General features: G+C 54.3%; 3 protein-coding genes across 3 annotated transcripts; 1 reads left to right on the top strand and 2 right to left on the bottom strand.

The window, feature by feature from the left end:
- Nucleotides 1-39,786: 39,786 nt before the first annotated feature.
- On the bottom strand, nt 39,787-42,324 carry TMEM270 (transmembrane protein 270). The gene is made up of 3 exons (XM_007186537.2): nt 42,253-42,324; nt 40,215-40,634; nt 39,787-40,068 (listed from the first exon to the last, which is right to left on the bottom strand). The coding sequence occupies exons 1-3, from the start codon at nt 42,322-42,324 to the stop codon at nt 39,787-39,789; spliced, it is 774 nt and encodes a 257-aa protein (XP_007186599.1).
- An 18,082-nt stretch (nt 42,325-60,406) lies between these two features.
- Nucleotides 60,407-64,530, top strand: METTL27 (methyltransferase like 27). Its single transcript, XM_057529319.1, is given in 7 exon segments — nt 60,407-60,490; nt 60,732-60,858; nt 61,411-61,539; nt 61,753-61,888; nt 62,261-62,353; nt 64,125-64,245; nt 64,247-64,530. Coding segments are annotated over 6 exon segments (729 nt in total). The 5' UTR covers nt 60,407-60,490; nt 60,732-60,735; the 3' UTR covers nt 64,374-64,530.
- Nucleotides 64,531-65,426: 896 nt separating this feature from the next.
- On the bottom strand, nt 65,427-67,143 carry CLDN4 (claudin 4). The gene has a single exon (XM_007186539.3). It carries the CDS (start codon nt 66,887-66,889, stop codon nt 66,260-66,262), a length of 630 nt encoding a protein of 209 aa, XP_007186601.1. The 5' UTR covers nt 66,890-67,143; the 3' UTR covers nt 65,427-66,259.
- Between the last annotated feature and the right edge of the window lie 2,832 nt (nt 67,144-69,975).

Genomic DNA, 69,975 nt, shown 5'->3' with positions numbered 1-69,975 from the left:
TGGGCATCAAAATCAACCAAAGCAAACCCTGGGGAAGAGAGAAAATCTGATTTGCAGAGTTACTACATTATAATATTCAAAATGCCCAATTTTCGACAAAAATTATTAGGTATACAAAGAATCAGGAAAGTATAGCTCATTCATAGGAAAAAATATTAATCAACAGAAACCATACCTGAGGAAGTCCAGTCATTAGACTACTAGATAAAGACTTTAAATATACTGTTTTAAATATTCTCAAAGAGCTAAGAGAGGGACTTCCCTGGTGGCACAGTGGTTAGGGATCCACCTGCCAATGCAGGGGACACGGGTTCGAGCCCTGGTCCAGGAAGATCCCACATGCCATGGAGCAACTAAGCCCATGTGCCACAACTACTGAGCCCACGCGCCACAACTACTGAAGCCCACACGCCTAGAGCCCATGCTCCGCAACAAGAGAAGCCACCGCAGTGAAGAGTAACCCCTGCTCACCGCAACTAGAGAAAGCCTGCACACAGCAACAAAGACCCAACGCAGCCAAAAATAAATAAATAAATAATTTTTAAAAAAAGAGAGCTAAGGGAAACTATAAACAAATAACTGAAGATATTGGGAAAACAATAGATTAACAAAATAAGAACATAACAAAGAGATAGAAATTACTTTTAAAAAGGAACGAAATAGGAATTCTAGAGCTGACATGTATGATATACATATATTTAAAGTGCTGAAAGAAAAAAACTGCCAACCAAGAATTTTATACCCAGCAGAACTATCCTTCAAAAATTAAGGTAGGGCTTCCCCAGTGGCGCAGTGGTTAAGAATCCGCCTGCCAATGCAGGGGGCACGGGTTCGAGCCCTGGTCCGGGAAGATCCCACATGCCGCGGAGCAAATAAGCCCGTGTGCCACAACTACTGAGCCTGTGCTCTAGAGTTCACGAGCCACAACTACTGAAGCCCACGTGCCACAACTACTGAAGGCTGCATGCCTAGAGCCCGTGCTCTGCAACAAGAGAAGCCACCACAATGAGTAGCCCGCGCACCGCAATGAAGAGTAGCCCCCGCTCGCCGCAACTAGAGAAAGCCCGTGCACAGCAACGAAGACCCAACACAGCCAAAAATAAATAAAGAAATAAATAAATTTATTTTTTAAAAAATTAAGGTAAAATTAAGACATTCCCAGATAAAACCTGAAGAAGTTCATTGCTAGCAGCCCTGCTCTATGAGAAATGTTAAAGGGAGTCCTTCTGGTTGAAACGAAAGGACATGAGACAGTAATTTGTGGCCATATGAAGAAATAAAAAACTCCAGTAAAGGTAACTACGTGGGTAATTATAAAAGTCAATACATTTATAATTCAATATTTTTAGACTCAAGGACACAAGGAAAAGGAAGGAAAGAAATGAAAAAGATTTTCCAGGCAAACTTTAAAAGACCAGGGATGGTTATACTAATATGAAATAAAATAAATTTTAAGTCAAAAACTGTTACAACAGACAAATAAGGACATTATATATTAATGAAAGGGTCAATTCATCAAGAGGATATAACTATTATAAACATTTATTCACAAAACAGAAGAGTCTCAAAATATATAAATCAAATACTGATAGAATTGAAGGGAAAAATAGACAATTCTACAATAAAGTCGGAGACTTCAATACGCCACTTTCAATAATGGATCTAGACAGAGGATCAATAAGGAAAAAGAAGACATGAACATTATAACACAATCGGGCCTAACAGACCTACATAAAACACCCCAGTAAACAACAGCAGAATACACATTCTTCTCTAGGGCACAGGGAACATTCTCCAAGATAGACCATATGTTGGGCCACAAAATGAGTTTAAGTAAATTTTAAAAGACTGAAATCCTATCTTCTCCCACCACCATAGAATGAAGCTAGAAATCAACAACAGAAGGAAAACTGAAAAATTCAAATATGTGGAAATTAACACAATCTTAAATAACCATTAGGTCAAAGAAGAAATCAAAAGGCCAATTAGAAAATACTTACAATCCATGTGGTGATGTCCTGCTTTCCCGGGCCGGGCCTAGGCCACTGGCGAACGGGGCCACTCTTCTCACTCGTTCTGCCCGCGGGCCCTCGCCTCTCGTCCCCGCCTGTTGGTGGTGTGTGGAGGGCAGGGGAGCAGCACCCCGCTCCAAGCTCAGCCCCTGCCGCACGGCTTTGGCTGGCCAGTCCTCTGACGCCTCAGGCACTCTCGCTTAGCTTTCTCAGCGAGTGTCTGGCGAGAGGCGCTCCCTGCGGAGGCTGAGGACATGCCCAGCCGCAGCGCTGCGGCTCCCGTCAGCACGTGCGCGTGTCCCGCCTGGGCCTCGGTGGTGCCCCTGGAGCGGTCCAGGTCGTAGTGCCAGCGGCCGAGAGTTGGCGTCGTTTCCCTTTCCCAGCGAGCCCCTGGCGTCCCCACTGCGGTGGTGCATCCTGTGAGCAGCTCTCTTGCGGGGTGGAGACGGTAAGGGAGACACTCCTGTCTCCCTTAGTGCGGCCAGGTGCCACCTCCTCGCACGGCCATGTGTTCTCCCTTCGCCCAGGTTGCACGTGGGCGTGGGAGTGATCGTGGTGGTCTGGGTGATGAGAAGGGGGGCAGTCACACTTTTCAGATGAGACCCCTCCCCCGTGAGGCAAAGGGAAGAGCCTGAAGGCAACACAGGCTTTGCCACACCGCAGACCCTCCCTCCTGCCAGGGCGAGAACCGGCGGCTATGGGAGCACCTCTCGGTTCTACCACCCCGCAAAGCGCCCAGTAGGCACCATGGTGACTGCCGCAGCGTGTGGGCAGAACCCACCCCCCGACAAAAAAACAAAAAGAAAAAGAAAGAAAGAAAGAAAATAGAGACAAACAAAATGAGAACATAGCATACCGAAACATATGGGACATAGCAAAAGCAGGGCTCAGAGGGAAATTTATAGCAGTAAATGCCTATATTAAAAAAGAAGAAAAATCTGAAGGATAATCTAGTTCCTTAAGGAACTAGAAAAAGAAGAGATAACTAAACCCAAAACTAGCAGAAAGAAGGAAATACAGGAATTAGAGATAAATGAAATATAGAAAAATAATAGAATCAACAAACCCAAAAGTTGGTTCTTTGAAAACAACAATGAAATTAACAAATCTTTAGCTAGCTTGACTAAGAAAAAAAGTAGGGGGCTTCTCTGGTGGCAGTGGTTAGGAATCCACCTGCCAATGCAGGGGACACGGGTTCGAGCCCTGGTCCAGGAAGATCCCACATGCCACGGAGCAACTAAGCTCGTGCACCACAACTACTGAGCCTGCGTTCTAGAAGCCATAGACACTAGAAGAAAACTACAGACTAATATCCCTTATGGATTTAGATGCAAAAAACCTCAATAAAATACTAGCAAACTGAATTCAGCAGCATATTAAAAAATTATACATCATGACCAAATGTGATTTCTCCCTAGAATGCAAGAGTGGTTCAACATATGATAATCAAGCCAAGTAAAATACCACATTAATAGAATGAATTTCTAAAACATGATTATTTCAACTGATGCAGAAAGAGCATTTGACAAAATCCAACACCCTTTTATGATTAAAAAAAAAAACACTCAATAAACCAGAAATAGAAGTGAACTTCCTTAACAAGATAAAGGCCATGTATGTAAAACTCAGAGCTCAAGGCTGAAAGGCTGAAAGTTTTTTCCCTAAGATTGGGAACAAGACAAGGATGCCCACTTTTGCCACTTCATAGCATAGTACTAGAAGTTCAAGCCAGAACAATTAGGCAGGAAAATGAAATAACAGGCATTCAAACTGGGAAGGAAGGGGAAAAACTATCTCTAGTCACAGATGATATGGTCTTATATGTTAAAAATCCTAAAGAATTCATACACACATGCACACACACAACTATAAAAGCTAATAAATTCGGCAAAGTTGCAGGATATAAAATCAACTCACGAAAATCAGTTGTCTTTCTATACACTAACAATGAACAATGCAAAAAGACATTTAAAGAACAATTCCATTTACAGTAACATCAAAAAAACCCCAAAGACCTCTTAGGGATAAATTTAGTCAAGGAAGTGCAATTCCTATACACAAAAAACTACAAAACATTGATGAAAGAAATCTTAAAAGACCAAAATAAGTGGAAAGATATTCCATGTTCATGAACTGGAAGACTTGATATTATTAAGATGACAATACTACCCAAAACAGAGTCAATGCAATCTCTTTCAAAGGCCCAATGACGTGGTTTGCAGAAATGGAAAAATGCATCCTAAAACTCATATGGAATTTCAAGGGACCACAAATAGCCAAAACAATCTTGAAAAAGGAAAACAAGGTTGGAGGCCACACACTTCCCAATTTCAATTACAAAACATATTACAAAGCTACAATAATCCAAAAAAAAAAAAAAGAATGATATACTTAGGATTGGATCATGTCACTGTAGGTAAATTATACCACAATGAAAATAAATTTTTTAAAAGACTTGCCAATACCAAGTGTCAGTGAGTATTTGGAGCTTTCATACATTGCAGATGAGCATGTAAAATGGTGCAGTTGCTTTGGAAAACAATTTGGCACATTCTTATAAAGTTGAACATACCCTTACCATATGACCCAGTGATCCCACTTCTAAGTAGATTTCCAAGAGAAATGGAAACATATGTCCACACAAAGGATTTTTTTTTTTTTTATGGCTGTGTTGGGTCTTCGTTTCTGCATGAGGGCTCTCTCCAGTTGTGGCAAGCGGGGGCCACTCTTCATCGCGGTGCGCTGGCCTCTCACTGCTGTGGCCCCTCCTGTCGCGGAGCACAGGCTCCAGACGCGCAGGCTCAGTAATTGCGGCTCACGGACCCAGCCGCTCCGCGGCATGTGGGATCTTCCCAGACCAGGGCTCGAACCTGTGTCCCCTGCGCTGGCAGGCAGACTCTCAACCACTGCGCCACCAGGGAAGCCCCACACAAAGGATTTTATACCTATGTTCATGACAGCTTTATTCAGAACAGTCAAAAACTGGGAATTTCCCTAATGTCCATCAACAAGTGAGTGGATAAACAAATGGTGTCTCCAATGGAATACTAGTCGGCAAGGAAAAGGAATTAGTTACTGATATACTCGGCAACATGGATGAATCTCAAAGCATGCTGAGTGAAGAAAGCCATAGAGAAAGGAGTACATGCTATATATAAAACTCTTACAAAGGCAAAAGTGGCCAATAGTGACAAAAAGCAGGTCAGTGTTTGTCTGGGGTCAGATCATAAAGGGGCAGGAGGGAACTTTCTAGGGTGGTAGAAATGCTCTACAATCTCGATTGTAGTGGTGGTCATGTGAGTCTATACAATTTGTCGAAACTTATGCAACTTGAAATGGAGGCAGTTTATTGTGTGTCAATTAAACCTGAGTAAAGGTGAGGGGTTCTTTTAAATTAAAAAAGTTTAATAAATTAGTTTAAAAAGAGAGACAGAGAGAAAGTTGGCTGACGGTCTGGAGTACAGGTTGGCGTCCAGGCCACATGTGAAGTCCATGAGTGAAATCCACATGTGGAGTTTGGGCCACATGTGAAGACTTTCCTGACACACATCTCCTCAGATCCTCCTCTAAGGCTCCTACAGATGCCTGGGACCCTGGACCCCATCTCCCACCTCCAAATGCCCACTGGGTGTGAGGGCCTTGGCAGTAAAAAGTGACATTTCCCGTACATTCATTCATGTGTTCGTTCAACACACATTTGTTGTCTACTGGGTGCTAAGTCCCTCCTGGCACTTAGGTTCTCTATTCAGTAAACAGAAACAGATCCTTCTTCCTGAAAAAGGATATTAATAAAATAATTTTAAAATGTGATTTGAAGGTGTTGAAACAGAATACTGTAAAAAAGGGGTGGGACAATTGGTTTTCAGAAGGTCCAAGGGCTCCTCTGAAGAGGTGACAATTTACACCAAAGCCCACAGAGGAGAAGTGCCAGCAGGGGGCCTCCCCACTGCTGGTTCTGCAGGGCCCATCACTGGTTCTGGCCCAGAGCAGGTGCTTGATAAATGGTTAGGAATACAAAGATGCCTTGCTTAATAAATGAACTTTTAGGCAATGTATCAGTCAGATTTCTCCGGAGGAACAAAACCGGAGAGAGACAGAGAGAGGCAGAAACAGAGAGAGATCGATTTTAAGGAAATGGCTCACAGGACACACGGCTCCTGGGTCACCCTGGGGAGAATACAGCCATGGCAGGAGCAAAAAGCCGCCTTACTAGACTCAGCCACAGCCTTGGGCCCTGGCAGCCCTGCTGAGGGCCCCTCAGATGGAGCAGATCCCAGAGGAAAAGGAACCACCCGCTCCCCCTGCCCAACAGACTACCCAGCCTGAGAGGAAGGGGGCAGGTCAGAGGCTGCAACAATTGCCCTCGCATCCTGGGTTGTCAGCAATCAGCCAATGAGACGTGTCCGTGGACGCCCTACCTAGACCCCTCTGCCCACCTGAGTTCGTCTGCTGCTGGCGAGCTCCTGGCCTGAGGATGTCTTCAAGCTCTTGCCTCTTTCTTCTTCTCTGCCTGCTGGCTCTCTGACACCAGAAAACTTGCTGGGTGCCACCCAGAAATGCAGGGGGCTTGATGCCCCCAGAGAGCAGATAAGTGCCCCAGCCTCCCTAGAAGTGCTCTACAGTTAATTAAAAGTAAATAAAAGTAGAAATACATTTCTTCAGTCGCACTAGCCACATTTCTAGTACCCAGTAGCCTGCATGCGGCCACTGGCTATCATATTGCTCAGGGTAGACTTAGAATATCCCCAACATGACAGAACGTTCTATTGGGCAACAGTGTCTCAGAGGGTCCGCAGGGGGATGCAGCCCCAGCTGCCTGCTCATGTTGGCTTTTCTCTCTTCCCTGTCTCCCCTCCTGCAACCTTACCTGTGCTTCCTGGAAGCTTCTCCCAAATAAAAGACCTGCACCCAACACATTGTCTCAAGGTCCGCTTTCTGGAGAACCTACATCAATGCACCTGTGACATCGGTATGAGGGCAGTGAGGGTGACTCAGCCGCCACCACCTGAGAGCCCTAGAAGGATCTGAGGGACCGTGTTCCTAACCTCTGTCCTTCCCCCACCCCCATGTCTCCGAAGGTGACACGTGGAGGGACACACAGAAACCAACGTGCAGGGAGATCAATAGCCCTGAGATCTGGGGGTGAGCATCCCAGCCCCTTGTGCTCTAAGTGGTATCAGTGGGGGTCGGAGCCCCTGGTAGTCCCTTCACTCCAGTCCCACCCAAAGGTCCCCTGCGCTGCCTGCAGCTGGGCACTTAGGCACCGGCTCTGCCACCCAGCGACTCAGGGGTGAGCATCCCCCTCGAGGGGAACCTGCACATTCCTAATGAGGACCCAGAGGCTCAGAGAGGGGAGGTGATTCTGAGAAGGCCACACAGCTGCTGAAGAGCTGAGCTGGCTCCCAAAGCCAGGTCTCCTGAGACCCTGGCCCTCACTGTACCCCAACGCCACCCCCGGGGCTCTGGGGCAGACACGGGGATCATAGTTTGGGTGATGCAGGCTCAAGGCAGAAGAGGCTGGCACTTCCCAGCTGGGGGTCTCTTTCAGAGCCCCAGGCCCTCCTCTGGGAGGCACATGCAGTGAGCAGCTGGTCTCCCCTTCCCTGGTGAGCCGCCTTCATTCGGCTTGAAGGCACACAGCTCTCAAAGCCCTAAGCAGGCTGCTCCGTGGAGGGGGGAGTGACTGGGAGCAGGGGGACATCCTGGGACAGGGAGTCCCGACTACCTCACCCTTCACCCCCCACATCCCCTCCCTGGAGTCTCCGGAGCAAGGCCGGACAGTGTGGCAGTCGGAGAGCTCTGAGCCATGAATGTTGTCCCCAGGGCACTGTCAAAATTAAATTAACATTTTTTTCCATTTCCCCATTGTTGCAAACATATTGAATGCTGTTGCACAAATTCTATTTCTCCACCGGCTCCTCCTCCCCCTGGTCCTTCAGCCTGGGTTTCCAGGGCAGGCCTGGAACAGGATGGGGGACGGGTCTCATGCCCCCTCCCCAGCCAAATCCTCAAAGGCCCTCGTCCTCCAGAGTCAGAGCCAAGTGCCAGCCCAGGCATGAGCCCGTGATCCCCTGACCACCTACTCCTGCCTTCCACCACTGCCAGCCCTCCTGGTTCCCAGGCACTCACCCCGCTCTGCCCCTCTCCCATGGGGTTAGAAATCCCAGAGGAGAATAAGTTTCCACACACCAGCCATCAGCCCATGGCAAAAATGCTCAGAACTCAGACCTACCAGGGCCCAGAGCCGCAAGTGCTGCTGGGGCCTCAGATTGCAACATCTCAGCAGGGTCCCCAAGGAGAATGCCCTCCTGGGCTCATTCATTCACTTGTTCAGTAAGTTCGTGGTGAGCACACCCTCTGGTCCAGGCCGTGGAGAGACCAGAAGGGTGGGGTAGAGCCCTGCTCTCAGAGTTCACACTTGAGTGGGGAACACAGGCAGGCAGTGATGGCGTACAGTGTGGTAAGTGCAGGTGCTGCAGGAGCACGGAAACCACCAGGAGGGGACTTTCAACTTGGACAGAGAGTCTGTCGAGAAAGGGAAGGAATGGGAGGTAAAAGATTAGAAGCAAGAATCAGTAGGGCCTGGTTGGGGGTGATGGGCGCTTGGAGGTGGATGGAATACAAAGTGGGGGTGTTGGGTCAGGCTGGAGGGATGGTCAAGGACCTGGCCACAGAGGGTCCCACGGGGCCTGCGGGCAGTGGGGAGCCAGTGAAGGGCGTTGCACTGGGGAGTGGCAGGGTCAAGCTTGCTTGTGCAGAAGCTCCCTCTGGCTCCCCGTGGAGGGCCAGCTGGAGGGGCAGAGACCAGTGATGCAGGTGTTGCAATAGTCCGGGCCAGATAAGATGAGCTCAGAATGAAGGCGATGGCAGCGGGGGGAGAACAAAGTCATGGGGTTGCATGGATTGGCCTTGGTCAATAAATGGGAACACGGGTGGGGGTGAGGGAGAGGGAGGCGTCTCGGGTGATGCCCGCATCTCTGCCTGAGAATCAGGGAGGTGGTGGTAGGGGTGGCTTCACTGAAAGGGGGAGCCTTGGGGAGCAGCAGGGCTGGGGGAGCCCAGACAGCTGAGTGCGAGGGCCTGTGGGTCACCCTGGTGGGTGCATCAGCTTGGTTCTGGACGTCCTGGCCTGGAGCCCTGGGGAGAGCTGAGCTGGCCATCCAATCCGGTCATCAGCCCCACTCTTTGATAATCAGGCTGCTGGACCCAGGGAAGAGGACGGTGAGACGAGAAGGGGGTCTGCTCTGACCACCAGCACAGGAGGAGCTCAGAGGGAGGGTCTGGGGAGGCAGGAAGAGACCAGGATTGGCAGGGGTTTATGACAGGTGGGGCTGGGGTGCAGCGGGGTTGGGGAGCAGTGGCACTTAACCACAAGAGCTCCAGGATCCATCCTTCCATCCGTGGAGGACGGGGGACAGAGACCAGACTGGAGAGGGTTCTGGAGAGGGAGGACAGTGAGGAAGTGGGGGATGGGAAGTGTAGACAACCCTTTGAAGAAACTTGACTGTGGATGGATTGATGGAGAAAGCTCGGGGGCGAAGGTGAGGGAGGGTGGTACCCAGAGGGACTTTTTTCATTTGAAGATGAGGGAGAACTGAGAGGGGTGATGTGTAGGGCTAGGAAGCATTTGCAGACACGGGAGCGCAGGGAGATTTCTGGGGTCGGGAGGGCTCTGTGGCCAGCGGACACCCAGCACTCAGTGGGCAGTTTTTGGACAAGTGCGTGAGCAGGTACAGATGACAGGAGCAGGCTTGGGCATCAGGCAGGCTCCCTTCGTGTTGGGAACAGAAGGGAAGGGAAGGCTGGGCAGGGGGAGTTTGCAGACAGAGAAGCAGGAGTCTCCATGCGGTGGCTTCTGTGCTTGGAGTAAGGCCAGGGCAGGAGGAGAAGGAGGTCCTCCAGCACCCGTGCCCCCAACGCTCCGCTCCCCGCTCTCCATTGGCCGGGAGCACACAGACATGTTGGGAGGGGGGCTGGAACCGACACTGCCTGCCATTGCCGCATGGGACTGGAAGGGGCTCAGACCGAAGGCAGGGGGCCAGGGTTCAGCCCAGCCCAGCTCTGACTCCACACGTGACCTGGAGCAGGGCCCTCTGCCCCCTTGGAGCCTCCGATTCCCCACCTGCAGAATGGGGCCTTGGCATCAACATGCTGTCGGAGGAGTGCAGTGTGACATTCCTTGAATCTCGCATTTCAGACCTGTGGAATTCCAAGAAGTCAATACTGCATAATTCCAGGCTTCTAAAATTCTATAACATAATTTCTGTGTTGCCACCAGGGATGGGTCCAGCAGACATCTCTCCCCTCAGAATTGCTCTGTCTGCCCATCCCAGCTGCCAGCTCTCCTTCCCTCCCTTTTCCCCATCAACTCTGGGCACGGCCAGCCTCCAACACGTCCCAAGCGAGCACTTGGCAGGCGGGGGCCGTGATTCATGCCCCTCCAGCAGGCTTCGTGGCTAGCCCGCCCGCCAGAGTATGCAAGACATTCTTGGCCCCGCTGTTTGCTCGGGATTAGCAGGGCGGGCGCAGCCGGGGGAGGCAGACTGTGTTCTCTGTCCTCGGCGAGGCGGGGTGGGGGGGGGCATACAGGCACAAGCGTGTCTGAAGTGGCCGCCAAGCTGGCCAGGGAGGGAACATGGCCCCATCAACCGAGGCCACGTCTGGGACCCAGACGGCAGGGCTGGGGTGGGGACATTCAAGGAAGGCTGCCTGCCACCTGCTCCGTGTCCAGGGAATGAAGAAGGGCCAGGAGTCGGGGGCAGGCGAGGCTGCTCACCCCCACCCCCAGCCCCTGTATCCGTCCATGAGCCCCTTCCAACCCCCAGAAACGGCCTGCCCTGCAGCGGCCTGGTCCACCCAACCCTGCTGCCCGGACCCCACGCTTGGCTAAGAACCGGAAGCTTGCTCCTGGATGGTCAAGGAGCAGACACTCAGCTGCCTCCCGTCTCTCTCCCCGCGTCAACTTCAGGTCTCCCTCCCCACTGCCTCCTTCTAGGACCGTGCCTCCATCCTCAGACTATCATTACAGAACAAGACTATGTCTCCCTAAAAGTAAGCCTCCCGAGTCAGGGCTATGTACACACACACACACACACACACACACACACACACACACACGTTGAGACAGTGTCCTAGGACAGGGCCTTGCCCCCATCAGACCATCATCCCAGACCAGGGTTGTAGCTCCCCCATCAGATCAGAATCCCCAAGTCTCATCCCTCCCTCAGTGGTGACAGTAGAGGGTGGGATCGGGGACCACACGCTGCCCAGAGAAGAGAGATGAAGGAGGTTGCTAGGTCCCCGAACACCCTCGGGCTCACCTGGTCCCCTGAGGAATCTCTGTGCCAAGGACAGGTATAAATAGTTCCCAACTCGGGGCAGGAGGCCTGGGCTGGACCGGTTAGGAAGGGGAGGCGTCCTGGGGAGGTGACTCTGGAGAAGGGTCTGTGGGCAGGGAAGGCTGAGCGGGGGCAGCTGGCAGCTGTTTTGCATCTGACGAGGGGAAGCCCCCTCCCTTGCAGGCTGGGGTGAAAACGTCTCCTCCTCCTTCTCCAGGGCTCAGCGGGGCTGTCCCCAAGCAGTCTTCATCCCTGACCTGGGGCTCTGAGACGCCCTGCGGGCAGAGGAGAGGGCTCAAGCTTTGGGTCAGACCCACCTGAATCTAACTCCTGGACCCACCCTTACACCATTCGACCTTTCTGAGGCCAGCTTCGCTCATCTGGAAAACAGAGAGAGTAACCCATACCCTGGGGGTCCTTGAGGTCAGCAGGCAACATTTGTGAAACTCCTGGCAAACACACAGCTGGCCCGGAATCCACCGTGGTTTTTTCCCTCGGTTGGCCACAGGTAACTCCAGGTGACAATGGGGCCAAGACACAGCAAACAATGGATGCGAGTCCGGCCTATGCCTCATCCCATGTCCAGCTGCAGGTTCTCCAGGAAGTGGCTGAGACAAAGCAGAGTGGCGGGGCGGGGAGAGAGCTGGCTGGCCTTGGGAGGGACGGCCTCGGTGGCCGAGGGAGAGGACGGGCCCCCTCCAGCAGGAATTGGAATCCCTGGCACCTCGGGGCTTTCTCATGAGTCCGTTCTCTCCCCAGACTCTGGCCAAACGCCTGGTCAAGGCCTCCCTACACAGGGCAACGCCAGCGTTGACCCAGACATGGTCGTCCCTCCTGGAGCCCTGGGACCCAAGGAGAAGTCAAAGCCCACAGTGCAGCAGGGCAGAACTGGGCAGTGGAGTGTCTGAAAGTCACGCCTGGGAACGAGGGACCCAATACCAGCCCAGGACGGATGAGGGCAGGGCAGGCCATTCCCAGCCTCTGGGAAGAGGCTGGGCCTGTCGGGGTTGGGAGGCCCAAAGTTTGGGTGCAAGGCCCCGAGTAGCACATCATGTTGGCCAGAGCCTCTGGGCCTAGGGGACACAGCATGGGGCTCAGGAGTCATGTGCACAGACGGGCAAGGAGCTACCTGACAATCGGAGGGTGGCTGGAATTACCCAAAACTGCAGTGAAAAAGGAAAGATCACAGGGGACACAGAAAGGGAGGTGTTACTCTTGCTCTGCCTCATCTTCTGTCCCCCGAGACTGGGAGACAAAGGACTGGGTCTAAATCCTGACTGTGCCATAGACCAGCCGTAACGCATTGGACAAGATAATGTGTCTGAGCCTCAGTTTTCTCATCTATAAAATGGGAGTGATGATAAAACTAAGGGCCATTCGCTGAGTCAGGAAAGCACCCAGCACTGGGAAATGGTAGCTGTGGTCCCCGGCACTGTAACATTCATCATTTCCAGGCCCCTCTGAGAAGAACCCAGAGGCCCCAGCTCAGGGTGGGCGGTCCAAACCAGAGGCCATAAGTTCCAGGCCCGGAGCCCCTGCTAGATAGGAGCAGGGGTCCTCAGCCCTCAGCACCACCCGAGTAGGGACAAAGAAGGGACAGAGGCCCAGCTAGAGCCGGCATGATTCCAGCCCTGGTCCATTCCTGATCTAAGCGCTGAGACCTCTCCCCACCGGGGCACCCGGCCAAGCCCCTCCAAGACGGGATCAGATCCGAGGACAGCTCAGCCAGGCCAGGGACAGAGCTCGCTCCCTGTTTAGTCCTTAAAAGTCCACCGGACTGAGCTCCTCTCCAGCAGCGGAGGGGGCCGGCATGGGCAGGGGCTGCATTCCCCGCATGCCATGGAGGGGGAGGCAGCCGGAGGTCTCCCCAGAAAGCGCCGAGCTCCAGGCCAGATCCTGGGAAGAGGCCACAGCACCAGGACCTAGAGCAGCCCGGCTGCTTGCTGCCCGGCAGCTTGGGGCTCCACTGAACATGCCTGGCAAAGCCAGCCCCAGCGTGGGGGGAGGGGGGGAAATGGGGGGAGAGGGTGCAGTTAGGATAGGACTTAATAAGAGGGAGGGGGACGGGGGGGAGAGGATGCAGTTAGGATAAGACTTAATAAGAGGGAGGGGGACGGGGGGAGGGGGACAGGGAGGGGGAGGGGGTCAGACAGAGGAGAAGGGACTTAGTGATGGGGGAGGAGGTTCACATGGGGTGTGCTCAGCAAGAGACCCAGGCCCTCCCTCCCTCCCTCCCTCCCTCCGCATCACCCTAGTCTTGTCTGGCTCTGCCACGCAGCTGTCACTGGGCCACCCACTCTAGGTCGTACCTCTGTCCTCCTGCCTGCCTGGCCCTGACCACCCTGCCACGTCCCTCTCCATCTGGGGCCTCAATGAAGTCCAGGACAGAACAGCCCAAGGTCCGGGCCCTCTCAAGACATCTCTGCAAAGGCCTGGGCAGTCCAGGCAGGGAAGAATTCAGGCTCCAGGCCCTGCTCAAGCTCTGAGGCCATAGTGCAGAGGCACAGGGACCCCTCCCTGGCATTGCTCTGTGGTTGGAGGGAACATGGGCTGAGAAACAGTTCACCACACACACGGAGACCCGAGCTACTGTGGGTCAGCTCCAGGTGTGAGCTAACCCATGGAGCAGCGGTCAGCTCTCTCTGGCAGCCCAAGGAAGCCTGCCTGGAGGAGGAGGCCTGACCCTCAAGCTGGGCTTGAAGGAGGAGGAAGCCAGGGAAAGAGGCCTGGCTGTGGGGAGTGGAGGGGCCGTGCAGGGGCAGGTATGTGGCAGGCGTGGCAGGGAGAAGGGCAAGTTGGGGCTGCAGAAGTGGACGGGCGCTGCCACGCACAGCCTGGCAAGTGTTGCCATGTGGGTAGGATTTCATCTTAGAAGTCGGGGGGCCATACAGAGGTGTGTAGTCAGGGACTTCCTGGGAGAGGGTCCTCTGAGGAGCAGAAAAAGGAAGAGGGGGTCCCTGGGAGCTATTCACCATAGGGTTACCCCTCTGCCTCCTTAGGCTGAGGGAACTGGACTCTGCCCCCCTTCCCACAGTTCGTCCACGGAGGGTGCCCTATAAAAGGGAGGATGGCTGGTTCGCGCCGTCATCCTCAGGCTCCGTCCAAGATCAAGGGTGAGACGGGCTCCCAGGGCCCAAGTCCTATAAACCCCGAGGGGCTGTGGGTCACGGGGGGTGAGCGTGTCATAGCTGAACCCGTTCCTCCCCTACCCTTCTCACCACACACACACACACGCCAGGAAGGCAAGTTGCCCTGGAAATACTCTTTAGATACAAACACTTCTTCAGGAGCTACCCTGGCGGGGAAAGGGGGAAGGAGCAGGCCATCTGGGAAGAGGTCAGGGGGTGGGGGACATGGAGAGACCCCCTCCTGGTCACCAAGTAGCCCTGGTCCCTGGGGCAGGTGGGGCTAGGGCTGAAGCTGCCTTTCCCACAGCCCAGGGGGAAAGCTAGAGATGGCAGGAAGAGTGACAGCAGAGGGAGGAGATCCCTGGACCAGGGTCCCAAGGCCTGCATTCTACACCCGGCTCTGCTGCTGGCTCTGGACCTCGGTTTCCCTTATCTGTAAAATGGAAGCGTTGTCCTGATGGCTCCTTTGACCCTGGTTTTCCAGCTCCCATATTCTCGGCTGCTGTCAGGGCCTTCCCCAGGGGGAGAGGGGACCAGAGGCCCTTCCTGTCCAGCCCCTTGCAGAAGCCCCCCTCTGCCACCCACTGCCCTACCGGGTGTGGCGTGAGGAAGAGCAGCTTGTTGGGTACATGGGGGTGCCACCAGGGGGCCAGCGCTGGAGAAAAAGCCTGGAAGGACGGGGTGGGGAGGAATTTGGAAATTTTTAGAACCTTGACAGCTGGAGCCCCGTGAGTCAGTGGGGCAGATGGAAGTGATTAGGCGCTGGCGGGAGGTGTAGTGGGGAGGAGACGGGAACCAAGCGTGAGGGCTCAGAGCGCAGACCCCAGCGGGCAGCTTCCTCCCAGCTACACAGTCGCCACGGGCCTGGGGCTGCTGTGAGTGTCTGGAGGCAAGGCTGTGTAGCAGGTTCATGTGCTGGGGACCAGGAGGCCAGAAGCAGGACTCCCAGGAAAGAGAGAGGACCCCAGGACAGGAGAGAGGCATGGGACACAGGGTTGGGGGGCCTTCTGCTCTTAGCTCCATAATACTTGCTGTCCAGAGGAGGGAAGTTTCTTGGTACCTGCCCCTTACAGCCTCTCCCCCCTCCCAGAAGGTCCTAGGACCTCCCCCAGTGGTAATGCAAACCCCTGCCCCAAATCCAATCATATACTCCCCCCCTTGGAAGGCTACTCTTGTGTCCCTCAAATCATATCTCATCTCTGGGCAAGGGGAAAGCAGAGAATAAGACATTTTCCAAAGAATTCCATTTCAAACCATTGATCGAGCCCCTCCTGGGCCAGACCTGTGCTGGGTTCTGGGGATTCTGAGAAAACTCACAGAGTCCCTGCCCTTACGAAGTGTCCGGTCAAGCAGGGGAGACCCATGGCCATAGAGAAGCAGCAGAGTTCCTGAGAACAGCCCAGCAGAGCTTGCGTGGCAGCACGCAGGGCAGGGAGGCTGTGAGGTGGGGGCCACGGAGAGCCAGGCGTGGTCCTGGAGAGATGCTAAGGATGAGGGAAGCCAGGAGGAGCCGGGGGCGGGGGGGTTCCAGCCCACCGGTTCAGGCCCTGAGATTAATGAGCAAAGAGGCCCCTGGTCTCCATGGAGCAGCAGGGTGGGGGCCAAATTGGAGCAGACAGAGGGGTCAGGACAAGGAGAGGAAGTGGAGGTGACGAGAGCCCAGCTGCGGGGGTGGGAGAGGGACGTGACTGGCAGAGGGGAGTCCTGAGCGGGAGGTGCTGGGAAGGTGGGGAACACCAGGCAAAGGCCCTCCAGGACGCAGGGCTCAGAGCCCTCCTGGCGCAGCTAGAGCCACGTTGGGACTGTCCCTTCCCCCTCTCCAGGCCTCAGTGGTCTCATGAATCCAAAGGGGACAAAGAATGCTGGCTCCTGCAGGCCGCTGCCTCCTGGAGACCCACCAGCGACTCCTCAAATCATCACAGCACTCAAACCTGAGCACGAGGGCTTCCCTGGTGGTGCAGTGGTTAGGAATCCGCCTGCCAGTTTAGGGGACACGGGTTCGAGCCCTGGGCCGGGAAGATCCCACATGCCGCGGAGCAACTAAGCCCGTGCGCCACAACTACTGAGCCTGTACGCCGCAACTACTGAAGCCCACGCTCCTAGAGCCCCTGTTCCCCAACAAGAGAAGCCACCGTGATGAGAAGCCCGCGCACCGCAACGAAGAGTAGCCCCCGCTCATTGCAACTAGAGAAAGTCCGCACGCAGCAATGAAGACCCAACACAGCCAAAAATAAATAAATAAATAATTTTATTTATTTAAAAAAAAAAAAACTGAGCATGATTGTGGCTCAGTGAACTCAGCCTTTTCCAAAGTGTCTCATGGCTTCATTGTTCAGCAAACATTGGCCGATGGCCGCTCTCTTCCAGGCCCATGCCAGGCTCTGTGTATGGAAGAAAACCAAGCTTGGTCCTGGCTGAGGGAGAGGGACAGACGGAGTGTCCCGGTTGCCATGGTTGCCATCTGGGAGGAGGGATTCCCTCCACCTGGGAGGTGGGGATGCCGTGTTAAAGAGGCAAGTCTGGCATAAGGGGCAGGAGTTTGCCAGGCAGGCCTGGGTAAAGAACTGTCAAGGGCATGGAGCTGGGGAGCAGGGGGCGGTGGGGGGGTCCACAGAGGGCCCCACAGAGGGCGTGAGGCAGGCCTGAGGAGAGGGCAGAGGTGGGCAAGGTCAGAACGTCAGCACCCAGGCTTTGTCCCTGGAGGTCATGGGGGGTTATCAAAGGTTTGAAGGAGGGACGATCAATGTTGTAGAAAGATCATTCTGATGGTCTATGTGCAGGCCAGGATAAAGGCCAAATTTGGTGGCCATGAATAAGAGGGACACAAGGGGAGCTTAGGAGGTGATATCTATAGGATTTGGTAACAGCATGTAGGGAATCTAGGTGGGAGAGGAAGATGTGTCTAGGAAGTCAGGAGGATGGACCTGCCTCAGGTGGAGATGGGGACAGCAGAGGAACAGCTGATCTGATAGCGTCGCTGAGCCTCTCTTGAATCTGACAGCTTTGCAGCATCTGGGACAACTCAGTAGAGAAGACCCACAAGGGCTATCAGCACAGAGCTGGCAATGAAGGGTGAAGGGTCTTAAATAGAAGGCCAAAGAGCTCAAAATTCTCTCACGGATCAGATTGGGGGCCACCAGATGTTTTAAGCAGGGAAGTGACAGCATCAGATTTAGAAGAATCATTTGGGCAGTGGGGAGGAGGCTGGCGTGGGCAAAGAGAGATCAGAGGCAGGGAGACCTAGGATGAGGATGAAATGTCCCCCTAGAGGCCAGGGCCCCAGCAGTGGGTCCTAGAGCAGGCACTGGGAAGCCACTGACCTAGGCTTAAGGGTCACAGGTTGATCTCACTGTTTACATAAGTTCTTTTTTTTTTTAATATTTATTTATTTATTTGGCTGTGCCGGGTCTTAGTTGCAGTATGTGGGATCTTCATGGCCGCGTGCAGGATCTTCGCTGTGGCATGAGGGATCTTTAGCTGCGGCATGCGAACTCTTAGTTGTGGCATGTGGGATCTAGTTCCCTGATCAGAGATCGAACCCAGGCCCCCTGCATTGGGAGCGCAGAGTCTTAGCCACTGGACCACCAGGGAAGTCCCCATAAGTTCTTGACAAGTTGGGTGGTAAATGATGCTTAAGCTGATGCTATAAGTCAAATCCTATTTTAAACGACTCAATTCAAAAATGAAATTAGAAAAACAATTTCATTTACAATAGCACGAAAGAGAATAAAATGCTTAAATATATTTAACAAAAGCAGCACAAGCCTTGCACACCCAAAACTACACAACATCATGGAAAGAAATTAAATATCTAAATAAATGAGCAGATATCCCATGTCTATGGATTGGAAGACTTAATATTGTTAAGATGACAATGTTTCCAAAAATAGATTCAGTGCAGTCCCTATCAAAATCCCAATGGTGTTTTTTGCAGAAATGAAAAAACTCATCTTAAATTCAAATGGAAATGCAATGAATCTCAAATAGTCAAAACAATCTTGAAAAAGAAGAACAAAGTCAGAGGACTCGCAATTCCTGATTTCAAAACTGACTACAAAGCTATAGTAATCGAGACCTTGTAGTACTGCCATAAAGATAGACATAGAGACCAGTAGAATAGAATTGAGAAATAAACCATTATGTTTACAGTTAATTGACTTTTTAAATTATTTATTTATTTATTTATTTGGCTGCGCCGGGTCTTAGTTGCAGCGCATGGGATCTTTGTTGCCTCGTGCAAGATCATTGTTGCGGCATGCGGGGTCTTTAGTTGCGGCATGCATGTGGGATCTAGTTGCCTGCCTAGGGATCAAACCCGACCCCCTGCACTGGGAGTGTGGAGTCTTAGCCACTGGACCACCAGGGAAGTCCCTACAGTTAATTGATTTTTGACATGGGTGCCAAGACCATTCAATGAGGAAAGAATAGTCTTTTCAACAAATGGTGCTGGAACAACTGGATAGCCACAGCAAAAGAATAAAGTTGGACCCCCTACCTCACACCGTATACAAAAATTAACTCAAAATAGATTGAAGCCCTAAATGTAAAAGCTAAAACTATCAAACTCTTAGAAGAAAACATAGAAATAAATCTTCATGACCTTGAATTTGGCAATGGTTTCTTGGATATGAAACGAAAAGCACAAGGAAAAAATAGATAAATTGGACTTCATCATAATTAATAACTTTTGTGCTTCAAAGAATACTATCAAGAAAGTGAAAAGACAACTCATAGAATGGGAGAAAATATTTGCAAATCATATTTCAAATGACAAGAGAATATGTTGTATAAAAGACTCCTCCCTGGTGGGGGTGTGGAGGGGGAAACTCCTTCTCCAAAGGTGAGAAGTGCAGGCAACCTGCCCCGCCCTTCAGGGAGTGAGTTTGCCCAGTGGGGATCTGCCCACATAGACAATTAGAGAAATGAGAATTAGGGGAGGGTGGGAAGAAGCAGGGACCCTTGCCCTCAAGGCAGCCACAGTTCTCTGGGGACTTGCTCACAAATTCCCCGAATTCCCCCATATTAATTTTAGAACAGTCCTCGAAGAAACCCGAGGAGGCCGGGGGACGGCCCGGCGCCAGTGTGGGCAGCTTTCAGAAAAGGGACAGCGTGAGGGAGAGGCTGTCTGGCGTGGCCTCCTCCCCCAGCCAGGCCTCGTCCATGGGAAGGTCACGAGAGGCACTAACCGAGGCCAAGCACTGTGCAGGGCGCGGGCCCAGGCAACAGGCCAGAAGGTCCCGGGGGCCCGAGGCCTCGGTTCCCACTGACATCAGTGCAAGGTGTCAGGGGGCCTGAATCATTGGCGCCGGGGCCAGCGCCGGCCCCCCGCCCCCCGGGGAGGTAGAGCATAGCAGAGGCATGAGGCAGCCCGGCTAGGCAAGCGGCCCCTGGCTGGGCTGGACACGGTGACTGTTTTATAGAATTAGTGAGTGGGACCCGCCGCGGGAGGAGGTGGAGATGTCATCGTCCTGGATTCCAACAGGCTGCCTCTCCACCCCCGCCCCTTCTGATTCACAAAATTCATTCCAACAGCGAAGAGAGAGAGGAGCCTATCGACAGGGCCAGGGGGATCATAAACGCGGGGAATATTAATAGCTCCAGCCAGGCTGCCGGGGTGCTAGGGGGCCTGCCAGAGGCGCTGACTTATTTAGTCTCCTCATTAACGATGTGGAAAGAAGAGCGCTTACCCGAGCCTGGGGCGGGTGCTGACCTACATCAGGGCAGGGATTGCCCAAGCTGAGGACAGACCACAGGGTCCCTCCAGGGATCTGTGCCCCCAGAGAGGATTCCCTTTTGTACTGCCAGGATGCCCAGGCCCCACGACCCAGCCAGGTGTGAGCTACGTACACCAGGAGTGTCCCGTAGCTAGGCGAGGATGACTCAGTCTCCTTCCTGACCTGGGGGCTCAGGAATGACTCGTGTGTGTGCGTGTGCGTGTGTGTGCACACGCACACACACACATTTGCACATTTCTGACAACAGGATCGGCCACACCGTACCTCTCTCCAGCCAGGTGGGCCCAAGTCGGGGTACGGAGCGTCCAGCCACCCAGAGGCAAGTGCTGTCCAGGAGAGGATGGACTCTTTCCTGAACTAGACCCCTGACCTCCCTAGCCCTTCCCCCCCAACCTTTCCCTGCAATGAATCAAGTCTAGGGATACTAAAATCTAGGAACTCAAAAAGACTCCATGCACGTGCAAACACACGCACGCACACACACACAAACACACACACATATACACGTGTCTTTTCACTCTGTGCACAGACTGTCCCTCTAAGGAGACCAGAAGTCCGAGCAGTGAGCTCACTCTGCCCCTCCCAAGTCCCTTAGGTCCTGAGAGCATCATTTCAAACAGACCCCCAGTATCAGGGGGTCACGGGCAAAGGAGTTTGTGAATAAGAGCAGCTGGAAAGGGTTTGTAGAGAGCCTGTTCACGGCATGCCCAGGGCCCACGGCAGATGGCCTGGGAGAACCGCCCCCGCCCACCTTCCAGGAAGCCCCCCAGCTCCCAGCTGCACGGCTGCTGGCTGCCAGTGCTGGGACAGACACAGACGGAGTGGGAATGGCAGCAGCTGGGGCTGGGAGCCTGCCGAGTCCCAAGCTGCAACGAGGGAGAAACCTGTCCAGCAATGAGATCAAGGAGATGGCACCAATGTCTCCCCAGGGAGCCTGGCTCCGCGTCCCAGGACATTCCAAACTCTGCGAACAAAACATGGGGTGGGAGGCCAGCCAGGCTGGGCCAGTGCCAGGTGGCCCCCCCATTCCCTCCCATCGCGGTGGGGGGGGGAGGCTGCCGCCCAGCAGTGGGACCAGCTGGGAACAGAGCATGCACTGCCGGGAATGCTGCCCGCACAAGTCGCCTGGGGACACAGCGTTCGGTCACCTGCCACGTTCCCTTGGCAGGGTGCCACGTGGGGATCGTCTGTCCAGCCTCTCCGAGCCGGGCCCTGGGAGGAGCCCTGTGGGCCACGGAGCCGGTGCATCCACCTGCGCGGTACTGTTCAACTCAGCAAACACCTTCAAAGCCGCGGTCGCGCTTAATTACCCTTGAAGGAAGCCAAGCCTGGCAGGTTTCCCCGTTTCTTCGGAAATGAAGGCCCAGAGTGGAATTTGCTTGAGACCACACAGTTATTGAGAGGTTGATGCAGATTCTCACCCAGGACTGCTGCCTCCCACTCCGAGTTCTTCCGGCTACACTTTGTCCTGATGGCAGGAAGCCACGAAGACCCTGGGCTCTGCGTGCCTGACCGACCCCCAGTTCCAAAGCAGAGCCTCAGAAATCAGCAAGTTCAATGCCTTCGTTCTATAAAAAAGGTAAATTGGGGTTTAAAAGAAAAAGACAAGGGCTTGCCCATGGTCAGAGGGCAACAGAGGTGAAGGTGAGATTCTGATGAGGATGCTCTCGGGTACCACGCCAGGCAGCTGATGCCAAGGCATCTGGTCAGCAGCCTGTGTCCATGGCTTGGAAGGTTGGGGAGTTGGGGGAAGGCCTCCTGGAAGAGGTGTTTTCCCCAACAGTCCAGTCCTCTGTGAAGCCCGTTCAGGGGAGCCCAGGTAGAGACAACAATAGATCGACAAAAGGAAAATTGCAAAGGTGAATCAGAGGGTGAGCTATACCGCCCGTGTGACCTTGGGATGGTCACTTCCCCTCTCCAGGCCTCAGTGGTCTCATGAATACGAGGGGGCAAAGGATGCTGGCTCCTGCCAGATCACACAGTGACTCAGCAGCTCAGACACTCATGGCACAGTGCTCTGAGGACAAGCCCAGGGCTCCCAGATACCGACCACACTTAGGGGCCTCAAGTTCTAGTGGGGCACCTGGGGAGGCAGAGGTGCAGGTTATCCCCGCCTTAGCTGAGACGTGAGGCCTGAGGAGGGACCAGATAAAGCCTCAGAGATATGAACAGTCCTGGCAGGAGCCAGAGGAGCGATGAATGGACAGGGAATAGAAAGTATGGGTGTGGGTGGCTGACGTCAGCAGCTTGGACCATATTCCATAAATGACAGGAAACCAAGGGGATTAAGTAAGGCAAGGTCATGGTCAGGTTGACCATGGTGTGGGGGACCCTGGCCCACAGGAGTCATCGTACAGCCTGGCAGTGGCCATGAGGCTGCAGCAGAAATCGAGAAGGCTTGGAGCAAGAATCAGAGACTGAGGATTTTTCCTCTCCATATGCATCCCGGACTGTGGGCCCCTTGATGCCAAGAGAGGGGCTCTAGTGCCCAGGGCAGGCATCAGGAAGCAGGACTGGCCTGATGACCGTGTGCTGACCCTGAAAGAGCCTGGCCATCACAGCCCGCTGCCTGGAGGGGCCACCCCTGGGCTGGACTAGGTCACACTGACCGAGGGTACAATGGCCATCTGGCTCCCTGGGCTCCTCCCAGCAGCCCCTGCTCGCAGCACAGAATGGTTCCCAGAAATCGGTGGTTCAAATGTCCACATCGAAGCGGGGCAAAGCATGAGCAAAGGCAGATTCGAGGAGGAATTTATCCATCCTGAGACAGCAAAGGCTCACTGAGCACCTTCTGTGTCCAGGCTCAGGGCTGGTGTGGCGGAGGTCTCAGCGGGGAGGGGCACCCAGAGATCCATGAACAAGGTAGCCCCCAGGGGGACTGGGCAATGGGCCTCAGCATGGGAAGTTTCCAGAAGATCAGGGCCTTAGCCATGGAGAGGAGCTGGGAGGAAGGAGAAGGGGCAGGAGGGTCGGGGGCAGGAGCTGCTAGGGACAGCGGGAGAGCGTGGGATGCTGGGGTCTGCAAGTGAGCTGGAACAAGGGAGAGGGGTCGGGGGGAACCTCAGAGAGGGGAAGGGGCTCACCGGTCCAGCCCAACTCTGGTCTAGGACCAGGACCCTGGAGCCCATCTTCCCCCAAACTACGCATCTTGCCAGGTTTTGGTGGAGACACAGAAGCAGGGTTATGGGCCATTTTCACCTTTTAAAAACCACAGACATCCACACTGGGCACCAGAGTCAAATTTCTGGGAGAGAGAGAGGCCCTGTGGACGCTTCGCCTGACGTCAGTTAGGGCTTCTCTTTGTGTCTGCGGCTTTGACAGGAGGAGGCCAGATTAGGGGGCCGTGCTAAGAGAGCGAGAGAAGGAGCAGAGGCCAAGGGCAGCCTCGGTCTTCTGACCTGCCCTCCTGCGTGCAGAGGGCTTGTTGGGGTGTTCTGGGGCCCTGCTGATGAGCAGGGCAGGTGTCACTTTCTGGGCAGGTGTCAGGGCATCTGGAGTCCAGTGCCAGGATTGGGACCTCTTACTGACCCCAGTCCTGAGCCCTAACATTTAAGCCACGTTTGTCATGTGGGAGGCTCCACGCCACAGAAGGAGGCCCTTTGCTTACGGAGGTGGCACCATCGGCCACTAAGGGACAATAGATGCCTCCTTGGCTGCAGACCTTCCCCCAGTGGGCTCCCAGGAAGGTTTGTCCTGCCTGCCCCTCCTCCCTCCCCTGCCCAGGGCAGCCCCTCCCTCCAGGCCAGAGCTCTAGAAGTGGCCCCCACCCGCCGTCCCCCCTCCAATCCTCTTGCAGATCCACGTTTCTGCAGGCTGTGTCCCTGGGCCCAGCCCAGGCATCAGGACACATTTTGCCGAAGAAAGAGCTGAAGCGGACACCCTCTCCAGCCACCAAGCCCAGCCCCAGGCCTCATTCTGCCTCTGGCCCTGTTATGAGGCTTCAGGAGTCAGGGAACAGCTTGAGGGGTTGGGGGGGTGTCACTGGGGGCAGGGAGACAGTGGGGAGGGGCCAGGGATCACCTTTAACACACACGTGCCTCAGTCAGCTCCACACACTGAGGACCTCGTCTGATGCCAGTCCGAGCCTTGACCCCAAACCCGGAGTGCCCAACACCCACCCTAGGCGAAGCCCCACCATGACCCCAGACTGAGCCTGACACCAAATTGAACCCCAACTCCACTCTCAGACTGAACTCCAACCTGAAATATAAGCTGACACCTGAGCCCAGCCCAGGCTGAACTCTGACGTTAATCCCAATCCCAAATTGAACCTTGAACCTGACCCCAAGGCAGAGACCTGGCCCGGCATAAACAGCTCAAGAAAGACTCCAGGGAGACCAGGACATGAGCCCCCAACCTCTCTGCTGCCAGGCTGGACAGCAGGTCCCTCTGAGTGTCGGGGCCATGCAGGTATGGGGAAGAGAGAGGCAGTACAGGACTTTCAGGAATGGTGGCCTGACCCAGGGGGAGGTCCTGTTCCAGAAGGGACCATTCCCCTATGGCATTGAGCCTTCCTCCAAGGGGGACAGATCATGCCCAGCGCCAACTGGACCAGGGCCACACTCTACAGAGGGGGCTGTGCATGGGGCCCGCAATGTCTGGTCCTCACCTAACAGCAGGAAACACAGGTTGGGGAGGAAGCGGTCCAAGTTCCCAGGGCTGGCTGGGTACTAGGGAACCTCTTCCTTCTCCCGGATGCCCTCTGGTCTCTGAATGAGGGGCCAGGACCCCAGGGAGGCCTGCCTGAGCCCCCGTCTGCATCGCCACGGTCCCTGGCCTCTCTTCTAGCCTCACTGTGAGAACGTGTGCTTGCAGCCGCCGGGAAAAGATCAGCACGAAGGAATGTGCTGTCCAGGGTCCAGCGGACAGGATGGGCCTGCCAGAGAGAGAGTGAGCGAGGAGAGGTCGGGGAGCTGGGAGCCGGGAAGGAAAACAAAGATGCAGGCCAGGCAGCACTGGCCCAGCCATTGTTCCCAGACCCACGGGTCAGGTGCATCGGGCCCGAGGCCGAATCCCAGCCTCCGCTCTGCGTGGCCCCAGACTTCCTAGGCCTGCCTGCCTCCCTCCTGCCCCAGACCTTGACCTCCAGGGCTGGTCCAGCCAAGGAAACAGACAGACTTGTCCTCTGCGTCCCCAACCAGCCTGCTGGGTCTCTGTCTGTCTTTCGATTCGTCTCCCCTCTCCCCGTTCAGGTCGAGGTCCTTCCACAGCCTCACTCCATCCAGACCTCTCTTGTGGAAGCTTCTGGTTTCAATGGCCTGGTAAGATAGTCCATAGGTGGGCTTTCATTACTGATAATAGCTTTGACCTCTCCCCTCTTTGTGGTCCCCAGACTCGTAGCATCAACATCACCTGGAAACTTGTTAGAAATGCAAATGATCGGCCCCACCCCAGACCTACTAAATCAATGGTCCGTGTTTTAATAAGCCCTGCAGGGCCCTGTGCTGCCCATTCAAGTTTGAGCACCACTGACTTAGAGTGTGATCTTGCCTGAGTCCACAAACGCTGATAGAGATAATAAGTGATTGAATGAATGAACAAGCAAGTGAATGAGTTTCAAGAGGCCTGGTCTTATCCCCAGGCTTGAGTTGAATGGTTCCTTCTTGCCTGGCTGGCGTCCAAGAAAGCTGCAGACGGGAAGAGTTCTGGGCTGAGCAGCTGCACTCCCCCTGAGGTGGCGTGAACTCTCAGACAACATCACCTGCAAAAAGCCCATCCAGTGGGCCTGGGGCCCAGGCAGATGGGAAAAGGAGCCAGAGTTGATGGGAGGAAGGGGGTCCAGCAGGTCAGTGGGATTTAGTGTCAGGAATCTGGGACCTGGGAACCAAGCAGGAGGGCACAGTTGGGGACATCCAGTAGCAGGCAAGAAGGTCCCCAGCACACAGCTGGGGTTCAGGACTCTTATGCTGGGGAAGAATTGATGAGAGAGGCCCTGGGAGCAAAGTTGAGCCTCCGTTATTAGAACCAGGACATAAGATTGGACATTGAACTTGGCTCCTTCAGAAATGTCCTAGCTGAGGTCAGGCCCGGCCCCAGAGTTTGGGGCAGAACTGAGCCTGCCAGTGGGGTCCAGGGACTCCAGCTGTCAGGAGGGGACAGGGAGCTACATGGTAAGAACCCAGCATGTCCTGAGTCCTGGTAACTCATCCCAAAATCTGCTCTTGGAATCAGATCTCTCCCGAAGCTGGGATCGCCCTTTCCAGAACTTCACACCAACTTGATGAGTGAAATGCAACTTCACAACTGCCTGGGTCTTGCCCAATCTTGGTCACAGATGACTGAATCATGACTCATATTTTCAAAATAAATTAGAGAAACGAACAAGGTCTGTCCTTACCTCCTTGTTCTGTCCACCTGCCAGCTCTTCTCCATTCAATGCCAAGGAAAAGAAGGCAAATCCTGTGGCCAGATCTCCACACTTGCTTGACACCAGGGAACCTCCATTGGCCAACTTCCTCCCATGTCAAAAGGATAATTTCCCACTCGACATGATAAAAGAAGCATCTTTACCCACAGCCACCGTCTCTGCTGGGTGACTTGACATTTCAAGTCCAAGAATTCCTGAGGTGTCCTCAAAACCTGCATGGCCCAAAGTGTGTCCCACTTTTCCTAGGAAAGATTTCAGGAGGAAAAATGACACCAGTATCAAATAAGTATGGGAAACACTGCACACTGGGGCTCCTTCTTAGTAGAGCAAAGTAGACACTTAAAGGCTCTGAGAAGTCCCGCAAGAGAGAAGCCTGTCTGACTTTGTCAGATCCAGTGTTTCCCCAGCTTACTGGGTCCAGAATCTTCTTTTCTCTCCCAAAAGAACATTCCACGAAGCATCACTGGGGAAACACACTCAAAATGCAAAGCGGCATTGCCCACTGCCATCCTGACACAGAGGAGCTTCTTTCTGGAATTCCAGGGAGGAAAAGCAGAAGTCAGGGGAGCATCTTGTTAAAAGGCCCCAAGACAGAGAGAGCAGGGACCTTGGAGATCCACAGGGGCGGGTGGTCTGGGCATTGGGACCTTACGGCAGCAGAGGGCTCTGGGCTCTCCCCGTCCCAGCTACTTGCCGAGCCACAGCTTCCCCATCCGTAACTCAGGCATTTTTTGAGACCTAAATAACATACTGCATGGACATCCCTCTCTCAACCTCCTGGAGGCCCCATCCTCATAGCCACCTACCCTGGAAAAGGTGTCAAAGAGCAGAAGCCTCAGAGGAGGGGCAAGCTTAGCCGAGAGGGGAGGTCAGCTATCTGCTGCATCCGAAGAGAAAACCATGGCTGGTCTGGAAAACCCAGCCTGCAAGGAAATGACAGCATCTCCAGGCATCCCCTGGGGCAGGTGCAGCCTCATCCTTTGGCTGGACTTGAATCAAAGATCAATCCACCTGCCTCCCCAGCCCTGCCCAGCTGAGCCCCCTATTCTGTCTCCTCCTCGTTCCTCTGCATCCCCCTGGGCCTGACATGACCTCCCAAGCCCCACATGTGTGCTTTGAGGCTCCTGTCTTCTTAGGGATGGAGGGGAGAAAAATCCTGTTGCCGCTCCCTCCCTCCTGCCTAGACTTTTGGCTGCCTTCTGAAGCCGGACAATACAGGGAAATGTTTGCACCCAAACAACTCCGCTGCTTCGGGAACTGCCTGACCCTGCCCAGGAAAGCAAAATCCTGCAGCTCCACCCTGCTGCCCCCCCTCCCTCTGGGGACCAGAAACCAAAGTAAATGGGGTGGCCCAGCAGAGAGGTCATGAGAGCAAAGGGGGTCACAGGCATCCCCGATGTGGCGAGAGGAGAGTTCAGGGGTCATCTGTCTCTAGGGACTGGAGCTTTCCTTCTTGCCTAAATCAGAAAGGGAGCTTTGTCCCTGACTGCAGAATATACAAAAGCCAGATTGTCAATATTTATCTGGAGAGCCGCCGCTCTGGATAAATCTGGCCTGAAGATAATGCAAATAGCACTTTGAGGTCACTTGAGAAATGTATTAATTCATTCAACAAGCATTTGCCACACTTGGGTTCTAGGCCAAACCCCGTACCAGGCATTGAGGATCCAGGGTGGGTCACCCCCCGCCCTGCACCTCACAGTCTAGGGGGAGAGAGAGGCACCCAAAATGGGATAAGATGGCAGTTGGCGGCCTGCTCTGTCCCAGTTGAAGCTCCTGAGAAAAGCCATTCTGGTGTCGGCTAAAATAAGGGCTTGAGGGATCAGTGCACATGTGGGTGGGGCAGGCTGGGGGATCCCATCACCAAATGCACCCTCGGCCGTGGCCACCCGGCTCAGTAAGCCACAGGGGGGTCAGTGCAGTTTGTAAAAGCAGAGGTCTCCGTCCCCACATCTGATAAAGACTAAATGCCCTGGCGGAAACGCTTCCCATCCGGTCTGATTCTCCCCTCACCAACCCCAGCACAGCCCCGAGGTGCAGAACACCAGGTACAAGCCGACAAACGTGAAAAGCAACAAGGAGATAAAGCAGATGGAAATCGCCTGTGTTGTAGGCGCGGACACATCCGCGTGTGACACTGCCACGGGGTGACCTCCAGGCGTTCCTGCGCACAGACTTCGGGGCTCGTCCGGTTCCTGTTTCCAGCGCTGGCTGGGGGTGTGGGGAGGATGTCAGTGACCCCAGGCTCCCAACCTGACCTCAGTGGGGCTTGCACAGCAGCCTGCCTTTGAGGAAGCCCGGGCTGGATGGAAGGAGGCGGGAAGATGGAGGGGCCAGCCGCCTGCCGGGGGCAGCTCAGGTCAAGACAGCCAGCCTGCCTGTCACAGCCCCTTACACCCACCTCCCCCTTGTGCCAGAGACTGTGTGTTTTTGTCTTTCTCGGGAGGGGGGAGGGGTGCGGCTCAGAGCCTTGAGTGATGAGTTAAGTGACAATGAATTTGCACCACATGGAGCCCAAGCTTAAGGGGTAAGTGCTTTGGTGAAACACAGCTGGGATTTCATCAGCCCCCATCCCCCAGACAGTACAAAAATAGTCGGGGCCAGGCCAGCTCTGACCCACAGGCCTGGCCCAATTTCACTGCCCCCTGTCCTGGAGAGAGGCTTGGAGTGGCCTCTTTCCCTGAATCTGGATTTCATAATCTTTCCTTGTTGTTTTGGTCGTCTGTTTGTTGACTGACCTGGTTTGTCTGGGAGGATTGACTCCCTCACAAGCTCCCTGCTGCTTGGCCCTGAAGAGGGGGAGAGGGGGAGGCAGGAAGACCTCCACCCCCCCAGCCCCACCCTCTCACTGTTGGTGACAAGGCCCACCAGCCTGGAGACTGGAAAGACTGCCACGGTCACAGCTCGGGAACTGGTCAGGGCACCTTGTGGCCTGGACACAAGGGCGAGAGGTGAGCTTCACCCCAGCAATAGCTGGAAGGCCACGTCAACATCTCAAGTCCAACCCCACGCCTCGGAGGGGAAAACTGAGGCCAGAAGCAGGAAGTAAGTGATCCAAGGCACCAGAACCTGTTAACAGCACAACCAGGGTTCACCCCAAGCACCTGGCACCAAGGAGGCCTCCACAGTGTTGGTGGACTGAGAGCATGGTCAAAGCCCTTCATCCCAATCCTCAGCTCAGAGGGAGGAAACAGAGGGGAAGCTGGCCCCCGGGCTGACGGAGAAGGAGGGCAGGCCCCCACCACCCTGAACGCCTGTTCACCATAATCTCCTTCCCCCCAGATGTGAGTGGTGAAAGCTGCCCCTGAGAGCCCCTCCCAGGGCTGGGAAGGAGCAGGGCCCAGAGGACAGCAGCCCCTAGAGGGAGAGAGATGCACCTGAGGTGAGGCCAGGGGCTGTTGGGATGGGGAACAAGGCAGGGACACCCCCAGGTGAGGGGCTGGAGACAGAGCCCTCAGCCATGGCGTCCCTCAGGCCAACTGACCAGAGCTGCTGACCTGACAGTCCAGAGTCACAGATGGAAACCTGGGCTCAGCCCGGATGCCTAGACCAGGGCTGGACCCTGCCATCCTGGGGGTCAAGGTGATGGCCCTGAGTGAGCGAGGCTGCAGGTCACAGCATTCAAAGGCCACTCTGAGGACCAGTCTCCTATCCTGAGCACTCAGGTCAGGTGACCAGAGCACCGAGACTAAGAGAGACCTGGTCCTGGGGACCAGGATGGGCACAGAGCAGGTGGTCCAGGCACTGGGACCTTGGCAAGCAGCAGCAGAAGGGCCCTGGGTTCAGAGTGACCTGTGCTCTCCCCCAAGTTAATAACATAATGGATGTCAAAGGACAGCACCCCAGGGTTTGGGGAAGGGACGAGGGGCCAGGAGGGGCCACTGGAAGCCCACCTGGTGAGCCTGTGGGGAAAGCTGGGCCAGCTGGGGGGTCAAGCGAGGGCCTTCTGTGCAGCCCGAGTCAGGGGCCCTGAGCCCACCTCCCCTTCTCCCAACATTCTCAGCCTGCCTGGGGGCAGAGGAGTTGCTGTCAAGGCTGAACCAGCAGCTTCCTCCTCTTGCCAAGCTCAGCCGTGCAGAGGCAAGTTAATCTGGGTCTTTCCAGGGGTCTCCTCCACTTTCTCCTCAGGCTAGGGGTCCCCCAGAGAAAGCCAAGACCCCTAAGACCACAGGATGGGACACATGTGGGTCCTTGTTGCCTTGGTCTCCCCATTCAGGGTTGGACCAGAGCACCTCAGATGCACACAGGAAGCATGGTCTGGGCACCCTGACCCCCACCGCTGCCCCCGGCCCCATGGACTCAGGGACCCAGCCTGTCCAGAACCCCCTGGCAGCCTGGCTTCCCTCCCCGCTCACTTCCAGAGGGTTTCCGCTCCCTTTCTCTCCCATTGTTTTCCTCCTTGGCCCCCGGCCAGCCCCTAAAGGCCAGGCTGAGCCTGGTTGAAGCCAGCCCAGCTAGGGAACGGGGGGCATCGGGCTGGGGCTCTGGAAAGCCTGGCCCAGCCCCAGGAGTCTGGGGAATGGGGGTAGGTTTCTTCCCGGCCCTCTTGGCAGAGGTGGGAATTAGGGACTCAGTGAAGGGTGGGGGGGTCAGACAGCCCTGGATTTGAATCACTTAGCTGTGTGGAGAAGTGATTTACCTTCTCTGAGCCTCAGTTTCTTCATCTGTAAAATGGGGGTGATAATAACACCTTCCTACCACAGTTGTGGGGATTAAGTGAGATATTCCATTATGGCCAAGTCCTCATGGTGGTGACTGGAACAAAGGAAGTACCCAGTGAGGATGGCTGCTATGTTCGTGCCTAAGACAGACAGGAGCTCTGGGTGAGAGACGTTACTAGAAGGTACCAGTGGGGACTTCCCTGGCGGTCCAGTGATCAGGACTCTGAGCTTTCACTGCCGGGCCCGGGTTCAATCCCTGGTCAGGGAACCAAGACCCGGCAAGCTGCGCGGTGCAGCCAAAAGAAAAAAAGAAGAAGAAGAAGGTACCAGTGGAACAAGGAAGGTCCGTCTGAGCTGTCCACAGATGACGCCCATGGCCCCAGAATGCCCTCTCTTCCTTCTGTCTGCTTAGTTCCTCTGGCAGGTCAGATGGCAGCAGAGGTGGACAGAGGGAAGCCCCCTACACACGTTCACATCCATGGAGACCGCCAGCCCCAGCCCTGGAAGCACTGAGTGACCCTCCAGAAACTGCCCCCACCTCAGGAGCAGGTGTCCCCCCAGGACACTGGCCACAGAGCAGGCAGGCTCAGGGCTGACCCTCACAGCCCTAGCAGCCCCAGGTTCTTGCCTTCCAGGAGAGCCAGGGGAACTGGCTCCAACCCTGGCAAAGCCTGCCTCTGACTTTGGAAAGCTCGACAAGGCAGGGCTGGATGCACCCTCGGATGCCCGACACCTCATCTGAAGGCCTGGGGGACAGGACAGGATGACCCCTGTGACTGAGCTGGTCTGCTTCCCCTCCTGGGCTGGGCATGGCAGCATCCCTTCTCAGGGCCTCAGAGCCCTCAGGGCCCCACGCCCCAACCCCATCCATCTCTACATCTGCTCTCTGTCTTCCCCCCCACCCCACTTGCAGAGTGGCAGTGAGGAGCAGTGGTTAAGGACACAGACTTTGGAGGCAGACCACCGGATTTGAATCCCAGCTCTGCCACCCAATGGCTGAGTGGACCTTAAGCCTCAGGCTCCCGTCTATAAAATGGATTAATGGTAACAACGGTACCCCGTTCCAGGGAGGCTGGAATGAGTTAATACAAGTAAAGGCCTCAGAACTGTATCTGGCCCCTGGTGAATACTCAGTAAATGTTTGCCCTCGTTATTTTTTATTTGTGTCTCCGTCTCGCATGTTTGTTGACTCAGATTTTCCATGAGTAAGGAGGTGCAGAAGGAGGCATGGATCTCTGTGGTCTAAACTGCGTGTTGCTCCCAGGCCCTCCAGGCTGGAGGCTACGACAGTAAAGGATTCCTTTCAGTTGGGGCCTGTGATGCTCCAATGAAGCTTGACCACAGGACGCAGAACCGGCCGGCTATGTGCTCGCATCCCAGGCCTCGGAGGCTGGGCCAGCACCAGAGCGGAGGCCATTCTGGGCGGGGAGGCAGCAAAGCCCTCAGCCCGAGGCCACAGGCTGGCAACACTTCTCTGCATTCCCAGTGCCTCTCTCCTCTGCTTCCCCCCACCACCCTCCGTGCCAAATCTCTGGCCTCCACCCCATGGCAGTTTGTGCCTCCTGTCACAGAAGGCTCAGAGTCTCAGAATTCTAGATACTTGGAATTATAGGGTTGGAGTATAGTGATAGAAAGCTATCTAACACAGCTTTGGGCTCTTTGTGAGAATAGCCTCTGCCATTTTCCTGACGGTAAGCAGCCCTGCCAGCTTGGATCCCCCTGTGACGGGGAGCTCACTACCACAATCACTTGAGAATCCCACATTCTTTCACTCCTTAGGGTCCCATGTCCCCAGTGGGGTCAGAAGGGTCGTGTCCCCCATTGAGGAAGAACCAGTCCAGGCCACCGCTGGGCAGTGCCCATGGCGCGAAAGTTTCCTCCAACCCAGACCTGCCTTCTTCCCCCCGAGGCCCCATGCTGTGTCTCTGCCCCAGGAGCCCCTTGCCCCGAGGTGGTCTGTCCCACATACCAGCCCCAGTTCCCTCAGGCCACCTGCTTTTCCAGGCTCTCTTCTCTGAGTCTGGGGCCTCTGGAAACATCTAACCCCATCCTGCCAAGCACACGTATTGGCAGAGAAGGCGTAGAAAGGAGGTGACAGGTGGGTACATCATGTGAGGTGTGCTCCGTGACAGGGACCCAGTGAAGTCCCACTGTCAGCCCATGGGTGGTTCACCCTGCAGCACCCTAGGCACCCCAGGAGGGGGTGGGCAGGCAGGCCATCCTGGAGGCCCTACAGGCTCTTTCAAGCAATGCCACGTGGCTGCCGGTTGAGTTGGTGCAGAGTGGCAGCTGTCACCACTCCCGTCAGGGGACATGTGTCTACATTATGTCAAAACTCAGCTATTCCTAAGGCAGCCCCCAGGAGAAGCCCTATGAGCTGTGACATCAGAAGGGAAGAAGGAGTCCTCTACACACCGGAACCCCACCTCAGGGCGGGGCACTCCAGGCAGCACCAACTCCACTCCCTCTGGGCGTGGGGTGAGGCGGGATGGCCACAGGGTTCCAGCCTCCAGACGTGCAGCCAGCATTCCGCTGTGGAGACAGAGCAGAGCAGCAGCCGGGGGCCAGATGGGCTGCGTTAACCTGGGAGCAGGCTCTTCAGGGCCCAGACGCTCCGTGTTTAGCCGCTAGCCGGCTTTGGGCTCCAGATGTGGGCCTGGGGTGGGGGCGGGACGCAGCTCCAGATGTGTGCGGCCGGAGCAGGAGGGCTCTGGGGCTCAGCGGCAGCACCCAGGCCCCCGGGCCCTGGGGCTTTGAGGCCTGGGCCAAAGGGCCTCCCTCCTCACACCCTCTCCGGCACCCCGAACCCTAGCCCACAGGCCTAGGGGCCAAGAGGGATTCAGGATTCACAAAAACTTTGACCCAGGAGCCACCGCGCCCAGAGGCCCCTGCCTCATTTCATGCGCAGGGACGGAGCCCAGGGACCTGCCCAGGGTCATGCAAGTCAGGGACAGGCAGGACCCCAATGGGAACGAAGGGTCTGAAGTCCCTCAGGCTACAGGCAGCTTGTTGGGGGGTGCAGTTTCCAGGGCTGGATGCCTGCCTCTCCCCACCCCTACCCAGACGCTCTCAGCCGCAGACTTAGGTGACCTAGGATTTAGCCGGGGCAGCAGTGGGAGGAGACGCTGCCCTGACTGTCGAGTCAGCGTCCCTGGGGTGCGGGGACACAGTCCAGCCCCGGGAGAACCTCAGAGGATGCAGCCTTGCTCTGGAGGCCCCGCCCCTCGGCCTCCTCCTCCTCCAAACAGTGCTGCTCCAATGGGGAGCGGAGGGGCAGGAACCCAGCTAGGCAACAGACCCCAGACCACTGCCGCCCACCGCCCCCGACCCCAGGCACTCAGCCACCAAGCTGAAAAGAGGTGCTTCTGGGGACTTCCCGAGCGGTCCAGTGGTTAAGACTCCCTGCTTCCGACCGGTGTCAGAATGGCCATCATCAAAAAATCTAGAAACAATAAATGCTGGAGAGGGTGTGGAGAAAAGGGAACCCTCTTGCACTGTTGGTGGGAATGTAAATTGATACAGCCACTATGGAGAACAGTATGGAGGTTCCTTAAAAAACTAAAAATAGAACTACCATACGACCCAGCAATCCCACTACTGGGCATATACCCTGAGAAAACCATAATTCAAAAAGAGTCATGTACCACAATGTTCATTGCAGCTCTATTTACAATAGCCAGGACATGGAAGCAACCTAAATGTCCATCGACAGATGAATGGATAAAGAAGATGTGGCACATATATACAATGGAATATTACTCAGCCATAAAAAGGAACGAAATGCAGGTATTTGTAGTGAGGTGGATGGAGTTAGAGTCTGTCATACAGAGTGAAGTAAGTCAGAAAGAGAAAAACAAATACAGTATGCTAACACATATATATGGAATCTAAGGAAAAAAAAAAAAGGTCATGAAGAACCTAGGGGTAAGATGGGAATAAAGACACAGACCTACTAGAGAATGGACTTGAGGATGTGGGGAGGGGGAAGGGTAAGCTGGGACAAAGTGAGAGAGTGGCATGGACATATATACACTACCAAATGTAAAATAGATAGCTAGTGGGAAGCAGCCGCATAGCACAGGGAGATCAGCTCTGTGCTTTGTGACCACCTAGAGGGGTGGGATAAGGAGGGTGGGAGGGAGGGAGATGCAAGAGGGAAGAGATATGGGGACATATGTATATGTATAACTGATTCACTTTGTTATAAAGCAGAAACTAACACACCATTGTAAAGCAATTATACTCCAATAAAGATGTTAAAAAAAAAAAAAAAACGACTCCCTGCTTCCACTGCAGGGGGCACGGGTTCGATCCCTGGTCTGGGAACTAAGGATCCTGCAGGCCACGTGGCAGCGGCCGAAAAAAAAAAAAAGAGGTGCTTCTGCTCACTGAGCACCAGTGTACGCAAGCCGTGCGTGAACTCCTTACCTGCCACGTAGGTTCCCCACGGCTCCTGTGTGGGTGCGGTGCCCCCATCCCAGAGATGGGAGCTCCCAGAGGAGCCCGGGCTGGGCCAGGCAGGGCTGGAGGAGCACCAGGGACCAGCCCCTGGCCCGGGCTTGGGGCTCTGCAGGCTGGGGGAGCAACACAGTGTCTGAGGAAAGCCTTCCTAAGGGAGCCCCGAAGGGGTACCGTCCCTGGGCCTGACCCTCCTCTCCCCACATAGCGCATCTGTCCTTATGATGGGACAGCCTAGAGGAGCCCAGAGGCCCCTGCGGCAGCCCCTCCTCCATGTCCGGAGCCGCCCTCCACCACGCCTTCCAGCAGACCCTAGCAGTGTGGCTGAGAGGGCAAGGCTGGAGGCCAAGGGCAGGCCCCCAGGAAGCCCCTCATCCTCTTCAAGCTTCAGTCCCCATGTCTGCACAGTGGCCCCAGCTCTGGACTCTGAACCAGGAGGGCATGGCGGCCACAGTGGGCAGAGGTTGGAGGTCAGGCCCACCTGACCACAGCAACTGCTGGGAATCCCAGCCTAGAGGAGGCCTCTGGGCCCGACCGAGGAGAGGGGTGGGCAGGCCCGGCTGCCCCGTGGGGCGCTGGGCCTCCCGCAGATGCCTTCTAACCCTGCCCTGGTGAAGCAGCCCAGAGGGGGTCAGCAGGACCAGCACAGTCTGGCCTGGGCGGGCTGGGGGGTGGCCGAGGCAAGATGTGCTAATAGGTTATGTCAGGCGAGTGCTCTGGAGAGGGGGCCGCGCCTCTCAGCTCTGGCAGCCCCACCTGGGGCCGGCGCCCAAGAGCTGGGGCCTGGAGAGAGATGCTGGCTTGATTCTGCGAGCAGTGTGAGAGCCGAGGAGGGGGCTGCCGGGCCCTGAGTGGAGAAGCCTCATTTAGCCATGGCAGCCCAGAAGGCAAGACACGGATGAGCCCCACCCCCTGTCAGACCCCTGTTGGGTGGTAAACACAGACACACCCTCCGTGGGCTGCAGGGTCTGTCCAAGCCTACATGGAGCTCTGCTTGGTGGGGAGCAGAGCCCTGGGATGACCCCCAAGCTTCAAGAGGGTCCTCTCACATCCCCTCACTTCCTGTTCTGCCCAGACCCACACCCTGGGACTCCAGGATCCCATCCCCTGACTTCTCATCCCATACTCTCGCTGTTCTGCCTGGGGTCTAGCCCAGTACTCCCCCATCCTCCGAGATGCACCTTGACACCACTGGCCCTCCTGGGGTTCGGATGGGCTCAGGAGCTGGAGGACAGGGACAGACCTGAAATGAGCCCCACTCCGAGGGCTGTGGGCTCAGGGGGTGACTAGGATCCCAAGGAAGTAGATGGGTGCTCAATGCAAAGGGGGGTGGGGGGTCAATGAAAGGCCAGGGACTTAGGCCTGGGGCTGAGGAGGAGGCCCCTCACAATCGTGGCTGGGCGTCCCGGGCCCTGTGTGTCTTGGCCGAGCGGGACCCCTGGGCCGCCAGGTATGTAACAATTCCAGCCATTTCCTGCCCTATTAATGAGAAAGGGGTTGATATAAATACACGCTCAGCATAAATAAATACAGGCCAGGCCTGGGACTGCATAGCAGACAGATTGCGTGGAGCTGCTGGCCAGCCCTGCAGCCAGCCCCCCCCCCACTGCCCGCACCTCCCGCCCACCGTCCCCCACTTGTTTTCCTCCAGCAGGCCAGGGCCCCTCCACACTCTCAGGCCTGAGACAGATGGACTGATCACCAGCCCTCTCGACCTCAGAACAAGGTCCCCGTGGCCCCTGGGAAGGCCGCATGCCCAGGAGAGGGAGCTGCGGTTCCTAGCGTCTCCCACACCAGACCTGGCACAGTTCATGCTCAGGCCCAGCACAGCCCAGTGAGGCCCAAGGCTATGGTTGTACCTGTTCCCAGGTGGGGAAACTGAGGCTCACGTGGTTAAGGACTTGCCCAAGGTCACACAGACAGGAGGTGGTGGGTTCGGGATTCAAGCCTGAGGCTGCCTGACCCCAAGAGGCCTCTAATCTTCCCACTGCCTGTGAGGAAAAGCCAAGCGCAGATTCACACCTTCCTCCCTTCTTCCCAAGCCCTGGCCCGGTGATGCCAGGGCCCCGGGAAGGCCCGGGAGGACTTATGTTCAGGGCCTGGAAGTGTAAGCTTCACGCAGCCAGATCTCAGCTCGTGTAAGAGCCCAACGGAGCTGCACAGGCCGATCCCTGCTGTACAGCTGGCGACCAACTAACTCCCAGCTGGGGCGTCCAGGATATTGAGGTCCCTTGAACGCTGGCTGTCTCATCGGGGATCACCAGGTCACCGACATTGCACAGACATGGAAACTGAGGCCCAGAGGGGAGGCCTAACGATATGTATAGTGTGATTGGATCCCTATCAGTGCAATCTATGGGTGCATTGTGTGCCTGCACGCAGGTTTGCATCTATATTGTGACTGGAAAGATATTCCACACACAGGTGACCCTGTTTCTCAGAAGTTTAGAACCAGAGAAAAGGAGACAGTTTTACCTTAACATCTCTGTACTTCAGGTAATTAAAACAACAACAACTTTTTTTAGTAGAAGGAAAAAATAACCCCCTCCCCTCACCTCCCATGACCCTCCACCCCCGTCCACTGCCAAGGGCTGCCCAAGCCTCAACACTGGTCCCCAGCTCCATCCTAGACCTTGTCCTGTCTCCCCAGGTGGCACAGGTACTTGCCACCTCCCTCCATTCTTGGCCTTTGAGGCCCCTCTCCACCTGTTCCCTGCCTCCCAGCTCCCCAGCCCCCCCACCCCACCCCCAGGCCACAGCCCTGTCAAGCACCATCTTGGTCCCTGGCAGCTCAAAGGCCGTTCAGCTCCACAGGCCTGCTCTGGGGCCTCCTTCCCATCCCCCCGTCCCCACCTTCAGCCGTGGGCCAATGTCACACGCTTCTACCCTCAGCTTCCCTGCGTGCTGTGTGTGGGTTCTGGAAACCCAGTTGTGTTGACCCCTTCACCAGGACCCTGTAGGGCCTTCCCCAGCAGGTGTTCTGCCTGGTCGGCCAGCTGGGAGCCCTTCAGAGTCTCCCCACGGGGGCAGGCCGGGCCTGCCCCCTCAGACTCAGAAGAAGAGCCTGGAAGTTCACCCCACACCCACCCTGGGCCATCTGCAGGTTTACATGAGAGGCGGGGCAGGAATCCAGCCCTAACTTCCCTGGGAACCAGAATGGAGAAGGAGAAAGCAGGGCAGAGCTCTCTAGAATGTCTTCCCACACTCACACCGCCCTCAGGCTTGGGGATGAGTAAGCGGTGATCACTAACTCCCAAGAAACCATCCCTCCCCTCCCCTCACAGAATCACTCACCTAAGAGTGCCGTCAGGGGGATCTGACCCACTGCAGCCTGAGCTTGCATTGGTTACATCAGCACCCCTTCAGTGGGACCTGAGCAGCTAGGGCTGAGTGCTGAGATATTGGGTGTTTCCCCCTCCCTGGAGGAGACGGATCTGTGGATGGATTTGTGGGTGAGTGGGTGGATGGATGGGTAGGTGTGTGGGTGAGTGGATGGATGGATGGATGGATGGATGGATGAGTGGGAAAATGAGTGGCCAAGTACGTGAGTGGATGCATGGGCTAGTTGCAGACTGGCCCAGGAGTAACTACTCCTCAAAGGAATTTTCTAAATCTCTGAAATGTGAGGCCCTGGCACCCCCCAGAGGCCAGAGTCTCTAACTACCCATCATCCCTAAAGCCTTGAGCACCAAGTCTTGAGAAGCAGGGACATGGACCTCGATAAAGTTAGGGGTTCTAGGAAATAAAAAAACCTAGGGTCCAGTGCTGGCTCTTTCCCTGACTTACTCGGGGACCTTGGGAAGGTTCAACCTTCTGAGGCTCAATTTTCTCATCTGGATGCCTGTGCTGGTAAGTGGTTTAAACAGAATTATGTGTGGAAAGTGTCTGCAAGGGTTACCTGGCACATATCAGATGCTCACAGGAGGTAATTTCCTTCCCAGAGGTGGCCCTAGGACGCGCGTGCACCCACACACATGCCCGAGCGCACACGCACACATATACACACACACACCCAGCCCAGGTCGGAAGAGGGACAGAGAGTGAGACCCTAGGCCAGATCAGACAGGAGAGGCAGATGGGGACACATTTATTCTACAGGAGTTCCAGGCTCTGGCAGAACTGGCCCAGTCTCGGGGGCCGGGGGCTCAGGGAGCGGGGACTCAGACAAGAGCCCTGAGGCCTTCTGGGCCTGGGCCAGCTGGGCTGTGTGCTCAAAGGCAGCCTGCAGCAGGTGGGAGGCGAGGCAGGTGGTCCAGGTGACAAGGTAGGCCAGGTGCCAGGAGGTGAGTGCTGCCGTGCTCTCCACCCCCCAGCGCAGACGCTTCAGCAGCGCCAGTGTCCCCAGCACCGCGCGGTTCTCCAGCAGAGCCTGTGGGGGGGCAGGTGGATGGGCAGGTGATGGCCAGGAGCTCACACGCTGTACTACCTGCTTCCAGGCTCCGCCCACCCCCCCAAGCCCAGGCCCAGTGCCCCAGGCCTGCCCTCCCCAGCCTGTCCCACACCCACCCCACCCACCTTCCTTGGCAGCCGGCCCAGGCTGCAGCAGTGGGCTTTCTGGCACAGTCTCCAGGTCAGCAATAGCGGCAGCCCGGCAGCCAGCATCAGGCTGTGCAGACATGATAAGAGCAGGTCTGTCCAGGTGGCCGCAGAGAGGCCCAGCTGCTCCCAGGCACCCAGCCGCTTCGGGGCCGGGCCCGAGGCCCGGGCACAGCCCAGCACGCCTGCCCACACCAGCCTGGGCGCCCGCTGCACCAGCCATACTGGGACTTCTATCAGTGTCAGCCCAGCCTGTAGAACCCGGCCCACGGGGCAGGCTGAGATCTTGGCGGATGGGTGGGACCCCTGGGCCTCCTGGGTCAGCCCTGACAGCCAGCGGTTAAAGCGGGTGATCTTGAGGAGCAGGAAATTGTAGAGGGGGGCCCGGTCCTGGGCCAGCTGCAGGAGGAGGAGGAGACAATCTTCATCCGTTGCCACTCACTTGGGGCAGGAGCCCTACCTGTCCCAAGTTTTATTGTGGGGGGTGGGGATGCCAGGCAGCCCTGGGCCGGGCCCTCCCCCCTCAATTTCCCACCCCCCCAGGAATGATCTTTATCTGTCACTTGGAAGGACTCCATTCTCAGGAGGGAGCTTTAGAGGTGTTTCATATTATATTTGATTTTCTCTCCTTTGGGTTGTTTTTGTGTGTTTGTTTGTTTTGTGTTTTGTTTTTTGTTTTTGTAGCACTAGGTGGCTTGCGGGATCTTAGTTCCCTGACCAGGGATCGAACCCAGGCTGATGGCAGTGAAAGCGCTGAGTCCTAACAACTGGACCACCGAGGAATTCCCTTTTCTTTGGGTTTAAATGGTTATTTACAAACCTCCAGACTGAAGGAGGTTGATTTATTATCATCATCATCATCATCATCATTATTATATAAGGAATGGCGATCCCCCTCAGCCCTCTAATCCTGCAGGATTTGAACCCAGGGCATTTCCTTCTCCCAAGCACCTGGGATTCCTTCTTATCAGTTACCTCTTGGTGTCATGAGGGCAGCTGGGGGCAAAGGCAGTGCCATTAGGGGTAGACAGATGCGAGGCACAGGGACAGTGACAGAATGAATGACTGGCCTACTGTGAGGGGTGAAGGGGGGGGAACCCAAGAAGATGTCCAGATTCCTGTCCTGGGTGACAAGGTAGATGAGATGCCTCCCATCCACTGGGAGAAAGAGTGGGCCTGGATGGGGAAAGAGTGGGCCTGGATGGGGAAAGAGGCTGGAAATGAGACTCACTTGAGTCCTGGAGCTGAACAGCCCCTCATTAGAGGCCTCAAGCCTCTAGCCCCGAAACATCACCAGCCCACCAATCCGGACCCCACGTGCCCCAGTCCAGAGGACCACCTGGAGCCCTAGGGGACAGTGTGGAAGGCAGTCACCCGGGGTTGGCTGTGTGCCCCACTGTGGGTGGGCTCAGCAGAGCCAAGGGGGTGGAGCAATGCTGAGAAAGGAAGGAGGTCCAGGGGTCCAGCTAGGAGAGGAATTAAGATGGAAACAGGAAACAGGAGCTGCACCTCCACCCCTCAGCTCGTGATGTAGAAACCAGGAAGGAGAGAAACCTGTTATATCCCACATGATCCTGTAAGATAGGCTACAGGAGAGAAAACAGAGGCTCAAAGAGTGGAGCAATTTGCTCCAAGTCACACAGCTGAAGAGTAGAGTAGCTGAGATTCTAATGCAACCATGTCTGTCTCTCTACTGCCCTGTGTAATCCTCCCTTTCTCTGCCACAGGAGCAGACCCAGGGGACCCTTTTCTGATAACTCAGCCCACTGAGGAGTTGTGATTTGGAGACGTGACCCCAATGGTCAGCATTTGCATGTTTGAAAAAGACAGATGGGAAGGGCAATGCTTAACCCACAGGAGTGACCCTCTGTAGAGAAAATTCCAGCACTGTGGCTTGCGGGTGGGGCTTCTGAGAACTGTCGGGTTACTCCGGGAGGGAGGCAGTCACCTTGTTTCACCTGCGGAGTCCAGCAGCTCTGAGGCGGCCCCCGCCCCGTGCCCCCCAAACCCCACCCACCAGTGCGGAGAGCTTCACCACCAGCAGCAGAGTCCCCAAGAGGCTGGATCTGACCGGAGGGACGGCCTCCATGTCTGTCCCTCCTACCCCTCCTCCAGATGGGAGAGGCAGGGTGACCTCACAGATACTGCAGGGTGGGGGGCCAAGTTACCATGGGGACCCAGCTGCCGCAAAAGGCTCTCCTTTACCTGCCCCCGTCCCATTGCTGAACGGAAACTGGGGTATTTGTCTTCCGCATCCTGTTGACTTCCTAATTGGAGACTGCTCACGGGGACATCAACTTCACGAACCTCCCGTCCACCCAGCACGGGAGGCCAAGGCAGCGTAAGGGCGCTGTGCCTTCCCACGTCCTTCCGAATCCCGAAGGAGCAAAGGCCTGGGATATAGAAATCTTCACCCCCAGGGCCTCAGGTGACAAAATGTTTGGAGGCAGATGGAAGCCTCAGCCACCCAAATCTGAAATCTCCTACCTAACCCTCCCCCCATCCATCCTTCTTGCATTTTGCTAAAGGTTGGTCCCCAGTCACAGAAGCAGAGAAATGCGGCTGTGACCTTTATTCTACGATGTTAGTGATGTGTCAGTGGGTTCTGAGATTCAGTTAGAGGAGGCCAGGAGAGAGAAAATGTGCCCACAAAAGGCCTCAGAGGGTCCTGGAGAAAGGCATTCTCAGAGGGAAAGGGGGCACTTGGCCGAGTGAAACCCCTCAGGGCCACAGGCTGCCTGGAGCATCTCAGAGACGTTTCTGGAGCCATGGATCAGAGTCAAAGGCTTAGAAATCTGGGAGAATCCAGAACCTTGATCACAGCGTTTCCTGCATTGTTTTCCCGTCTGGGTCCCAGCAGATGCCCCAAGATGCTGCAAGATGAGGCACTCACACCTTTTAGAAATTTTTTCAAGACGCCCTCTGGTGGCAGGATCCTGTGAGTTCAGGGCACTGTGAGCAGAGGGCCCCTCTGCCCTGGCGCACAGCGTGATTTCAGTCTCACTACCCTCCTCGGCGAGGACCCTCGTGCAGGATACGACCCGCCCAGCTGTACATGGCAACCTGCCGTAATGAGCCCCTGGAAGGTCAAAGACAGCCTTTGCCCAGGGCAAGTCCTGTTCACCCATTTGTTTCCTCCCCACGGGGCAATAGCAGGGGTCCAGAGGGTAGAGCGTGCAAAGTCCCTCCACTCTGTCCTCTGCCTTTGCCCCTCCCCTACTCACCCTCTATGTCTCCAACACTGTGTCCCTGAGGGGTCGCTGAGGCTTCAGAAAGGCCACCTTGAGCTAAGATTTGAAGGATGGGTAGGAGTTTTCCAGAGAAGAAACTATGAAGGATGGTCCGGGCAGAGGGAACAGCATGATTCCAACAATTCAGTATTACTAGAGCATAAAGTAGGAGGTGGGGAGGAGCACGACGTAAATGGTGAGGTCAGCAAGGACCACATGGGTCATAGAATATTCTATCAGATGATAGGAGCCATCGAAGAGCCAAGGCAGCAAGGCACTCGACATCAATGGGGGCTTTACAACGGTCCCTCCAGCTGCATGAGGAGTCTAGACTAGGGCAGAGAAGGGTTCTTGGGGGGAAAGGGGGAGATCTGATAGGAACCCACAACAATAAGCCCTCCAGGCACGAGATGATGGCAGCCAGGACGGGGGCTGAAGTGGACAGATGCCAGAAACTTGTGGAAGGTGGAACTGACAGAGTTAGAAGCTGTCAAGAATGGTGAAAGGTCCAAGATGGTACCCTACTTGCAAGCTACCAGTCAGCCTGCTGGGGTTTCTTGGATGCTGGTAGAAGGCACAAGACTCATGGGTCAGAGAGGATGGACAGTGTATTACAGCACTAGCAGTAAACTGGAGTATAAGTATTTTGCTTTGGCTCTTTGAGTCCCAAATCCCACAGGGTGACATGAAAAGGGTCAGATGGTACCTGTACACTGAGTAGGTGAATTACAGAAGAGAAACCCTGAGCTTAGGGAACCCCAATCTTTTCTGATGGGCAGTAAGCAAGCCTGCCCTTTGCTCCTGAGAGAGACATTATCTTTATCATGCTGGACCATGCCTGTGCTTTGAGAAGAAGTTACATATTCCAAGGCATTCTGGAAAAGATCACCCAGAACAAAAAGCAACCAATTCCTCTGCAGAAACACAGGAGACCTGTGGGGAATTGTTTCCCAACAGAAGTTTGAGGAAAGAGAGGTAAAGCAAGGCAGGGGTCAGGGGTTCCTCCTCAGAAGGCTTGGGCAAAGGGTAGATGGAGGTACTGCCCACTAAGGTGGGGGTTGGAGGAGGAGTGGGTTTTGGGAAGAGCCTGATTGCTGGGAGTCAGATGATGGGGGCTGAAACTAGCATTTGCAATTTGTTTTCCATCCCGTCTCTCCTCCCCTCTTTGGCTTGCCCCCCACCATGACCCCTGTTAAAAAGAAACAACAGGCCCCAAATGGAGTCACTTGTGCTAAGCCCCTCCAGGACTTAATATTTAACCTAATTGCAATTTCAGCCCCCAGGAGTGGAATTTTAAGCCAAGCCATCTGGAATTTCCTGGTCAGCACTAATGAGGTAATCTGCCTAAGACCCCCTGCCTTCCTCTATGGGAAGGCGACCTGGCTCGAAATAATCCACCTTCTTAATTTCCTTGTCCCGCCCTCCTTCTGCCTATAAAAGCCTTCCATTTTGTATAGCTCCTCAGAGCACTTTTCTACTTGCTAGATGGGATGCTGACTGTTCATGAATTATTGACTAAAGCCAATTAGATCTTCAAATGTACTCAGTTGAATTTTGGCTTTTAACAGATTTGGTGGCAGTTGTGGGATCCGAAGTGAACTTCTCGTGGCTTTTGGGGACAATGAGAAAGACAAGTGTGGTACCCGCACACCCCTTTTTGAGTTCACTGTCTTTCTCACCATTTCTGAAGCCAGGGGGAGTTCCTCATGACTGTGAGCTGTGCTCTCTTTGCATCAAGCTCCTGGTCTAATTGGCTTTCCAGTTAGTTCCCCATTTGTTTGGAAACCCCAGCCCTTGATTCTGTCCCCAGATTCCATGTTGAGAACTGCTGGTGATTTAGTCTGCAGTTTCCCATTTGTTTGGAATCTTTCCCCAAATTCCACATTGGGAACTGCCATGGCTACAGTAGTTCCCCATTTGTTTGGAATCAGGTTGCTGTCTTCAATTGCTGAGGTCTGCTGGTTCAGTGCTTTCCCCCAGTCCAAAGTTCCCCAGGAATTGTTGGTGGCTACCAGCTGGAGTCAGACTGGGTCCAACTTGAGCTGGACTGGGTCCAGTAAAGACTATTGCTAACAGGAATCTCAGAAGCCAAAAAGTTGCAAAAATTGGTGGGTCCTGTGCAAACACTGGAGACATCCAAATCAAATTGGCTAGGAAGAGAAGTAGCTAACATCAAAGTAGACTGTTTCCACTCAGGACACTGAATCAAGATTTTATACTTTAACTAAACATGAAACTCTCTCTTCTTCCTCTCCTTTACCCTGGCATTGGCCTGGAAAGATAATGTCATCACCCATATCTCCCAGGCCATTGCTAGGGGGGCAAGCTCTGGAATTTAGAACATTTTTTATTTCAGCCTAGAAGATTCTCACCCCATATGCACTAAAAACCTGAATGACCCCTGGCTTAGGAGTAAATACAATGGGAGTATGATCAGAAACCTCTCCTTAACTCTTGAAACATTGCCGATTCCGTTGCTAAGACACAAGCTACCCAGCAAAAATCCTTAGACTCTCTGGCCAAAGTCGTTCTTTATAACAGGATTATCTTTTAGCTAAGCCGTTCTGTGGCCAACACCACCTGCTGTACCTAGAATGAACACTTCTGGGGAAGCTGAAACTCAATTACATAATATCACTGAGCAAACCATTTGGCTTAAAAAGGTGACTCCTTCAATGGGGTCTTTCTTTGATTAATTTGATTTTGATTGGTTTGGGTCTTGGAGACCCATGGCTCCCAAATGCACTCTTAACATTGGGAATTATCCCGCTTAGAGTTATAATAATATCCCTGGTGCATTTCATTCTCTCTAAAGCTTTAAATGCATATTTACAGCTGCTAATCACCAAGCAAATCTCCCCAAGACTGGACCTCAAAAAAGGAACAAAGAGAATGATTGACTAAAAAATTGTGAGTCTGGAGTTGTGCAGCCTGTGAATACTACACAGATTCAGCAACAAAGCAGCATCAACAAAAACTGAGAACTACAGAGCAGTAGGTGAGTGGTACTAATGCTTAAAATTTTGATCACATCTCTCAGTTAGGTTGAGAGTTTGATCAAAGGGGGGGAGTTGTTAGAAAGAAACAACAGGCCCAAAATGGAGTCACTTGTGCTAAGTCCCACCAAGACTTAATACCTAACCTAATTGCAATTTCAGGCTCTCTCAGGAGTGGTGTTTTAAACCAATTAGTCTGGAATTACCTGGTCCGGCACCAGTGAGGTAATCTGCCTAAGACCCCCTGCAGTCCCCTAAGGGAAGATGACCCTGCCTAAATTAATCCACTGTCTTTACTTTCTTGCCCCACCCTCCTTCTGCCTGTAAAAGCCTTCCATTTTGTACAACTCCTCAGAGCACCTTTCTACTTGCTAGATGAGATGCTGCCCTACTCATGAATTTTTGAATAAAGCCAATTAGATCTTCAAATTTACTTAGTTGACTTTTGGTTTTTTAACACTTGGCATCACCATACCCAGAATTCCACTGTCACTAAGGCTGAGTTGATCATCCTTTACATCATCTTGACCAAACTCCATGGACCATGTGGTCCAGGCAGGAGCTGGAGACCTCATTCTGCCCCACTGCCCCCAGGGCTTCCCCTCCAGGTACCTCTCAAGCTCCTTTAGGATGCCAGGCCCGGGTCTCAGTCTCAGCTCCAATCAACGGTCCCCCACCCTCACCAGGACCCTCATCTTGGTCCCCAAGCTAGATTATAGCAAGGCTTCTCTGCAGCTCTCAGACCACAGGAGGGAGGAACACAGAGGGCTGGAAATCTAGTAACAGAGGTCAGAGATCGCCCCTGGAGTGTGAAACCAACACAGGACCTCCTCCTAACCTAGCTCAGGGGAGGGCAGTCCCAGCCATGCCGTCCCACGGGCCAGAAACCCCAGAGTCAGAGTCACCCCATCACCTTCCCTCCTGACCTTCATGTCAAGCCACCTCTGAAGGCCGGGACCATGAATCTTGTTCACTACTGTACCCTATGCCTAGAACAGCGCCAGGTGCATAGCAGGAACTCCATAAATATTTGTTGAATTAATAAATGAATGAATGAGTAATGACCTCGGAGATCCCCACCTGCCAGACTGGAATGAGAGCAGCAGGAGCTGCTGCAGAAAAAGCGCCCCACCCCGACTTGGATCCTTCAATAGGGAGCCCTCCACTCCTGTCTCTTTCCTACTCAACACTTAGGCTCAAGGCCATCCATGTACTATTGTGCTATGTGGTGTCGGGCAATACCTCCACTCCCTAATGGGATGGACCAGGTGGGATAACCGAATTATCAGTGGCCGCTGCCTTGCCTAACGCCAGGGGCGCCATTCCCCAGCCCCTGCCCGTCTCCGCGGAGATTTTCCTCCCCGGCCCAGGACCGGCGCCGAGAGAGGCAGGAAGCCCGCCTTCGACTTCCTCGCAGTCCCAGGGGCTCTCAGGAGCGCTCCCTGCAGGTGCAGGACGGCGGCGCGACCGCACGGGGGCAGCAAACACCAGGGGCGCCGGGGCCGCCGAACCCGAGGGCGCTGCGCAAATTGATGCAAAGTTTTCCGTCGCTGATTTTGTCCCTTCTCAGCCTGCGACAACAACCTTGAGTCATTCCGAGGAGCTCGCCCGGTGCAGGTCCCGTCCTGCCTGGGTTGCTGGAGGCGAAACCACCGAGAAATGTTCAGGACATTCTCCTTTCTTTCTCGTTCCAATATTACAACTTCACTTTATTTCAAATCTTCATTTTTTTTTCCCCAGAAGTATGCAAAAATGATAAAATATGCCTTCAAACTTATTGGAACTTGTTTTTTTTTTTTTCTTTCTAAGGATGGCTTGAGTGAAACCACTTAAATGCAAAAAAATGATCATTAAAAACGGATGAAAGCTGGAGGACTTATCCTGATTTAAGGGAAAAGGTTTCGGAGTCGGACAGACTTGGAATTGAACTGACCTCTGCCGCTTAATCACAAGTCTATGCTCCCGCCCCAAATTTCTTTATCTGTAAAACTGGGATATAGTTTACATATAGAATCTGCCAGGTGAGGTCATGGGGAGGAGTCGATGAAATAGTGTCTGTAAAGTGCTTTGTGTAGTACCTGACCGCACACCAGTGCTTGGGGGTTGGTGGGTGAGTGAAGTCAGCGTCAGCAGATGAGAAGGAACGCAAGAATTTTAAAAAAACAAAATAAGCTCCAAATTAGACAAAATTGCTTTCAAATATGTGCAAATTTCTAAAAAGAAATCACCCCCAGGAGCATGCATTTTGTTAATTCATAAACCAATATGTGGAAATATTCATTGCAACCAAACCACTTTCAAGCAATTCACCTGGAGCCCAAGACTAGATTGTGAAATTCCAAAAAAAATCCCGACCATAGAAAAAAGGGTCATTGTTACCTTAAAAGTAATTCAAAAATTTTTTTCACACAAAAATGAATGAAAATGCTTTAAAGAGTGTTCTTTAAAAGGATACAAAGTTGCCAAACCATCCCATTGTTCAAAAACATTCACCCCTCCCCCCAAAAAAAGTTTGGATAAATGGGAAAAAACATGTCAACACCTGCAACAGATTGCAAAGTCACACCTGCGTGGTACAAAAATCAACATGTGAAAAACAACCATGGCAAATAATTTTCACCAATTCATTTATTGATCAGTTTGTTCAGAACCAATGTGTTTCATGCGTTTGTTTTCTGCGAGCTCACTTAGACCTCCCTCTGGGATCTTCCACACACCCACACCCATCCTCAACTACTCCTCTCCCTGCTTGTTCCTTGTGTCCTAAAGAAAATGTTCCTCCATCCATCAAAGGGCATTTAGGGTGTTTCATATCTTGGCTACTGTGAATAATGCTGCAGTGAACATGGGAGTGCCAATATCTCTTCAAGATACTGATTTCAATTCCTTTGAATATATACCCAGAAGTGGGCTTGCTGGATCCTAAGGTAGTTCTATTTGTAATTTTTTGAGGAACTTCCACCCTGTTTTCCATAATGGCTGTACTAATTTACATTCCCACATGTGAGATGTAACAACATGGATGGAGCTGGAGGACATTAGGCTCAGTGGAATAAGCAAAACACAGAAAGAGAAATACCACATGACCTCAGTTATATGTGGAATCTAAAAAAAAGCTGAACTCTTAGAAACAGAAGGTGGTACGGTGGCGGCCAGAGGCTCAGGAAATGGGGTGATATTGATCAAAGGGTACAAAGTTTCAGTTATACAGGATGAATAAGGTGTAAAGATCTAATGTACAGCATGGTGATGACAGCTGACAGTGCTGCATTGTATACTTGGAATATGCTAAGAGGATAGGTTTTATTAAATCTTCTCAACACACACACACACACACACACGGTAACTATGTAGAGGTGACAGAAATGTTGTTTAACTGGTTTGTGGCGATCATTTCACAATGTATATGTGTATCAAAACATCAAGTTGTACGCTTTAAACGTATACAACTTGGGGAGTTCCCTGGTGGTCTAGTGGTTAGGATTTGGCACTTTCACTGCCGTGGCTGGGGTTCAATCCCTGGTCGGGGAACTGAGATCCCCCAAGCCGCAAGGTACAGCCCAAAAAAATGTATACAATTTTTATTAAAAGAAAAAAAAATATTCCTCAATGCTCCCTCACTTGACCATTTAAACGATATTGTTGAAAGAAGTCGTGCAGTCACCATCCACTGGCCATACAGCTTCAGCCCCTGCCTCCCCACTTCCATGGCCACTGCCCTGGCCCAAGTCACCGGTAAACTCCTTGTTGCTGAATCTGGTGTAGAGACAGCAGGAGAAGCCAAAAGGTAGTGACAGCCTGGAAAAAATGTATGCAACCCATGAAACAGTCCAAGGACCAGTAGCCAGAATACACAGAATATCTAAGCAACACCTACAAATCAATAAGATAAAATCAAATGACTCAGTACAACACACAGGCAAAGGCACTTCACAGAAGAGAAAAACCAAAGAGCCAATGAAAGTAGGAAAGGATGTTCAACTTCGTTAGTAAGCAAGGGAAATGCAAATTAAAACCACAGTGAGATACTATCTCATACTCATTTGCAAAAACAAAAGAAGTCTAACGCTTCACCGTATGTGGATGACTTCATGGGCGACCAGAGCATCAGACACTGCCCATCCCCTGACCCAGCACTTCTTACCGTGGGTGGCTCTCAGAGTTGGTTTTCAGACTCTGAGAGCCACCCACGGTAAGGAGTGTGCTGTACAAAGCCGCCCACTACTCAGACATGTGAAACTGAAACACGAAGTTAACAAAACAGTAATTACCCTTATTACGTACAATGTGCGCCTTTATTTTCTATCCATTTTATTTCACAACTGATTGAATTGTTTTCACTACCCCCTAATGGGTTGCAAACCCCAGTCTGAAAAGCACTCCTTCCAGAGGCATCCACCTGTGAACGAAAAAACATGTGCAAGACTACGTGTGGTAGCATTTTTCCATCAATTGGGAAATGAATAAATAAACTGGGTGTATCTGTCTCAGGGATGACTAAGCAGTGGTTAAAATGAATGCGATCTGTGTGCATCAATGTGGACAGATCTCAAAAACACGGTGTTACGTGACAAGGGAAAGTTACAGAGTAATAGCTGTGAAATGATAGCATTTGTGTAATTTTTTCAAGCCCATTAAGCAATATTATATGTTGTTCTGAACACATATATAGTGAAAATCTTTTTTAAAATACAAGACCTAGAAGGTCCCTGCCCATTTGTGATGGTAGCTGGTTCCCTGGAGGAGCAGATGGAGGAGGGAGAAAGTCAGAGAGAATGTCAGCATCATCTGTCATGCTTTTTCCTTTTTTCTACGTTCAAAGATTCAGAAGCCATCATGGCAAAATGCTAACATTTGTTCATTCTAAATGGTGGATACCTCAAGGTTGAGAACAAGCCAGTCAAGCAAAAATCTGAAAGAAGTGATCCAGGCCATTAAAAAACAGCAGTGCAAAGGCCCTGAGATCACCGTGGCATATTCCAGGATCAGCAGAGGCCAGGATGCCAGAGTGAGGAGGAGAGAGGTTAAGGATGAGGTTGGTAAGGAATTGGATTTTATGTTTTAAGCAGGAGGGTAAACTCACCAAACTTATACTGTAAAGACATCATTCTGGTTGGGCATGTTTTATTAACAACTAAAATTGAGTGATAAACAAACACTAAGGTTATTGTACTAATCTCTTCTTTTGTGTGTGTTTGAAATTTCCCATGAGAAGTTTAAAAAAAAAAATAATATGATCTCTGGCTTCTGTGAGGGAAACGGACTGGGTGTGGGGACAATGGGGGAGGCAGGGAGGCCAGTTTGGGGGCCTCCACAGGGGTCTGGGCGAGAGGGGAAGGTGAGAGGAACCAGAGTGGCAGGGGTGGAGTGGAGTAGCCACGGCATTTGCCCATGGACGGAACGAGGGATGGGAGAAAATTAGTTTGGGCTGAGTCTCTGGATGCCTAGTGGTTCAGAGGACTGCGGAGACGGGAAAGGGTTTGGGAGTGGCCTCCGAGGGGAGATGTCAGGCGAACAAGTCCAGCGTTCAGGGAAGAATCAGGGCTAGTCACCCATTTGGGAATCACTGGCATATAAATAGCATTTAAAACCACGGGGGCTTCCCTGGTGGCGCAGTGGTTGAGAATCTGCCTGCTAATGCAGGGGACACGGGTTCGAGCCCTGGTCTGGGAAGATCCCACATGCCGCGGAGCGGCTGGGCCCGTGAGCCACAATTGCTGAGCCTGCGCGTCTGGAGCCTGTGCCCCGCGACGGGAGGGGCCGCGATAGAGAAAGGCCCGCGCACCGCGATGAAGAGCGGTCCCCGCACCGCGATGAAGAGTGGCCCCCGCTTGCCGCAACTGGAGAAAGCCCTCGCACGAACCGAAGACCCAACACAGCCAAAAATAAAATAAATAAATAAATAAAATCAAGTAAAACTTTAAAAAAAAAAACAAAAACAAAAAAAAAAAACAAAAAAACCACGGGACTGGATGAGATCACCTAGGAGGTGGGTGTTGATGGAGAAGAAAGAGGACCCAGGACTGAGCCCGGCGGCCCGCCTTTGGGTACAGGTGGAGGAGAGGAGAGGAGAAGGAGGCAGCAAAGGAGATCAGAACAGAACAGCTCCTGGGGCAGCAGGAAGCTCAACAGAAGGGAAGTTGCTCTCTCCTCATCCCCCAAAACGCCACAGCCTATTAACCCCATGGCAGCCCCTGACACTGCTCAGGACTCCAGCTCTTGCCTAAATAACTGCAACAGGCTCTGCCCTTGCAGTCCACCGGGTCCACTCTCACCATCTTTGTAAAATGCAGATCTGACGCTGTAACTCCCCGTAGCTCATTCAGGGTAAGAAGCCAAGTCCAGAGCCTGGTGACCGCACTCCCTGTGGCCCGGGTCCTGCCCAAGGCAGCAGCTCCCACCCCTCTGTACACGTCTGCACACGTCTGCACCCACCAAGGAGCAGGTGCTGCAGCTTGTACCAACAGCCATTCGCCTCTCCCTCCTTCCTGGAGACCACGCTCACCTCCCACACCTGAGCCTGGAAGTACCAGACCTCGCTTTCCCAGCCTCTGGGGCTTCCGGGAAAATATCCTCCATCCCCAAAGGAAAAGAGAGAGACCAGGAGACAAGGCCAACCCTAGCGTGCCTTGGGACTTTGTCTGTGAGGACACATGATTGCCTGAGCTGCTGTCACCATCTTCTGACCAGAAGAGGCCAACAGAGCAAACGTACAGCATGGCAAACCAGAGAATAGAGTTTGGGTCCTTAGTGAAATCAGTAGGCTCAGCCTTGGTTCTGGTGACCGCCGGACTTCCTGTAAGAGGAAATAGCAAACCCCTACTGTTAACACCGCTTCCGGTGGGTTTGGGTTTCTGACACTTGCATTCAGAAACATCCCAACCGACCCCCATATACTCACACATGCGCACACCCCACCCTCGCAGGCCTGATGCCCTGAAAGTCGTGCCTCCCGCCAGAACTCATGCCCGTTGACGTTGCCAGGTCTTGCCCCCGTCATGCCCTCGCCGTTGTCCACTCCTTCTGGCCACAGGATGACTCCGGCCTCTCCTCCACCACCGGCAACCCTTGACCTTTTTACATCTGAGATCCGACAATAGCTTTGAAACATGAACAGCTGCTATGACTGAGGCAGGAGATAGACGGGCCCCAGGCTGAGCTGCTGGAGTTTCTCCCCTGTGGACAGATCCTCCAAAATAGCAGGAGCTAGAGGAGAGCTGGGCCCCTCCCAGATAAAAGACAGAGACCACATACTTCTCATTCTCGAGGTCAAGGAGACCTTCCCGACTACATGTGCACAGAAAGGCTCCTCAGAGGTCAAAAGGGAGGGGGCATCACCTCATAATAAGTGATGTCAACCTACCCATAAGCCTCTCCGCTGGAATCCATCTTGGCTAAGAGATGTGTGTGCACACAGGGGAGGACCCTGAGATATACCAAATATGGACTCAGAACCAGGCAAAGTAAGATGATTGGCCAAAGGAAACCCAGAAAAAATGCCCCGTAAGAGTGATTCAAACTGCCACGAGTGTGTGACTCGCTCTCTGAGCCCACCCGTGTGTCTATCCACATGTACCCTATTTCCTCCTAATAAACACTTTACTTGTTTCACTACTTTCCATCTCTATGTGGAAATTCATCTCTACACAGCTGACGGGCCAGGGCCTTGTCACTGGTCCCTGGTCCCTGGTGGTCTAGTGGCTTGGATTCAGCTTTCTCACTGCCGTGGCCAGACCTCAATCTCTGGCCAGGAACCGAAACCCTGCTTCAAGCCGCTGCAGGCCGAGGCCACCCGAGATCACTACGACCCCTTCCTCACCCCAAAACTATTTTCTGTTACCTGACCCTTTCCCCCATTTTGACAGCTGCGGGACCCAGTGTTATCCACTGCCCGGGGGGAAGATGGTTTTTTGCAAAAGTTACAGAAACTTGAGAAGACTGACTTAGAGGAGACAGAAATGTGACAGGTCAGAGAAAGGCCTCTCACCCCGAGGCTGGAACAGCTTCCTGGGCTCCGGAGGGGAAGGAATGTAGTGGGTTGTGGAGAGAGAAGTCTGTGGGGCCTGGGGTCCACGCCTGGGGGGAGCAAAGCGGTGTCCAGAGGCCACCAGCACCCCTACCAGTGTCTTACATGGCAAGTCTCATCCTCCAGCAGGAGCCTTAGCTACAGGTGCCCACACACCTTGCAGGCGCTGGTCGGTGAGCAGGACAACACTGAGGGCCTACGAGGACAGATCGGATAGGCAGGTCCCCCCGGGACCCTCCCCCCAACCAGGGCCTCTCCTGGGACAACCCAAGCCACCCTCAGATGGTCCAACAGGACTGCCTTTACTGGGGCATCCACCTTACTTGAAGGGTCACTCCCCACAGTGACATGCCTCAACATCATAGCACCCGTCCACCCCCACCCCAGACAAAGCAGTGGTCCTGGATGTGGAGGGTGTGGGTGACCAGAGCCTGGACAGGAGAAGACACCCTAGCCTCACCTCCTCCACTAGAACAGGGTGGAGTGGGGGCTACTTCTGATTCATCTCTATGACTGCCTCCAGTGCCCTGCACAGGACCTGGCAAACAGAAGATGCACAATAAATATTTATTGACCTAAATGGAACATGAGGCTGCAGAGATGGGGCCCAGACGTCAGCTGGTTGAACTAGCCCCCATCTCCAGCCCTCCTTCCCACTCACCTTCCAGCCATGATTCAGGGGTGGCCATGTGACCCAGTCTGGCCAATAAGATGATGCAGAAGTCATGGGGAGGGGCTTCCAATAAAGCTTTCGTTTATTGGAATAAACAGAGTAAGCTCAGCTGGCCTAGCTTTTTGCCCTTTCTCCTTTGTCCTACTGGGAGGTGTAGCAGCTGTGACAAGGTGACAGACATGAGGACAAAGGTCTCCATGCAAAAGGTGGCAGAAGAGGAAAGAGGATAAGAGCCTGGGTCCCTGATGGCATAACTGAGCCCCAGACCATGCTGCCCAGTCTCAGCTTCCTGTCTGAGACCTGTAAATCCCTCTCTGTTTAAGCCACAGCTATATAGGTGTTCTGTTATTTGCAGCTGACCACAACGGGTTCACAGCGTGTTTTTGGTACAGCTTTAGACTAAGATAGACTGGGGTTTGGATCTTGGCTGGTGTCAGGGTGTTATCGAACCAACCTTGGGTTTGCTCTCCCATGTGAAGCAAAGCCAATTTACTGACAAGGGGTTGTGGTCAAGGAAAGTACAGCGTGTATTGCAGAGCCCAGCAAGGAGAATGGGTGGCTTGTGCTCAAAAGACCTGAACTTCCCAACGGTCCTCAGGGAAGGGTTTTTAAAGGCAACACTTGGGGTGAGGGCTGCAGAGTGCATGATTTTCTTCTGGCTGGTTGGTAGTGAGGTAACAGGATGGTGTTCCAGGAACATCATCAACCTTCTGGTTCTGACCAACTGGTTTGGGATCTACTGATTATACTCAGCATGTAGTCACCATCCTCCACCTTGGTGAGGGCCTTAGTTCCTGCAGAACAATGCCAAGTGATGTGTCAGACGGTTGTGTCAATATATCCCTTGAAGAGGAACTAGGACTCTGTTTTATCACGGAATTATTGTCATTATCTCACTTAACTGCTTTTTCTTTGTTTCAGCATTCCCTCACTTCCCTAATAAGTAATGCTTGTGCTTGCTCTTTGGAACTCAGGGGAGGCCTAAGAGACAAAAGCCATTTTCTATAAACAGGAAATGGGCAACACAGAGAGGCTTTTGTACTCAGGAGTGTTTCATTCCCCCCTTTTCTTTGATACTCCTCAATCCTGAGGGGAACAGGTGCAGGACAAGAAAGAGAATAACGTTTTGGATAGAGGTTAATCATAAACTTGGCGGGGGAGCTCGGTTTCAGGGGGATTCGGTTTCAGGGGAGGAAGAAATTTTCCTCTACCCTTCTAGGTTCTCCTGGCTGACCTAAGAATTAAATTGACATGAGACAGATTAACAGGAGAAAACCAAACAAAATGTAATAACATGTATGCATGGAAGAGACCCAGGAAAACTGATTAACTTGCTAAAATGGCAGAAACACTCACCTTAAATATCACCTTCAGCTAAAGACAAAGGAGGATGTTAGGGTGGGGGGTTGGAATTTCAGAAAGGCAGTTGACACAGATAGAAAAGTAAATGTTTGGTAAACAAATGTTCCACTGAACCAAGCAGAGACAATGGGATACAGAGCGGACTTTGATCTCTAGACCTCTCCTAGAATTTCCTCCCACCACACCTCGCCCACATTCTTTGCAGATACCTCTGGTGATACGTCTATTCCAGGAACAGCCCCTCTATCTAAATGACAGGCAGTTAGGGGGAAGGTCAAAGTTTCTTTCTGAGTCAATGAAACTGTGCATCTCGGATTGGGACTTGAACCCACGTGCCGGGACTCAAAACCCAGCCTAAACCCAGATTGGAACTTGAACCCATGGGCTGGGAGTCTAACCCAGCCAGAACCCACTGTCTTTTAACTGAGATCACACACCTGGTTTCAGGACTTAATGAAGCTCAGGTTCTTGATGTCTCATCGCAGTGAGAGACAAAGTGATAGGTAAGAAGTGGGTTTATTTAGAGAGAAACACACTCCATAGACAGAGTGTGGGCCCTCTCAGAAGGCTAGAGCCCCGAAATACGGGGTGCTTAGTTTTTATGGGATGGGCAATTTCACAGGCTAATGAGTGGGAGGATTCGTCCAACTATTTTGGAGAAGGGGCGGAGATTTCCAGGAATTGGGCCCCACTCACTTTTGGCCTTTTATGGTTGGCCTCAGAACTGTCATGGTGCCTGTGGATGTGTCATTTAGCATATGCTAATGAATTACAATGAGTATATAGTGAGGCTCAAGTTCTACTGGTAGTCAAATCTTCTGCCATCTTGAACCTAGTTGGTTCTAACCAGTTTGTGTCATATCCTCAATGGCTATGTCATTCTTTTAAAGGTTGTGCCCTGCCCCCTTCCCTCCTGCTTCATTAAGGGAAAGACAAATACCATATGACATCACTTATATGTGGAATCTAAAATATGACACAAATGAACTAATCTACAAAACAGAAACAGACTCACAGACATAGAGAACAGACTTGTGGTTGCCAAGGTGGAGGGGGGGAGGGGAGGAATGGGTTGGGAGTTTGGGATTTGCAGATGTAAACTATTATATATAGAATGGATAAACAACAAGATCCTTGGAGCCCACTCCATAGAGGATCTTATAGAAGGTGTTTATGGTCCAGGTCTGTAAATGGAGCACTTCACCACCACCCACAGTCTATTGGCCTGAATTCGGCCACTCGGCCACACCTACAGGTAAGGGAAGCTGGGATGTGTAGTCTAACTCAGGGAGTAGAGGCAAACTTGGCAACTAGTGTGCACTATCAGGGTCTACCTCAGCCACCAAAGGTCTCCATGTCCCTACATCCAGTGCTCAATTCTTCAGCCTCATTTTACACCACCTACCAGCACATTGGGCAATGTTGGCCATCCCCCATCTTTTTGTTTTGCAGATTTTTTTTTTTTTTTTTTTTTTGACAACACCATGTGGCATGTGGGATCTTAGTTCGTTGACCAGGGATCGAACCTGTGCTCCCTGCATTGGGAGCGCCGAGTCTTAACCACTGGACCACCAGGAAAGTCCTTTTTCTTTTTTTTTTTTCCCCCATCTTTTTGAAACACTCTGTTCTTGGCATCCTTACTTTCTCGGGGTTTTCTTCAACACTGCTAGACGCTCCTCTTGTTACCTGAAAACTGGGTTCGTCTCTTGGTGGGTGTTGAGACAAAAGACACAACCAAGCCAAAGATAGGAAGAAGGAAGGATTCATTACCTGCAGCAAGTAAGGAGGACACCCGGGATCTTTCCCAAAGCAGCATCTCCCTGAATGGCAAAATTGGGGAAGTTTTAAGCTAACGGTATATGCATATTCATGAAGGGGCCTGAGCAGAGGAGAATTCAGCATAGAATTGGAGCAAAGGCCCACAGAGTCCAAGCTTTAGTTGATTGAAGTCAGGAGGATCAACATCATCCTGTCCTCCACTTGGGTGGGGGCCTTAGTTCCCACAGAACTCAAAGATATATTATTATGTATATCCTTTGAGGATGAACTAGGACTCGGCTTTATCACTGCACTATTGTCTGACTGCCTTTTCTCTGTTCCTGCATTCCTTTGTTCCTTTAAGATCACTGGTTACTGAGACCTGTTCAAGGGCAAGCATTGTGGCCAGGCTTAGATCACAAAATGGCTTAGGCCAAAATGGCTTCTCTTCTGTCAAGAAAACCATTCCCGGCTCTCGTTGTCTGGGGACCCCCTAACCGATCTGCTTACACTCTGCCACACTGAAGCGTCGGAGGTCCTCAAGCTGGATCCTGAGGCCTCTCCCCTCCCCTTTCTCTTCTCTGAGCAATCTCACCTGTGCCAGATGCTTCAATCACCACAGGTTGTCCTCATGACCTTGAATCTGTCTCCAGCCTGGCTTCTCTCCTGAGCTCAAGACTCTGGCATCAAGTAGACATCTTCAAGTACACATCTCAAACTCAACATTCCCAAACTGTTAGTATCCTCTTCACCCCAAACCTACTCCTCTTCCTGGGTTCCCCCACTATGAATGACACCATCAACCCTGGACATCAACCTCCTGCCTGGCTAACTGCAACAGTCTCCCAAACTGCCTGCCCACACTTCGATCCCCTACAAGGGTTCTCTAGGCTAGTGTTTCTGAAAATTCAGCTGCATAGAAATCACCCGGAGAGTTTGTTAAAAAGCAGATCCCTGGGCCCTACTACCACCCCATCCCCCCACAATCAGATTCAGATTCGATAGGCCTGGGATAAGACTCAAGAATTTGCATTTCTAACAAATTTGCATTTCTAACAATTGCATTTCCCCTAAGGTCCTCCCCTGGAGCAACCCAAGCTAATGATGCTGACGCAGGTGCTGCAAGTCTGTGGACCATACTTTGAGTAGCAAGGCTCCCTGCGCTGTCTAACTCAGAGGCCACTAGCCACAGTGGCCTCTGTTTAACTTATTTAAATAAATTTTAAAATTCATTCCTCAGTGCTGAGACAGGAAGGAAGGGAGCAGGGCACAACCATTAAATCCCCACCCCTTCTCCAAGATAGTTAGACTATTCCCCCCCACTCATTAGCATATGAAATTATCCAGCCCATAAAAACTAACCTCCCCATATTTCAGGCAACCTGCCACTTTCTGAGATGGCCCACACTCTGTCTATGGAGTATCACTCAATAAATCTACTTTTTACCTATCACTTTGCCTCTTGCTGAATTCCTTCCGCAACAACACATAAAGAACCTGAGCTTCATTAAGTCCTGAGACCAGGTGTGCGATTTCACCAGGGAGATGGTGGGTTCAAGTCCCCTCCTAAGCCAGAGATTGTGGGTTCAAGTCCCATCTGAAGTGCGACTGGCTTCAAGTCCCAACCTATAGTGTTTGTTTTCAGCAGCACTAGACACATTTCAAGTGCTCAACAGCCGCTTGAACAGCGTGTATTTATAAAACGTTTCCATCACCAAAGACACTTCTACTGGACAGCCTTGCATGGATCTTGGTGACTGTTCTAAAAATGAAGGCTGATCCTAGGTCCCTCTTTGGCCTGCAAGAATTCTGAGGCTCCTACTGCCTAAAAGCTCATGCTTTGGAGAAGCATAAAGGACGTCAGGAGTCGGGAGGGCACAGAGAACATTACTCAACCGAGATACCTTCCAAACTTCTCACAAGATTCTGGGATCTTCCCGGACTGAAGGCGGGCCAAGAACTTTGAGCTCATTGGCTGGTGGTGGAGGGGGGCGAGTTGCCAGCGCTTTCCTCTGATTGGGCATTTTCTCTTAGCAGAAAACCAATCATCGAGGGAGGTGGGGTCGGGGCCAGGCTCGCCTACAGGACCTTCCCCGAGTTCCAGCGCCCACCCACGCCCCTGGAGGGTCAGATTTGTGGTGAGTTCTGAACCCCTACCGCCTAAGGGGCCCTTCCGCCCTGGAATCCCGCTCGCTGTGGCCGACAAGGAGGTGGGGGCAGGTCCTCCCTCCCGCCGCGGGGAACACCCCTTCCAGCAGCCCTGAGCCCCCAGGTGTCCAGCCTCGCCCTCCCTGCGCTCAGTGTTCCCACCCCCACCCCCAGTGAAATGGGATTGCATTGTGCCGGTGGCCGGGAGAGGCCCCCTCCTGACAGCCTCCTCTGCTGGGCATGATGGGTGGGAGGGAGGTGAGACTGAGGTGGGCCTCAGGACGTGGAAGCCGTGTCCCGCAGGAGGATGGCTCTGGAAGAGGGCCGGAGCCTGCCCGAGGTGCGGGCGCGAGTGGCGGCTTCGCATGGCATCACCGACCTGGCCCACAAGCTTCACTTCTATGACCAATGGGCTCCGGACTATGACCAGGTAGACCGGTCGGGTCCTCACCTCTGCTTCCATCTGCTCGCCCGGCCTCAGTTTTCGTGTCTGAAAAGCCGGAATAGTGAGCCTTGCATCATCCCAGGGCAACGAATGTGAGAGGGAAGGAAGACCTGGGTGCAGCCCTGCAGTCCTGTCTCTTCTGGGACTGGCTCCTCTTCAGCACATCCACAGTGGCCCTGCCCTCTCACCAGCCCCATCTTCCAGATTGGCAGACCCTAGAGATCAGGGGCCAAGACGTCCCCACCCTGGGACTGCAGTCCAGGCAGAGGTGCCACTGAGGGGTCACTATGAACTAAGCAGAGAGCCATGCCAAGGCCCACAGAGAAGACCCCAGCAGTGGGCTGAGGGCTACTCTCCAGTCCCCGCCCCTTGACAGAGGAAAGCACCTTATATCTGGTTCTCCCCTCACTGTAGTCCCAGCAGGCCCTGGGCCCCCAACACACACAGCTTGGCCGGGCTGACTCCTAGACCACCCAAAAGGAGGTCCCCCAAACACTGGGGCACGGGGTGGCAGTTGGTGCAGCACTCTGTCCCCAGGACGTGGCCGTCCTGCGGTACTGCGCTCCCCGGCTCGCGGTGGACTGCCTCACCCAAGCCCTTCCAGGTCCACCCCACGCTGCCCTGATCCTGGACGTGGCCTGTGGTACTGGCCTAGTGGCTGCAGAGGTGAGCCCACCCTAGATCCCCTGCCCTCCCTTCAGCCCCCACTTGCTCAAAACTCCTACTACCCCAGGCCCCAGATCCCCGCCTCCCTGCTCAGACTCACTGGTTCCAAACACTTGGGCTACATCCACCGCGGGGACCACTGTCCTCCCCGAGGTGCAGGGACCAAACTGGGAGGTGGCAGGTATGAATTGTGACTGGGTCCCCCCACCCCAGCTGCAGGCTCGGGGCTGCCTCCAGCTGCATGGGGTGGATGGGAGCCCAGGAATGCTGGAACAGGCCCGGGCCCGTGGCCTCTACCAGCACCTCAGCCTCTGCACCCTGGGTCAGGAGCCTCTACCCAGCTCTGAAGGTACTCCCCCTCCCCCTTCAGCACCCCAAGGCACACCCTCTGACCAAGCCCACTTGATGGAGCCCCTTTCTTTTGCCAAGACTCCATCCCCCTTGCCTAGCCCTCCACAAGCCCCCTCCCACGCTGAGTTCTATTCTCTTTTCGAGCCCCCCAATCCCTCACTGAGACGCTTCCTCTGAAACTTCCGTCCCATGATCTGACCTCAGTCCAGGACTGGGCCACATCTGCCATATCCCCCACGGGATCTGGGTCCCACAGACACCAGGGGCAGGCCTGGTCCCTCCCCAGGTCCCATCATGCACACCATCCTCCAGGGTGGTCTGAGGCCACACTGAAGACAAACCACCACACCACATCCGCACCTCCACACAGGGACCTACGACGCGGTGCTGACGGTGGGCGCCCTCAGTGACGGCCATGTGCCCTGCAGTGCCGTACCCGAGCTCCTGCGAGTTACCAAGCCAGGTGAGAAGCAGCCCATCCAACCACACACAGGCACCTTCCCTTCTCCACACCCACAGACACAAGCCTCAGAAAGCCTCAGGCCAAGCGAGAGTAGGGTTATGCCCAGGGTCACACAGCCTAGCATCGCAGTCACAGCTGCCGGCACAGGCTCGGCCTCAGCTGCCACCATCAACGGGCCCAGGCAAACAGGCAGGGCAGGCAGGTTGCCAGCCTGCCTCTTATCCACTGGGAAACCGGAAACAACTCCACTCTCCTCTCCAGCCTCTATTTCCTCATCAATAAGCAGAGTGGCACAGTCCCTTCCCCATAGGATTGCAGTGAGAATTGGGTCAAGTAGTGTCTGTAAGGCCTGTGTTTCAGTCCTGGCACATAGTAGGGGCTCCGTTTAGTTCCCTCATCTTCCAGCTTCCCCACTAACTTAGGGGGAGTCTCTTTCGTGACCTCAGTTTCCTCATCTGTGAAATGGGGCTGCTCAGGTGAGATGATAGATGTGAGTGCTTTTCTATAAACTCCACAAGTGGGGCTGATGTGCAGGTGAGGGTTGTGTTTACTGTGCTGCTACTGTGTGCCTTGCCCTGTGCTTGCTTCTGCCCTGGGGAGAAGGTACACACCCAACCCACATGCCCCGGAAAGGGGCCAGGGGAAAAAGACCAAGCCCGAGGTGGGCCCACAGGGCTGTGGGTGCTCAATGCCCTGCGAATTCAGAGAAGAGAGGCATTTGGGACAGCTGGGATGGGGAGTGAGGGGCAGTCCATGCAGGAACACAGCCTAAGCGAAGTCCCAGGCAGAAAGGAGAGTGGTAGAGTGTGCGGATCATGAGGCTCAGACCTGGCTGCAGGACAGGATCTGGAAGCCCCGAAGGTGCCCCATCACAGCAAGATTGCATCTGCTCCCTGCCGCTTCACCCCTGCTGGGCTCAGCAGGGGCCTTGGCTAAGTCAAGGCAGGTCTAGGCAGGCCTCATCCTCAGGGAACCACAGAGGCTGACAGATGCAGGGACATTGGTGGCGTCAGAGAGAGAGGTAGTGATCAGGCTCAGGAGGACAGGAAACTCCCATCACCTGAACCAGTAAGGACCAGACCTCCTCGCCCAGCCTGTGCTTGCCAGTCCCCTCAGCCGGCCAGACTGCCTGCCCACATGTCACAGCCTCCCTTGCTTCAGAGCCTTTCCTCTCACGAAGCCCCTCTCCGCCAGTAGCACCCTGCTTCTCCTTACCTCCTCCTCCAGGAGGCCTTCCAGACTCCTGTCTCTCCTGAGTATATCTGAGCCCGCACTGGGCATACGGTAGGTACCTGGAGTGACAAGGTCATTCATTCATTCTTTCAGCCAGTGCTTGCTGATTGTGCTGGCCTTCCTGTGAGACAGGGTAACATCCCAGCAAGCTGGGAAACTGAGGCTCCAAGAGGTGAAGGGAGTTGCCCAAGGTCCAAAGCCCATAAGCATTCAGACACAGCCGTATCCTCCAGCAGAGGGGCTGGGTGAACAGTGAGAAGGGAGCCCCCTCTGTCAAGGGGATTCAGCCAAAAATTCCCAGCATAAAGGACACTCGGGCCTTGAAAGGTGTGTAGGAGGCCGTTAAGCTGAGGAAGCAGAGGGTATTCCTGCGGGAGGGATCAGTGAGCACCAGGGGCTTGGAGATGGGAAAGGCTGGCCCGGGGACAAAGCTAGGAGAACTTCCTCCCTTCAGGATGTGAGAAGGAAGGGGACAACCTTCCTGTCCCTGGCTCCTGCCCTTCCCCCACTCACCTGCTCCTTCCCCACCCCTCCCCAGGTGGGCTGCTGTGTCTGACCACCAGGACCAACCCATCCAACCTGCGTTACAAAGAGGCGCTGGAGGCCACCCTGGCCAGGCTGGAGCAGGCCAGGGCTTGGGAACGCCTGGTGGCCTGGCCTGTGGACCAGTGGGAACTGGCCACCTCCGAGCTCGAGCTGGGGCCTGGCGCCTCTGACAGCGACGGCTTCATCTCCAGCATCGTCTACCTGTACCGAAAGCAGGAGGCAGCCCAGGCCGAGGGAGTGAGGCCCGGTGCCTAGCCCCCAGCTGGCCTCCGACCCTCCATGAGGCCTCGGCCAGGCTCATCGCTGGGCCTCCTCTGCTTTGCCTGTAAAACGAGGCCGCTGCACCAACCCTGCCCCTCAGGAGAGCTATGCCTATTAAATGAGTCCCAGAAGCGGCAGCAGAACTCTGGCTCGGTGGTTTTCTCACCCCTGCAAAGAGTGACATCTGTCCCTATGGAGGACAGAAGAGAAGAAACAGGACAGAGAGGGACCCCATCCCTGGCTGTCCCTGTGCCAGGCACGATAGGGCCACAGATATGACTCTGACCCCTCCCGGGGTGGAGAGCCCTCTCCCTCTAACTCACAGACCAGGAACCCGTGCTCACGCATCTGGGCCTTGGCCAAACACTTTCACGTGTCCAGGATTCGGTTTCCTCATCTCTAAAGGGATCGGAATGCGGAGCTGAGGAGCTCAGGGCGTAGCTTGGAGGCTGCCCCAGAGCTGGGCAGGTGAAAAGGCCTCGGTGACTGTCAGCACCAGCACCAGGTGGGGATGTGAACAGGGCTGATGATAACGCCTCCAAACAGGAGCCAGGGGAGGGCTTCACGGAGGAGGAGGCGCAGAGCTGAGCCTTCGGGACTAGAACTCAGAAGGGTGGAGAAAGGGAAAAGGACATTCCAGGCTGAGGGCAGAGACAGCCTGAGCAAAGGCTGGGAGAAGGGACCCGGGGGGTGAGCAGACCAGCCTGGAGGCCCAGACAAAGCTGGAACAAAAGGAGGGGAGGGCAGGTGGCCCATCCCCCAGGCCTGGCTGTTCTCATCTGTCCTCCCTCCTAGAGTCCCCAGCACTTCCCTAAGGTCCTGGGCTTTACGCTCTGACAAATGGAGGGCTTGAGCAAGGTGACTCCAAAGGTCGGGGCCAGTTTCGATGTCTCACAATTCCCCAAAACCAGTTTTGTAAGTCTTCTGGTCCTGGCCACCACACGGCGGTCCTGCCCCTCACCACCCCCCTGCCCAGGCTTCCAACCCTGCCCTCCCCTTCACCTCCACAGCTGAAATCAGAAACGATACAGTCTTCCTGTGCACAGGTCCCATTTATTGTAGAAAATAATAGCAATTACTGTGACAAATAGTTTAAATTACAAAACAGAAACCTCGTAGCAGGCAGGGGAAAGCCCCAGGACTTCCTGGGGTTAGGGCCAGTGAAAGAGCATTCCCCCTGCCTCTCCAGCCTCTCCAATGACCTTGGCACGGGTGAGGATCCAGAGGTAGCCAGTCTCAAGGGGCCCGGGGTCCTTCTTCGGAGGCCGCAGGGCAGGGGCGGGAAGGGGTGTGGGCAGCCTGGGCCGCCTCCATAGCCCCCTCCCCCGCCACTACCCAAACCAGTTCGTAGCACCTCCGCCCCTCCCCTCTAAACCTGTCCGTCCACTCTTTGCTCGGCAACTATGCTCCAAGGGCAGGTGGGTGAGCAAGGCAGCCGTTCTCGTGGCCACAGGTTTCTATGGGCAAGGCACAGCCCCAGTGCTCGCTGACCCACCCAGCGGATGCTGGCAGAGGGAGTGGGGAGGATCAAAGAAGGGGACAGCGGTCAGCACGGACATGGTCCCATGGTCCGCTGAGCACCCACTCAGAGGCAGAGCCCAAGCAAAGTCAGGCCGTCCGGGCCAGCAGGAGCCAGCCCCCTGTATCCTCAGCCATTCCGAGGAGGGTGGTACAGGAGTCTCTTTCCATCCATCCTTGCTAGTGTTGGAGGTGACCTTGAGAAAATGTCCGAGAGGGCCAGAAGGGGCTGAGGGCTGCTGGCCAACGGCCTGGCTCAGTCCCTACTTGGCAGGGCCATCCTGGGGTCACAGTAAGCTCAGTCCAGGGAGAAACAAAGCCGAAAGGAAAAGAGTCAACGGTAGCGCCTTACACGTAGTTGCTGGCTGGGGCGGAGCGGGCGGCAGAGTACCTGGCCGAGTAGGGCTTGTCGGTACGGGGCGGGCAGTTGCAGCAAAGCAAGGCCCCACCGAGCATCAGCAGGCCAGAGGCGGCCCAGCCAATGTAGAGCGAGGCACCCATCTCCCGCTTCTGGCCCGAGGCCACCAGTGGGTTATAAAAGTCGCGGATGATATTGTGGGCCGTCCAGGACACGGGCACCATCACCAGCAAGCCGGCCAGCAGGAACACCACGCCGGCCACGATCATGGTCTTGGCCTTGGCGCTCTCATCCTCCACGCAGTTGGTGCACTTGCCGCCCACCACCGAGAGCAGCACACCGAGCACGGCCAAGATGATGCAGACGACGATGAGGGCACGGGCCGCCTGCAGGTCCTGCGGCAGCGCCAGCAGCGAGTCGTACACCTTGCACTGCATCTGGCCTGTGCTCTGCACCACGCAGTTCATCCACAGGCCCTCCCAGATGGTCTGGGACGTGACGATGTTGCTGCCGATGAAGGCCGTCACGCGCCACATGGGCAGCGCGCAGCTCAGTATGGCGCCCAGCCAGCCCAGCACGGCCAGAGCGATACCCATCACCTGCAGCCCCATGGAAGCCATAGCTTAGCGTCTGCTGGGGTCTAGGACCTGGAAGCCTGTGGGGATCCGGCCCTGGATGCTGTAGGAGTCCAAGTGCCGAGGATGAACACTCAGCGTTCGCAGGGAGGTCTTTCACAGCAAGTCCAGAGGCAAAGCCAGTTGGAGCAGCTCTGGGTGTCTCTCCTGAGAGTCAGCGGCACAAACCCAGCGAGCGTAAGAGTGTAACAGAACCAGTTCCTTCCTGCCAACGGCTGCCGCAAGCTCTCAGGCTAAAGACTGGAGCAGTTATATGGCTCCGCGGGAGGGGCGGGGGCCGAGGGAGGGGTTTCAGTCCCTGGAGCCGCCCCCTGACCAGTTTCTCTAGATTCCTGAGCCTGCCAACAAAGGAACTTTCAGGCCCCAGCCCTTGGCCCCTGAGTCACCAACCCTGGAGAGCCAGTCTCAGAGGAAACTGCTCTTTCCCCCTGCCCCCAGGCCCGTGCTGAGGTCATCCGGGAGATAGACACTGAGTCACAGCCTACAAACACCTGGACCTACCTGGGGGGCCGGAGGGGGGGAGCCAGGCCCAGCCAGGTTTGGGGCCTGAAGACCAGGGTCCCCACACCCCAGGACTCCCTCATTCCAGGCTTGGGGGGTTGGATGGAAGGTGGCGACCTTCAGGGAGAGGGTCTGAGGATAGAGTCCTGGGAACGTCACAGAGCAGCCCCACCATGATTACTGTCGTCGGCGTGCTCAGCAGCTGCATCACTGGCCTGATAATTACCATTAAGAGTCTCGCCATCCATGCATCCACCGCGTCTGGACATTGGCCTGATGTAGTCCAGTTTTAAGGACCAAGGAGCTGGGGGGCCCGGACTCCTGGGTCCATCACGTGCCCTCCCCATCTCTCACCACCATCACCTGGCTTCCCAGTCCTGCCAGAGGAGGGGTCTTGGAGGTGATGCCCTTTTGGCCAAAGAGAGAAGGAAGCCTGCCCCCCACCTCAGAAGTTTCAGCCAGTTTCTGCTGGGGCTAAGCCGGCTTGGCCAGGATTAGGTCGGGGAGGTCACCAAGAGAAAACCATGGGCCAGACCCTGGGGACATCAGTCCAGCAAACAGGTGTTTACTTAGTGAAGATACACAGAACGGTCCTCCGGTAAAGCCAGAATGGGAGCAAAGTCCCATGAGACTTGGAAGGGGAGGTAAAACTCAGCCGGGGTGTAGGGGGTGGTGCCTGGGAGGGGGCCTGACAGGGAGGAGGAGTTGCCTGGCATAACTCCAGCAGGCACTGAATTCTTGGGTTGTGCTGCAGAGGGCACTGATGACAGAAATCACCATGGACGGGGCCCTCTGGAGTTGGGCAAGGCAGCAGGACTAGGTGAAGGAGAACTTCAGGGAGAGGGAACAGCGAGGGCCAAGGTGCCCAAGGTGGGGAAATGCAGCTAGTTCTGGGAACCAGAACAGATTCAGAGGAATCCAGTCTGACCAGAGACGGGGTAGTGGGGGAGGGGCCAGAGGAAAAGAGCCAGAAATCTCTGCCTCAGGCATCACGGAGCCCTGGGCTGTGCACAGAGGCTGTGAGACCAGCAAGGGCATTGGATGCCAGGCTGAGAAAGGGATCTCTGGAAACAGGATGGAGGTGAAAGCCAGGCAGAGGGCGAGGATCAGGAAGGGCCTGATTCAGGGCAGGGGGCTTTGGGAACCTAAAGGAAGGAGTCATTGTGGCGGGGAGAGAGAATGGCCAGGCTCATCCTGGCTGGATCAAGGGAACCCCACCCCCTTTCTTCCCCACGTGCTGGGGAGCTCATCCCAGGCGCCAGGGCTCCAATGAGTCCCTGAGCCCCCAGCATTGTCCAGCCCCCTGCCTGGTGCCCTGGGGCAGCTGGGTGTCTAATCTGACCCTTTCAGTGGTCCCTGAGCTTCCCGAGAAAGAGAGCTATCCTGCGTGCGTGATTTGGGTAGAAGCCTTCTGTGAGCTATTTAAAGCGTGCTGACAGCCTGTGGAACCATAGGGCTGGCAGGGATAATCTAGCGCGATGGGGAAACTGAGGTCTTTGTACCGTGGCTGACTGTAAACACTTCGGTCTCCCCTACGAGGCTGGGGGCTCCTGAAGGATAGGTGTTCAGCCTCAGAGCTCAGCGCAGGGGTTGACACGGACTAGGTGCTCAATAAGGCAGGAGACACCATCCCGGGTCCCAGCTGCCCTCCCCCACTCCCCCTCACCCCCAGGCACGCACACCAACACAAACAGGGATAGTTTCTGCCAGGACCACGCCTCCCTGGCGTTCTCCTTACGAGGCTTTGAAGAACAGCACGCAAACAGGCCTGTGGACTGAGCAACGGAGATACTATCCTTCCAGAGGAACGATAAGCAATTCCCTGCAGTGACTCCATCACATCCTGCCTATCAGTAAGCAGGGCAAGCACTCTTACTGCCTTTGCACAGATGGGTAAACTGAGGCCCAGGGAGGGCCGGGGGGCTTGCCCAGAATGGGGTGTGCTGGTCATTCCAGCCCTTCAGTAAGGTTTCTGCCTACAGAAGTGAATTGGCCGGACAGCCAGACCCTCACTCACCCACTACACGCCCCCCCCCCGCAACTTCCTGCTCTTGTTCTGGGACACAGCCGACTGGCACTTGGAGATGCAGGAGCGGGGGAGGGGGAGCACACAGGCCCTAGAACTTTCCACCTGTGGCCCAACAGAAGTGACTAAGAAGCTGTCCTTCCCTGCCCAGCTCAGCCAAGCACTTCAGAGGCAGGGGAGGGGCTGAAAGCTAGGGGGAGGACAGGTGCAGGAGGGCCCAAGGCAAAGGGCAGGCCCAGGGCAGGGGAGGTCTGCAGGGAGCTCAGGCGGAGCTCGAGGTGCTCAGGTGTGAAAGAGAAACAGGAGCCAGTCCTGGGGGAGCCGTGAGCCCTCTGCACATGAGTGGAGCTGGAGAAATATTTGTTGAGGCTTCATTTACGCCAGGAGACAGTGGCTGGGTCCCACACACCTGCTGCAGGAAAAACACCGGCAAAGCCAGAACAATTTTCCTACACCCACTCTGGCTCCCTGGGCCTGGTCCTCCCAACAGCTTAGACAACCTTTCACTGTGACACTTTACTAATGTGTCTGCCATTCATTACTT

This window comes from Balaenoptera acutorostrata, chromosome 15 (genome assembly GCF_949987535.1).
Source record: "Balaenoptera acutorostrata chromosome 15, mBalAcu1.1, whole genome shotgun sequence".
NCBI lineage: Eukaryota > Metazoa > Chordata > Mammalia > Artiodactyla > Balaenopteridae > Balaenoptera > Balaenoptera acutorostrata.
This window is presented reverse-complemented; position numbering and strand designations above follow the sequence as displayed.

Coding starts and splice junctions, on each gene's coding strand:
- TMEM270 (XM_007186537.2), bottom strand. CDS start 42,324: ATGGAGGCCGTCCCTCCGGTCAGATCCAGCCTCTTGGGGACTCTGCTG. Junction 40,635..42,252: donor TGGTGAAGCTCTCCGCACTG/GTGGGTGGGGTT, acceptor CTCCTCCTGCAG/CTGGCCCAGGACCGGGCCCC. Junction 40,069..40,214: donor TGGGCCGGCTGCCAAGGAAG/GTGGGTGGGGTG, acceptor GCCCCCCCACAG/GCTCTGCTGGAGAACCGCGC.
- CLDN4 (XM_007186539.3), bottom strand. CDS start 66,889: ATGGCTTCCATGGGGCTGCAGGTGATGGGTATCGCTCTGGCCGTGCTG.